The 72,089-nt window shown below is 36.6% G+C and overlaps 4 protein-coding genes, 1 long non-coding RNA gene and 1 other non-coding gene across 8 annotated transcripts in view; 5 read left to right on the top strand and 1 right to left on the bottom strand.

Annotated features, from left to right (window-relative positions):
• The first annotated feature begins 26,293 nt into the window (after positions 1-26,293).
• On the top strand, positions 26,294-29,160 carry LOC133789378 (1-acyl-sn-glycerol-3-phosphate acyltransferase 3-like). Its single transcript, XM_062227222.1, has 11 exons — positions 26,294-26,551; positions 26,694-26,816; positions 26,970-27,009; positions 27,127-27,200; positions 27,323-27,382; positions 27,486-27,563; positions 27,638-27,796; positions 27,907-28,032; positions 28,211-28,303; positions 28,556-28,642; positions 28,717-29,160. Exons 1-11 carry the CDS (start codon positions 26,471-26,473, stop codon positions 28,969-28,971), a joined length of 1,176 nt encoding a protein of 391 aa, XP_062083206.1. The 5' UTR covers positions 26,294-26,470; the 3' UTR covers positions 28,972-29,160.
• Positions 29,161-29,458: 298 nt separating this feature from the next.
• LOC133790421 (1-acyl-sn-glycerol-3-phosphate acyltransferase 3-like) lies at positions 29,459-32,754 on the top strand. 3 transcript variants are annotated; one of them, XM_062228054.1, is made up of 12 exons: positions 29,459-29,477; positions 29,612-29,704; positions 29,945-30,067; positions 30,219-30,258; positions 30,346-30,419; positions 30,665-30,724; positions 30,809-30,886; positions 30,978-31,136; positions 31,423-31,548; positions 31,716-31,808; positions 31,881-31,967; positions 32,240-32,754. In XM_062228054.1, the coding sequence occupies exons 2-12, from the start codon at positions 29,624-29,626 to the stop codon at positions 32,498-32,500; spliced, it is 1,182 nt and encodes a 393-aa protein (XP_062084038.1). In that variant the 5' UTR covers positions 29,459-29,477; positions 29,612-29,623; the 3' UTR covers positions 32,501-32,754. The 3 variants fall into 3 exon arrangements, with proteins under 3 accessions (XP_062084038.1, XP_062084037.1, XP_062084039.1); XM_062228053.1 differs by lacking the exon at positions 29,459-29,477 and having other exon boundaries at positions 29,488-29,704; XM_062228055.1 differs by lacking the exons at positions 29,459-29,477; positions 31,881-31,967 and having other exon boundaries at positions 29,488-29,704.
• Positions 32,755-42,467: 9,713 nt separating this feature from the next.
• LOC133790420 (xanthine dehydrogenase 1-like) lies at positions 42,468-50,197 on the top strand. The gene is made up of 14 exons (XM_062228052.1): positions 42,468-42,758; positions 42,976-43,075; positions 43,708-43,816; positions 44,087-45,598; positions 45,812-46,054; positions 46,338-46,652; positions 46,969-47,208; positions 47,434-47,718; positions 47,790-48,011; positions 48,179-48,340; positions 48,468-48,602; positions 48,731-48,967; positions 49,170-49,343; positions 49,802-50,197. The coding sequence occupies exons 1-14, from the start codon at positions 42,635-42,637 to the stop codon at positions 50,042-50,044; spliced, it is 4,101 nt and encodes a 1,366-aa protein (XP_062084036.1). The 5' UTR covers positions 42,468-42,634; the 3' UTR covers positions 50,045-50,197.
• Positions 50,198-52,937: 2,740 nt separating this feature from the next.
• LOC133790419 (extensin-2-like) lies at positions 52,938-54,875 on the top strand. Its single transcript, XM_062228051.1, has 2 exons — positions 52,938-54,450; positions 54,567-54,875. The coding sequence occupies exon 1, from the start codon at positions 53,101-53,103 to the stop codon at positions 54,421-54,423; it is 1,323 nt and encodes a 440-aa protein (XP_062084035.1). The 5' UTR covers positions 52,938-53,100; the 3' UTR covers positions 54,424-54,450; positions 54,567-54,875.
• A 5,708-nt stretch (positions 54,876-60,583) lies between these two features.
• Positions 60,584-60,667, top strand: TRNAL-CAA (transfer RNA leucine (anticodon CAA)). Its single transcript has one exon. It is a non-coding gene; the product is annotated as a tRNA-Leu (tRNA).
• Positions 60,668-68,363: 7,696 nt separating this feature from the next.
• LOC133790418 (uncharacterized) overlaps positions 68,364-72,089 on the bottom strand; it is a 7,655-nt gene continuing 3,929 nt past the window's right edge. The window contains exon 2 of the long non-coding RNA XR_009874010.1: positions 68,364-69,005. This is a non-coding gene — a long non-coding RNA (uncharacterized LOC133790418). The remainder of the gene's footprint in view (positions 69,006-72,089) is intronic.

Genomic DNA, 72,089 nt, shown 5'->3' with positions numbered 1-72,089 from the left:
TCAAGCGCTTATATTATTCATCGACCTTGAGGTCGTTCCGGCATTAATGCTCTTTGAGTCATTCAATGCAGAAAGTCGATTAGGTCTAATCTTTGTTGGCTTGCGTTAAACACGCTAAGGCCATCCTGACTAATGAGTCAGCGCAACGTGACCAGTGCCCAGTACTACTGCCGAACCTGACTAATGAGTCACAGCTTCACAGTTGATACTAGCACCTTTTCCAAATCTGACTAATGAGTCAGTACCATGCACAAGTGAGCAACATTTGCTAAGTATTCCATAATCAATTCATGTCCACATTTATACAACCAACATGCCTCATGAATAACCATGCATGTCACATTTGGGGTGCAGTTTTCTTACCTCTGGTTCGAGCTAGAATGAATAAAAGAACGACCCCTGAGAACGATCAATCTTTAAATTCCCTGACGGTCACCTGGTCATAACAAAAATATAGGATTCATCAATGAAAATGATAACAAAGGGGTTTCCAAACCAAAACCTAGCCCCCGAGACATCAAACACTACTCAACCGGGTAATAGGTTTGACCCCGAGGCCTAAGGCTTAAATCCCCAAGCTAAAAACACTATTCTGGCCAAAAAGCCACTAAGGGCCGCGGCCCTCCCCAGCTGTGCCGCGGCGCGCCCCTCAAACAGAGGCGGCCTTCCCTGACAAGCACCATGGGCCGCGGCGCACCATTGCCATGTCGTGGCTCATTACGCAAAACAGCCCAGAAACCAGCACGCACCAGCTCGACTTCCCCTGCGTTTTCTCTTGGAACCAACCCTTCAAACCAATAAAACACCAACCTAACACCCAATTTAACCCCTAAACTTCATCTACAACTCACCCTCATCAAAACCCAATTAAAACATCAACCTAACTCCCATTAATTCCAACTATCCACCAAAGAATTACAAGCTGAAAACTTAAACCAAAACAGAGAAAAACTAGAAAGTTAATGGATAGAACTTACCTCAAACCTGGAATTAAACCCCCTCCAATGGCTGAACCAAGTCTACAACCTCATCCCCTTGATTTCCTAGCTGAATTTCCCAATTCAAGCTCAAAAACTCCAAAGAGGAAATGGAGGAGAATGATGTACGGGAAGGAGAAGCAAAGCTCTGTTTTTGTTCTGTTTTCTACAGCCATCTAAAACCTCATATACATCCAAACCAAATGACCTAAATGCCCCTAGGTCACTTAAGGCTTCTAAAATCATTTCAAGGGTAAAATGGGTACTTTCCACTTGTCCCGTTAATCATAATTAATGCTTCTCAATTCCCGCTAATCTCAATATTCTCAAACACCAATAATTCATATCCCGTTACCCTTTAATGCCCGGTAACATTCTAATCATTAAAAACACCCCAAGACTCACCCCGAGCCCCGAGCTTAAGCCTGTTATGACCAAACCGCTAATTTTCATGTATATCTAATATTAAACAAATTAATACAAGATAGCCTAAAACATGTTTCTAAAATTGAATTCAAAGAGAAACAAATAATATAATACTTACAGTATACGCAGCGGAATTAAGAGTCCTTCCTTCAGTTTCTCTAACTCTTGTATCCTTTCTGTCGCAGAGTATTATCAAGAAACTGAACCGATCTTCTATTTTCTCCACGATCTTCCAATGTATCCTTAGAACCACCTAGACTAGTGTGGGCAATTCTCAACACATGAGATAGATATAGAGAGAAGAAGAGAAAATAACAAAGTGGCTTAGAAAATGACTTGTGTTTAGAGAGAATATAAAACTATCAGAAAATCTAACTTGTGACTTATCTGTCGTCTCTAAAATCTTCTTTCTATGCACTCCTTTTATAGACTCAATTAGGCCATTTAATTTAATTAAAAAATCAATAAAATAATAGCCATTTTGAAGCCCTGGGTCAAAATTATCATGGGCTATAGGCCCGTGAAATTTCTCATTTGATTATAAGCCCATTGGACTTAAAATCAAGGACTGTATTATTTTCTATTGATTTAATTAATTAAATAATTATTTAAATCATTTATCAAATTAATTATTTATAATTTGAACCTTGATTTAAACTTATTTATTAATTTAGATACCAATTTATCTTAATTAATAAATCTGCCATAATTTCTCTTTTCTTCTCAAAATTACACAACTCTGTGAAACTATCCAAAATTGACCTGGTCAACTTTGATAATTCTAATTGATGATTAAATAAATTAATTGAGACTATCTAGATGATTTTATCCAAGGTACAATGGGGACCATGGGCCTATGAAATCAAGCTCCAATAAGTTATCATAAATCTAACAAATAAATTTAATAACTTATTAATTCCTCGTGACTCCACTATAGACTTGGAATTGCACTCTTGAATTCATAGAACGCTCTATAACAAATATAGATACGCTATTAATTATCCATTGTTACAACCATAATTGTCACTCAATCCTCTATAGACGGTCTACAATGAGATAGGACTAAAATACCGTTTTACCCCTCATTGTATTTTATCCTTAAAACACTTAGTTCCTTGTAAATGATATTTCAGTAAACTAATTTAATTACTGAAATGAGATCTCTATCATTTAACACCTTGAACCAAACTAAAAGGAAACCATCGTTTCACTTCTTCATCAGAAGCTATAGATGTTCATATCTATGATTAACACTCCCACTCAATTATACTACCGAGTTCCCAAGATGTAAGTATGGGCTAGTCCGTAGGGTAAGATGGTAACGAACAAGTCAAAGAACTCAAATAATACAATCAGTTAGAATACTAACCACTCAGAATTGAGATTGAATTGACCTATGGTCAACTATATGATATGACTAGAATAGATAATAACGGTATGTTTACTTATCTTATCAACTGTCAATATCGGTCCTGTCCGATGTAACAAATACATCCGATCTTATCTACTTTGCTAATGTTCTGGAAAGAACATAACACTGTAATGTGTAAGTAGATCATATCGTAGATTGGCAAGTCAATGTAAATCCGGTGCACTGACTAATCTTAGGACTAACTTATTTTTGAACATATAATCATATTTATATTCCACTGTGATTACGTCACTATAAATAAGATTAGCTATATGCTCGGGATTTAATAGAAGTTTATATTAAACAAATAATCATGAAAATAAAACATGTGAGCAAAGTGATTGACCAAGTCAAAAAATGATTTCTATTCTTTATTGATAATAAAATGAGATTACAAAGAATTTGGGTTTTAATTAGGGCATAAAACCCCAACAAACTCCCACTTGCACTAATTGAAACTAATGCCTTAATTCTACTAATACCATCTCCTTGATATACTTATCAAATGTAGCTTCTGGTAGTGTCTTTGTAAATGGATCTGCAAGATTGTCTTCAGTTGCAATCTTCATAACCTTCACTTCTCCCCTGGCCACATATTCTCGAATAATGTGATACTTCCTTTCTATATGCTTACTCCTCTTGTGACTTCAAGGTTCTTTCGAGTTGGCTATCGCTCCTAGTTGAATTCCCCAATTCAAGCTCAAAAACTCCAAAGAGGAAATGGAGGAGAATGATGTACGGGAAGGAGAAGTAAAGCTCTGTTTTTGTCCTGTTTTCTACAGCCATCTAAAACCTCGTATACATCCAAACCAAATGACCTAAATGCCCCTAGGTCACTTAAGGCTTCTAAAATCATTTCAAGGGTAAAATGGGTACTTTCCACTTGTCCTGTTAATCATAATTAATGCTTCCCAATTCCCGCTAATCTCAATATTCTCAAACACCAATAATTCATATCCCGTTACCCTTTAATGCCCGGTAACATTCTAATCATTAAAAACACCCCAAGACTCACCCCGAGCCCCGAGCTTAATCCTGTTATGACCAAACCGCTAATTTACATTCCATAATCGTCTCATGCCGAATGGCTCGAACAAACCCACATTATAATGTGGTCTCAAAATATATCACCAACATGCGTGCAAGTAAACAATTTACCATCAACGGGCCAAATTACCATCACACCCCTGTAATTAGAAATATGGACACACATGCATGTATTTAACATCATATTATAATATAATCCACATATACATGCATTTTATCAATTAATAACACAATTAAGCAAGTATGGCCCTCCCGGCCTATTATTCACGCCTTTAACACATCGGAGAATTCGGGGCATTACAGAAATAATGCCACTAAATATGCACCAGTGAAAGAAAGTGTCACTACTTCTTCAAGCGTGCCGTAATAATTAAAACATTTTGTTCCGGCAACAGACACTCCACTATTCTGTGTGGTGCACTTTTTGTCTCGATCATGTGCAATAAATCGAACACCATTGACTATACAACCTTGGTAAAAGGTTGACAAATGATCTGACCTAGATGCTAAAGCTAACAGTTCATCACCATTTTCCAAAGACCCAAGCTTGTGCAAGTCATATATCTAAATACATAAAATGATATTAGATTCACAAAATATATCATTAATAAAATCACTGTTCAAAGTTCAAAGTTCAAAGCTACCTTTTTATGAAACCACGAACGAAAATTTTTCCTATGCAAACGATCATGATCACCATCTGGGTATTTTTGTTTAATCTCTTGTAGGTGTTCGCTGTTAATTAGAATAGTGTTATGATTCTTGATAACAAAAAACTGATAATAACCACACATGTTCTAATTTATAAGAGAATAAACTTACTCTAAATAAGGCTCAATTTCAAGAGAATTCTCAAGTATAAACCACTCAGCTATTTCACGAGTATTATTGTAATGACCCAACTATTTGTAAGACCTTGGACCATTAGATCTACTATACATAACTACTATTTTGGGAAAGATACATAAGAAATAATATAACTAACTTTATTAAATCTTGAAATATTGTATCAAATACATAATAATAGAAAATATGGCATGGGTACCCATTGTTTAAAACATAAAACATAATTTTAAACTAAAGAAAATTGTTTACAAAACTAAATGCGGAAAAAAACATGATTTAAAAGACTAAAAAAGCTAAATAACTTCATCCTCGATTGACATGCAGTCCACACATTCCATCCATCCTCAACACACAAGCCAAGCTACCAAGAATCCTTCCGCCTTCCATATTCATTTTCCTGCATCACACTAAAAATAAAGGAATGAGCCTAATGCCCAGCAAGGAAAACCTACTAAAAACATACATCATATATCATAAGCATAAACTACATCATATACTATAAAACATAATACTATCTAAAACATACATAATAAATCATAAGCATACACTAAAAACATATGACTATAAAAACATATACCATATAGGACTACAATATTAATGGCCATTAACTCATTAACATGGCATGTGATAAACCATCTAGGTCCCCTGTCTAATATCTGAGGTAGGTTAGATCACATGGTAGTATATGATAACCCATCTAGGTCCCTTGTCTAATATCTGGGGTAGGGTAAATCATAACTCTAAACCATGAAAATGATAAAATAATCTTGGGGCTTGCTATCTAAGCAAGTCATATGCCCAAGCGACTAAAAACATAATCTTGGGGCTTGTTATCTAAACAAGTCATATGCCCAAGGACTACAAAACATATTATACATATACTTATTATAGCATAAACATATCATAACATAAACTTATCATAACATAAACATATCATAACATATCATACAAACATACAAGATCTATCCTATTTTCCTTACCAAAATACCGGGATGATGAGAACAAAGTCGGGATTTTGGAACACTCCTAAAAACCATTAATAGAGAGGTAAGTTTTCTAAAAGAAAGAGATGAAGAGGAATGAACTAAACCATCGAGAAGATACTTACCAACAAGAAATCTCAAGTTCGAAGAACTTAGATGCCTAACCAAGAATAGAGAAGATTGGGTTAGGAATTGAGTAGAGAAAAACTATAAGAACTAACAATACAGAAAAGGAACTAAGAATAGGAATACCTTTGAAATTGCTATGACCGAACTACACCTCGAAACTGAAATACACTCTATGAACCTTACTTCCTAAGTGTCTAATAAGCTTAGAATGACAAAGCTTATAACCCCAACCCAAGTATTTATCACTCTATAGTCTCACTATCACCTAGAAGGCTCTGATCAATGCTTGAAGAATGAATGAAAAAGCTTGGTGCTAGGTCCTATTTATAGAGTTCTAGGAATAAAAATCTTCTAATTATATTCCAAATTTAAATTTAAATTTAAAATAGAATTCTAAGGAATAAAAATCTTCTAACTTTCTAAATCCCGTAACTCTAAACTAACCTACAGTAAAATCAACATATCTGGAGTTATAGGACTCCGATTTAGAATATCTTTATACCTTTAGAAAGATAATTAAATTATCTACAACTTTATAGAAATACTATTTTTCGAAATTCATAACATAACTAGGTCAAAAATAGGTCGGAAGTTACAGTACCCTAAAGTTACGAAAAATCTATTTAATTATCTAAATCACAAATAAATAAAATATCTAAATCACAAATAAATAAAATTGTGACAAATGTCAAGCTCCTAACAAATTCTGGTGAAAACTAAGTCTTATATTTCCCTTATTTTATCATTAAAATAATAATTCCTTAATAATCATACATATGACAAGTGGCATATTCCTATTGGTTCTATCCAAACCTTAGGAATAACTATGCTCATGACAAGTGTCATATTCTTATTGGCTCTATCTAAACCATAGGTTATAATAATTATCATATTAATAACCAGCAATATTAATCAAACTTTATGTTATAATTAATATTCTTAAACTATAGGTTAAACTTATAAAATCCATAACTATTGCTAGGAGTTTCCAACTAAGTCCCAGCTTGAACCAAAATCCACAGTAATGAACATACTATAACTAATACTAGCTATTACTACTACTACTACTACTATCTAACTAGCTAAGTAAATTCTGAGACTCTACAATTATGATCGAGAGTCTTCAAAGTTCCCTTTGTGAGTGGACGACATTGAGATTTGAAAACTGTAAGATTTCGTGGGATATAAGTTGCATCTTAATTTCGATCAAGACGGTTAAATCTTGTTTCAATGTCTTTGAAATACATTGAACAAAAGGTCAAAGCCTCATCTGCAACATAGCCTTCGGCGATCGACCCTTCAGGGCGAGCTTTATTTCCCACATAATTCTTTAATTTTTTCATGTACCTTTCAAAATGATACATCCACCTCATAAATACCGGGCCACCCAATATTGCTTCTTCTGGCAAATGTAATACCAAATGAATCATTATGTCAAAAAAAGTTGGAGGAAAAATCAACTCCATCTTGCACAATATCTGAATAAGATCATTTTGTGCTTCCTCCATATCTTTAACATTTAAAGCCCTCGAACATATTTGCCTGAAGAAATTGCACAATTCTGCAATAGTGGTCGATATAGATTTTGGAAGAAACTTGCGAACACCGAGAGAAAGTAATCGTTGCATTATCACATGACAATCGTGTGACTTCAACCCAAGAATATTTGTATCATTCTCGGACACTTTCTTCTTCAAATTTGAACAAAAGCCATCTGGAAATCTAACTCCTTTTATAAATTGACAAAACTGTTGCCTCTGCGCCGGAGTTAACTCATAAGGAGCGTGCGGTTTCATCAGCTTCCCATTCTCATCTTCATAAATCCACAATGATTCTCTCACACCCATCTTTTTCAAATCATGTCTGGCATTAGTGGTGTCCTTAGATTTATCATTGTCTAAGATGGTGCCAAGGAGACTATCACACACATTCTTCTCAACATGCATGACATCTATATTGTGTTTTAATTTGTTTGTACACCAATACTCAAGCTCGTAAAAAATAATTTTTTTCCTCCAATTACCTTCATCTACTCCTCTTTTACGTTTCACACCCCCAAACTGGACATGTTTTCCTGGAACTTGCGCTGCAAGAGCATTAACTTGTTCTAGTATATCCTCACAAGTAAACCGTCTCGGAGGACGTCTTCTCTCAACTTCTCCATCGAACTCTTTGTCTCTTCTCATTCGATGAGTACTTGGCAAGAATCTTCTGTGACCAACGTAAGATGTCTTACCGATCACTCGGATGGAAGTTGTGTCCTCATTACACGTAGGACAAGCTTTGTATCCCTGACCACTCCATCCAGACAAACTACTGCGAGCTGGAAAATCGTTCACTGTCCACAAAAGGGCTGCCCGCATCTTGAACATCCTGTTGGTCGTACTATCTCTTGTATCAACTCCGTTAACCCACAGATCCTTCAACTCATCCACCAATGGTCTCAGAAATACATCCATGTCCTTACCGGGTGATTTTGGCCCAGGAATAAGGAGGGTCAACATGAAATAATTGTCTTTCATGCACAACCAAGGTGGCAGATTATAGTTTCCCAACACCACAGGCCACATGCTGTATGCAAGGTTCATGTTGCCAAATGGATTAAATCCATCAGCAGCTAAGCCCAGACGAACATTTCTGGGATCCCTTGAAAAATCAGGATGCTTGCCATCAAAGTCCTTCCACGCAGAGCCATCCACCGGGTGTCGCATCACCCCTTCATCTTTTGATTTCCCGGCATGTTATACCCAGATTTCGAGCCATAGTAAATATGACCTCGAAAGCTGAGTTCGCAATAAATGGTCTCGTGAAGATTAGAGTATGATCTAGGATTGTAAATCGAGCATGCAAAGTATGATATATGATCTCGAATGCGGTGACCTCGAAATGATCCCGATCTCGAAAGGTATCTCCGAGAACACCTTCATCTTCAGGAACTTTGGAGCATAGGTCTTAAGCTCGATGTACTATCTCGAAAGCAATGTCAGCTCGGGAGATGTCAATGGCTCGCACAATGATATGAAACCTGAGATGGTGAAGCCTTGAAGATACGCTATAACCACCTTGAATATCTACAAGTATTGTAAACATGAGATGTAATCCTCATTTATTAATGTAAATCCCCAAGAATCGTGGGAAATTATTTAGTCAGTTATGCATTCCCTGGTCTTCAGGGACGTTTCCTTTTTTAATCTGATTAAAGGCATTTAAAGCCATTTATTTTTATTCACAAAAGAGTAACTACCCAAAATATGTGAGATAGTACTCTGCATCCTTCTCTATAAATAGAGAAGCCATGCACCATTGTAAAGGACCGGGATTCTGATCCTTGAAAGAAAACTCTGGAGAATTCATGCTAAAGAATTGTTCAGAGATAATCTTGAGATTAATAATAGAGACTCGTGGACTAGGCAGATTTAACTGCTGAACCACGTAAAAAACCGTGTGTTTTGATTCGTTTATTTCTTTTGGCCATTGTCTTTAATTGTTTACGTGCTCTCTTCTTTTATCTGTTGACGAAAAACGGCGTCAACAGTTTGGTGCTTTCATTGAGAGCCTTAAGCATCCATCCCTGAGAGATTCATGGCTGCAAACAATCAGAACACTCCTGAAGAAAATTACCCAAGGCGCCCTGGAAAACAACCAATGGTGAACCCGGATGCTGATGAAAGAAGTGGGTCCTCTGATTCCCGGGGACCACCTCCACAACCAAGGGATGAGGACATGTACTACAATCCTGAGCGTTATGTCCCTATTGTAGAATTGGAGAATCGGCAACTGAAACAGCTGCTGGCAGAAGCCAACAAACGGAATGAGGAGTTGACTAGGATGGCCGCAGAGGCGCAGGTGGCTCAGCCCCCGCCTCCGCGCGAAAACCAAGTCCCTCCTCCGAGGGATGTGCATGTTCCTCCCCGAAGGCCCCGTGGACGTCCACGGAAAGATGCTGCCACAAGGAGGCCGACTCAACCTCCGGCACCAGCAGAGCCATCTGCTCCTTCTAGACCCCAGAGGAGTACCCAAGCTCGAGTCCCGCCTAATCCACCTGTGGAAGTGCCTGCAGGAACTGAGAATAACCGAGCTCCTGCCGAGGCTCGGACTCAGGTTCCTGGTAGTGCACCGAACGCGACTGACCCATCTCGGGCAAATTCTGGACCCTCTAGGCCGAGGCAAGGGCGGCCACCATCGTCGCCTATACGGTTCCCTCCGTCTCCCGTAAGATATCCTTCACCTCCCCGTAGAAACGCTCAACCTGATCGAAATCAAGATCAAGGGCGTACAGGGGAAAGACAAGGAAACAGGGAGACATTTCGGGAGCGGAGAGGCGCACCATCTGAGAAAAGTCAGACGTCTCGGTCTAGCACTGCGGAGACGAGGCGACGTAGAAAGGATCCACCACGAAATGACCGATCAATGAGTTTCACCAGTGATGAGTCCGGAGAGACTAGGTCCGTCAGTAAACACGACCGAGGTCGTAAAAATACTGGAAATCGCAAGAGTCATCCTGACCTGCGAAATCATCTGAATCAGAGCAGGGGAAAGGGAGATCAGACAAATCCGGATCTAAGGAATCATCTGAATGGGCGTAGAGATCCCTCACGGAGACGCGAGCCTGGGATCACGATTAATGACTATCAATTCCAGACACCACATAAGGACCCAGTTCAAGAAAGGATTGATCAGCTCGAAAAAGCCTTTAGGCTTTTGAAGAATGAACGAGGAAGTGGTCGATACGAGGACTCTGATGAGGAGCTCGAGCCATTTGCTCCTAATATTTCTAACACTCAGTTTCCTCAGGGGTTCCGAATTCCTCATGTCCCAGCGTTTGAAGGAAAAACCGACCCATGTAGCCACCTGAGTACATTCAACACTATTATGAGAGCCAGTAATGTAGGTTACGAGCTCAGATGCATGTTGTTTCCGACATCATTAGCCGGACCTGCCAAGAGTTGGTTTGAGAAGTACAAGAGACACTCTATAACCTCGTGGGATCAATTGTCTAGAGACTTCAAGAAGCAGTTCCGGGCTATGATGGGAGTCAGACCCGAAGCCTCCACTTTGACTAACGTCCGACAACAACCGGGCGAAACACTGAAAAGCTACCTGACAAGATTTAATCTAGAGGTCGCCCGAGCTCGAGATGTGGATGACAGTGGGCACTTGATGGCCATTCGAGCTGGTGTGTTACCTGGAAGTGCCCTGTGGGATGACATGCAAGGGAAACCGGTGAGGTCAATAACCGAGTTTAACAAGCGGGCGCAGAGATTTGTCAATGTAGAGGAGGCGAGGTCAACGCTAAAAGCAACCTCGCAAACCGAAACTACAACGATAAACGTTAACTCCGCCTCAACCTCGACTGACCCAGCAGCTTCACAGCCTACCTCAGAGAATCCCTCTAAGAGGAAAAAGAGCGAGGGAAATAACCTCGAGGCTGAAGGAGGAAAGAAAAAGAAAGGAGAAAGGTATTACTCCGTATACAAAGTACACACCGAGCTCAACGAGTCTCGGGAAAATATATACCTGGCTAATGAAAACCAGGTCCCCTTCAGGCGTCCGGACCCAATGAGGAATCAAAAGTCCAAGAGGGATTCCAGTAAGTATTGCCGGTTTCATAGAGACACCGGACACACAACTGATGAGTGCCGACAGCTGAAGGACGAGATCGAAGGGTTGATCTCGAGAGGTTATTTCCGGCAGTATGTCAAAAACCAGAGTACTGGACAGACTACTGCAAGCCAGAGAGTAGCCGCACTTCCGGCAGCACAGAATAGTAACTCCCGATCTCGGGAAAAAGACAGGCCTCCGCCGATAGATGGAGAGGACGTAATAACCATCTCGGGAGGTCCTCATCTCGCAGGAGGGGGTAGAAATGCTCAAAAGCGATATGTGAACGAGCTGAAGACAGGGGACGGGTCTCCTTATGAACCCGAACCAAGGGCACCAAAAAGCCAAAGAGTTGAAACCCAACCTATAACCTTCACCGAGGAAGATGCTTCTCATGTCCAGTTCCCTCATCATGATCCATTGGTCATCACCCTGCAGCTTGCCAACAAAAGAGTGCGCCGAGTTCTCATAGACAATGGGAGCTCAGTTAACATTCTTTATAAAGCAACACTAGATAAAATGGGACTCTCCCTTCGCGACCTGAAGGCTTGTGCAACCACTTTGTATGGCTTTTCTGGAGAAGGAACCGCCTGTATGGGGTCCATCGAACTCCCTGTGACCTTGGGAGACTATCCAGTCTCGGTGACCAAGATGATGGAGTTCGTGGTAGTAGAGTTACCATCTGCCTACAATGTACTGCTCGGGAGACCCGCCCTGGTCGAGCTGGGGGCAGTTTCATCTGTGAGGCATCTAGCCCTTAAGTTCCCAACTCCGAGCGGGGTCGGAACGTTGAAAGGAGATTAATTGGCAGGAAGGGAGTGTTACAGCATCTCCCTGAGGGGAAAGAAACAAACGAGCGCTCAAGCACTCGTTATCATACAAAATAAGGATGGGACGGTTTTAGAAATTGACGAGGAAATCGATCCAAGGATCGAGGATAAAGTTGACCTCGAACCATTGGAAGAGCTCGAAGAAGTTCAACTCGACGATGCTGAACCCTCGAAGAAGGTAAAGGTCGGAAAACACCTCCCAGACAAGGCAAAATAGCAATTAATTTGCTTCCTCAAGAAAAACCAGGATGTCTTCGCATGGTCACACTCAGACATGGTGGGAATAAGCCCAAATGTTGCGAGCCACGCATTGAATATAGACAAAAGCTTTCCCCCAAAGCAACAAAAGCGAAGACAGCTGGACGAGGATAGAAAGAAAGCGCTAAATGAGGAAGTTGACAGGCTGAAAGCAAACAATTTTATAAGGGACGCTTTTTACCCTGACTGGGTAGCCAATCCAGTGTTGGTCCCGAAGCCCAATGGGACGTGGAGAACGTGCATTGACTACTCGGATCTCAACAAGGCCTGCCCAAAAGATTGTTTTCCACTGCCGAGAATTGACCAGCTCGTAGACGCCACAGCGGGACATGGTCTGATGTCGTTCATGGATGCCTATTCTGGATATAACCAGATTCCCATGTACGCCCCCGACCAAGAGCATACGAGCTTCATCACAGATAAAGGGCTCTACTGCTACAATGTCATGCCATTCGGACTCAAGAATGCCGGAGCCACGTACCAGCGGCTCGTAAACATGATGTTCTCAGAGCAAATAGGGAACAACATGGAAGTTTATGTTGATGACATGCTTGTAAAGTCTCAACTTAACAAAAACCATGTTGATGACCTCGAAGAGTGCTTTGGCGTGCTCAGAAAGTACAACATGAAGTTGAATCCTCAGAAGTGCACTTTTGGGGTGTCTTCAGGAAAATTTATGGGTTTCATTGTCAACTCTCGTGGAATCGAGGCTAATCCCGATAAAATAAAGGCCCTGATCGATATGCCTTCACCTCGGAAGCATAAAGATGTTCAAAGCTTGACTGGCAGGATGGCAGCTCTGAGCAGGTTCATTTCGAAGTCAACGGACCACGGTCTCCCATTCTTCAACTTATTGAAAGGAAGTAAGAAGTTCGAATGGACAGATGAGTGCGAACTAGCCTTTCAGGAGCTCAAAAGGCACTTAGCCGAACCACCCATCCTATCGAAGCCTAAGACGGAAGAAGTACTGTTCCTATACCTCTCAACAACCGAACACGCGATAAGCGCGGTGCTAGTTCGAGAAGAAGAGAGAATACAGAAACCCGTCTACTATATCAGTAAAAGATTACTGGGGGCAGAGTCAAGATATCCACTGATGGAGAAGCTCGCCCTCAGCCTAATCCACTCATCTCGCAAGCTCCGCCCTTACTTTCAAGCACATCCTATCCATGTACTAACAGATCAACCACTAAGGCAAGTCTTGTCTAAACCAGAGGCGTCTAGTCGACTCCTTAAATGGGCTGTTGAGCTCGGACAGTTCGAGATCACCTACCATCCGAGAACGACCATTAAGGCACAAGCATTGGCGGATTTTATAGTGGAGTGCACCGGTACAGCCGACGACGAGGTAACAACCACGGCCCACGAGCTGTGGAAACTTTACGTCGACGGGTCGTCAAATGAAAATGGAGCGGGGGCAGGAGTTATTCTGATCACTCCTGCAGGGAGAAAATTTCACTCTGCTTTAAGGTTCGGCTTTAAAGCATCTAATAATGAAGCTGAGTACGAGGCTTTACTTGCGGGACTGCGAATAGCAAAAGAGCTCAAGGCCAAAGCTATACATTGTTACAGCGACTCCCAGCTCGTGGTAAATCAAATCTTGGGAGAGTACCAGGCTCGTGGCACAAAAATGGCAGCTTATCTGGAGAAGGCAAAGTCCGCATTGGAGTTTTTCGAGTTTTATGCGATCGAACAGGTTCCCCGAGAACAAAACTCAAATGCAGATGCCTTAGCTCGGCTCGCCACTTCCGCCGAAAATGAGGAGCTGAATGTTGTACCCGTAGAACACCTGTCAGCACCCAGCATTACTGAGCCAGACGAGGAAGATGTGTGTATGATCGAGATAGAACCAACCTGGATGAGCCCGATAGTTGATTATCTCGAAAATGGAATTCTTCCAAAAGATCGAAATCAGGCTCGGAAACTAATGTATCAACTTCCTCGTTACACCATTCTGGACGGAAAGCTATACAGACGAGGGTATTCCATGCCGTTGCTCAGATGTGTAACTCCTCTCGAGACAAAGAAGATTATTGAAGAAATTCATGAAGGGTTCTGCGGAGACCATACCGGGGGGCTTAGCCTGTCCAAGAAGATTATACGCCAAGGATATTTCTGGCCAACCATTAAAACGGACTCTTTCGAGTACGTGAAAAAGTGTGACAAATGCCAAAGATTCGCCACGATACCCCGAGCTCCACCTTCCGAACTGACTATGTTGACATCCCCATGGCCTTTCGCGGTATGGGGCATCGACCTCATAGGCTCACTCCCAACTGGCAAAGGAGGAGTAAAATATGCTGTGGTCGCGGTTGATTACTTCACAAAATGGACGGAGGCTGAACCATTGGCGACCATAACTTCGAAAAAGATCCTAGATTTCGTGGTAAAGAACATCGTATGCCGATATGGAGTACCAAGAAAGATTGTATCTGATAACGGAACCCAGTTTGATTGCGACTTATTCACCAACTTTTGTAACAAGAACGGCATAATAAAGAGCTTTTCGTCAGTGGCTCACCCTCAGGCGAATGGTCAGGTCGAAGCCGTTAACAAAACTCTCAAGAGTTCTCTAAAGAAAAAGTTGGAGGAGGCAAAGGGACGATGGCCCGAGGAATTACCCCAAGTCCTTTGGGGATATAGAACTACAGCTCGGACATCGACGGGACATACCCCGTTCTCTCTGGCGTACGGCTGCGAGGCAATGTTGCCCATCGAGGTCGAAATCCCAACAATTCGAACTCAAATTTACAATCAGGATTCAAACCACGCTCAGCTCGAAGAAACCCTAGACTTGATCGAAGAAAAAAGGGAAGAGGCTCAGCTAAGAAATGCTGCTTACCAGCAACGAACCACAAGATATTTCAATAAAAGGGTTCGAGATCGAAAGTTCGGAGTGGGAGATCTGATATTAAGACGCGTATTCTTAGCAACCCGAGATCAATCGGCTGGAGTGCTCGGGCCAAACTGGGAAGGACCGTACCAGATAGAATCAGTCATCCGACCTGGCGTATACAAACTGGCGAGATTAGATGGGAGCCTGATACCACGAGCATGGAATGGCGAACACCTTAGACCTTATTATCAATAGTATAGGGAAAGTGTTGCCTGTAACCATGATTTTCTATCCATATTAGTTTGTTTTTGAATTTCATCAAATAAAAGGTCCACTTTGTTTCGCATGTAATTTATTTTTATTTTTGCAATCTCTCTTGATTTAATAACCTATGGTCACACTCATAGGATATTAAGGGGGCATCATTGGTATACATACCACCAGCTTAAAAAATAAAAAAAAATAAAAAATATATAAAGTATTTGGATATAACCAAGTACGCGATCTTAGATAGTTCGGACATAACCGAATTATCAAAAACATAAAGTATTTGGACATGACCAAATACGCGAGCTTAGATAGTTCGGACATAACCGAGCCATCAAAAAACCTAAATATTTGGAGTTAACCAGATGTGCAAACACACAACAGATTTGGAACAAACCAGCCAAGTTATCAATCGATGATAAATGGGAGCCTAGACCTATTGCGAAATATGTCGAAATCGAGGCTGGAACATCTTAGAAAAATAGTTTCGAACTCATAACCTCGGAGCCAAGATACTGAGGATGAGGAAAAGTGACTAAAAAAGATATAACCAAATCATTCATATTACATGCCATATAAGTATTTTTCAGTTCATGGTTAAAGTAATATCCGACCTTGATAAATAACGAGGTTGGAAGCAGATAATTCGAATAAACTATGCATGAATGCATCGAATTTCGAGCTTAAATCTAAACTATGCTTGTATGAATTAAATAAACATAAAAGAAAATGCAAAATATTTCGAGCCAAGAAATGTAAAGCATATAAAAGGAATAGTTAAAGAAATTGTGTCAGCCCCGTGGGCACAAATTTAAATAGTTACAAGAATGAGGGGACGCAGCCCCGATAACTGATTTCTCCGAGATCGGATTTAAGGAAGAAGAGTATCCTTGGCCTTCTCAGCATCAGTATCACCAGACCCTCCAGGACGAATAGCATGGCTATCCTTGGCCTTCTCAGCGTCAATATCACCAGACCCTCCAGGACGAATAGCATGGCTATCCTTGGCCTTCTCAGCGTCAATATCACCAGACCCTCCAGGACGAATAGCATGGCTATCCTGCTGGGCTGCCTCTCGAGTAGCTAAACTTGCCTCGAGACGGGCATTCCACCGCTCAACATATGTGGCTTCGAGAGGACCCAGGAAGCTGGTGTCGAGGTCGTCATTGTCAGCCCAAAGCTTGTACATGGCCTAGTCGACCGCTTTCTCCCTCTGCTCCTTAGACTCGTTTAGGAGGCAGACCTTCTCGCTCTCCATGAGGTCGAGGGTAGCAGATTTCTCCTCTTCGAGCTTGGCATTGGCCTTCTCGAGCTCAGCATTTGACTTTTCCAGCTCCTCGAGACGGGTCTTCAGTTTTTCAATTTCAGACTTCGAGTCTTTGAGCTCGTCAATCAACTTAAGCTCGAGATCCTTCGACTTCTGAGCCAAAGACAAGCTCGTTTGCACCTCGTTGGTCAGTTTATAGTTGAGCTGTGCTGAAACAACAAGGGCCTGAAACACAAACAAATCAGAATTGCGAATTGAGGCATAAATACTTAAAATAAAGTTGAGAAGGCTACCGCGGCGGAGAGTTCGATACTCTTCTCATAAAGAGTGTTGCAGTCTGAGGCCTTGCGCACGAGATCCCAGTGGTCGGCGCCAAAGCCAGAAAAGCTCTGACCTACCCGAGAAAGGACGTCCGAGCTGAGTACAACCCCTTCTGTCCCGGCGGCACCATCGAGCACATACTCCTCAGTGTGGGTTCGAGCCGTTGGCAGCTGAACCGTTGAGGTAGAAGGTTTCTTAGGGGGCCGAATAACTGTTAACCGGGTTTCGGCGGGAGGCTGCGAGATGGATGCAGTAGGGCCTGACCCGTCGATCTGGGCAGTAGGTTCCTTGGAGGTGTTCGCAGTGATCTGGGCCGTGGGAGTCGTCTCGTGATGTTTAGGTACCTTGGACTGTCGGTCGGACCTCTTTGGTATCCTCGGGCGTTTGCTCTTCTGGGCGCCAGCTCCCCCATCGCTAAAGAGCACGGCGTCGAGGTCGGGATTCATGGCACCTGCACAATGACAGTGAGTTAAACAATAATAATAACTTTGAAAAAAGATGGAAACCAGATGAAGAAAAAACCTAACTGAGACTCTCCCCCGAGCTTGAGCTTGGGGACCAGGAAATTCCCCCGTCTTCAGAAGAGGCGGGGGGAATGCCTTCCCTATAAGTTGGTGATAACCTCGAGAGGTCCCTATAAACATTGGTCCCATACTGCACAGCTATCCCATTCCACACTTCGTCCGTGGTGTACTTAGTGTCGTATTTCCCGAGCCCACTATCAAACCTATGGACACAGTCATCTACCCAACTCCATATGTAGAAGTGGTATCTATCCTGTGGGCACGAGACTAATCTATTGGGCCTGTGTTTTAATAAAGTGGGGGACCACATTCGCGAGTAGTAGGAAGGGTTTTACCTCCATCTGAGTCCGAACTCGAGGCTTCGTCATTGGCCTCATTCCCCGACCGCGGACTTCTCGAGCGAGTTGGGAGAGATGCCCTCCTTTCTCTCCTCGGAGGAAGGGTGCTTGTGGGCAGTGGCACTTCCTCCCAGCGTTCATATTTTTTACTGGACCAGTCAGAGGTTGACTGGCCCTGTCCCAACAACCCACAAGCTCGTAGCTTGTCCTCATGTAACAGAAATGAGAGAGATCTCCTGCCGTAAGGGAGTCGGAGCAAGGTCTCTCTGTGCCCCTTCATTGTCTCGTCAGGGGTGGGACGCTGAAAGTTAGCTGAAAGGCGAGATACACTTCAACTAAATATGGATTTAAGGGCTAAAATTCCGAGCTCAAAAATAGAAAGTAACGAGAATACTTACGAATCCGCCTAAACGAACGATGTCGAGACGGGAACATACCGTCTGTCCAGAAAAAAGCCTTCTTGAAGTCAGGAGGGTGGTTCGGAAGATCTTCAAAGATCTTCGTCTCTTTGGGGTAGCTCGAAAGATAGTAAAAACCATCTCCTCCCCGAGCTCGGGAGGGATTACTCTTCAAGCAAAAGAGATATAAAATCTCTTGGGGTGAAGGCCCTATCCACCCCAGCTCGTGGAACAAGGACCTCAGGGCAGTCAGCACCCTGTATGAATTGGTGTTGAGCTGGAATGGAGCCAACCCAACGAAGTCAATGAAGTCTCTGAAAAAGGACTTCAGGGGCAGCAAAGCTCCGGCCCTCATATGTTCCTGGCTCCAGGCCGCGTATTTTACACTGGAATCGCGGCCCCCAGGGGCAAAACAGCTCCGTTCATGCCTAGTCGAAGCTCGACACTTCAGTGTGTCCAACGAATTAAGGCCATGGAGGGCCAGGATATCGGTTATTTGGTCGGTGGTGGTAACCGAGCTCTGGTAGAACTCGGCTTCAAACATCTCCCTCCTAGGCTGCGAAGACGAAGGCTCCGCCATTAAGGAAAACTGGAGTTCCCCTGGGTTGTATGCAACCGTGACTTTTAATGCAGGGTCGAGGGGAACTGGCCTAGGTCCTGGGTTGGGCTCCGGATAGATGGCTTCCCGAAGAACCCTTCTTTTCTTTTCAATAACCTCGTCTATCTGGCGACGATAGTGGGCTCGAATGTCTTCTTGCTCGCGTGCGATCTCGTATTCTTTAATCCGACGTTGGTTCCGGGCAAAGATCGATTCTGGGCTCGGAGATTTGGGCTCGTAAGGAATTACTCGTAATGACCCCCACCGTCTTTCCGGATTCTGTGACATCTAACGAGAAAGAAAAAATGGTGAGGGCCATGCATGCAAGAATCACGAGCTCGATGGGATGAGCTCGGAGATCTAAGGACAAGAAACTAAGTATTAAGACCCTTACTAAAGAGTCAGAGCGCGTGTTCCACAGGAAAGAAAAAGAGCGTGGATGATTTTTTGAAAATCCCGAAATTCAAGGGAAAGAGAGGTGGCGGTTAGCCAGAAAAGGGCATTCTTGGGTTCCGGGTAATTGTCAAGAACAAGGGTTTTTACCCGAAAACTTAGTGTACAAGAAACATGGCCTAAAATTTTCAAAACCCAGAAAATTGAAACTTCGTTCAAACGACAAAACTGGGTACAAACCAGAGACGAACATCCAGAAGGCATAAAAGCCCATCGGTTCAAAACTTTCTATCGTATCATTCTAAGAACGTAAACTAACATACACAACCAGAACAGTATGGGTAAAAAGCTGAAAACAAAAATGGCATACTTACACAGTGATGGTGATTGCAGCAAAATCGTCGTTCGGAGAAAAGGTTGCAAGAAAGAACTCACTGACTCGAACAGACCAGGATTCCTTTGTTTCTTGGGTCGAGAAAACATGCACGGGATGGAAGCTTCTTAGGAAAGTTTCTGGTCTTCTTGTTTTTTTCCTTTCTGGTTTACGATGAACAAACGTAAAGAAGAAGACGAAGAGGGGGTCTTGTATATATAGGTGGGAAAATTAAATTAATCAGGAGCGTTGATTAGGATCCTCAACAGATCGAACGGATGGGGATCAATGGCAAGATGGCGCCGAAAAGTTGTCAGACGAACGATCGTGGGCGTGTTCCCAAGGTACTCAAGTACCTAAAGTGGGCAATACCCATCTGGCACGTGTCCATTTTCAAGAGCGTATGACGGTACAGTTCCCAGGGAAAGTAGTTCAAAAGTTTCATTCTCTTAGGATTCGAACAAATACTTTTGAGGGGGCAAGATGTTATACCCAGATTTCGAGCCATAGTAAATATGACCTCGAAAGCTGAGTTCGCAATAAATGGTCTCGTGAAGATTAGAGTATGATCTAGGATTGTAAATCGAGCATGCAAAGTATGATATATGATCTCGAATGCGGTGACCTCGAAATGATCCCGATCTCGAAAGGTATCTCCGAGAACACCTTCATCTTCAGGAACTTTGGAGCATAGGTCTTAAGCTCGATGTACTATCTCGAAAGCAATGTCAGCTCGGGAGATGTCAATGGCTCGCACAATGATATGAAACCTGAGATGGTGAAGCCTTGAAGATACGCTATAACCACCTTGAATATCTACAAGTATTGTAAACATGAGATGTAATCCTCATTTATTGATGTAAATCCCCAAGAATCGTGGGAAATTATTTAGTCAGTTATGCATTCCCTGGTCTTCAGGGACGTTTCCTTTTTTAATCTGATTAAAGGCATTTAAAGCCATTTATTTTTATTCACAAAAGAGTAACTACCCAAAATATGTAGGATAGTACTCTGCATCCTTCTCTATAAATAGAGAAGCCATGCACCATTGTAAAGGACCGGGATTCTGATCCTTGAAAGAAAACTCTGGAGAATTCATGCTAAAGAATTGTTCAGAGATAATCTTGAGATTAATAACAGAGACTCGTGGACTAGGCAGATTTAACTGCTGAACCACGTAAAAAACCGTGTGTTTTGATTCGTTTATTTCTTTTGGCCATTGTCTTTAATTGTTTACGTGCTCTCTTCTTTTATCTGTTGACGAAAAACGGCGTCAACACGGCGTGATGCCATATCATGTGTTTTGCTGTAATCCTTGAACTGTATTATCTTTTCAACCGAGGGGTCAACGGAAAGTAATGCATCACCTTGTGTGGCATTTTTTTTCCTTTCGTCATTTCGGAAGTAATCAATCTACTACTTCCGCATACTAGACATGTCTCTTTAGATGCATGCTCATTGTAAAATAAGCAGCAATCATACTGACACACATGAATGGACTCGTATCCCAACCCTAATTTTTTCAATCTCTTTTTCACCTCGTAGTACGATCCGGGGATTTTGTTTTCCTTAGGAAATACAAGCTTTAACAACTTCAACAATTCAACAAATATGTTGTTAGGCATCTTCCCTCTAACTTTTAGATGCAATAACTTTGCTAAAAAGTTCAGGGATGAAATCCAATCACGTCCAGGATACAACTCCGCTTCAATCTCCTCAAATAACTCGTCATAATACTGACTCCCACCGGGATCCCTTTCTACTTCCTCAGTTGTCGGTAAAAGGAAGTCTTCCACAACGTGAATCATCTCATCGTCTTCATTCTCATCAACCACCTCATCAGCAACAATTTCTTTCACCTCACCATGAAAAATCCACTTATCATAAGCTTGATGAAAACCCCTATCGAATACGTGTGCCCGAACTATATCTAAAGATTCAAATCTATTATTATTGCATCTCACACACGGGCACCTAATTCTTCCATCAGAATCTTTATGTTCCGACGCCATCCTCAAAAAAGCTTGCAGACCATTCCAATATTCTTGACAACCATGATTTCTCAAAGTTGTCCAAGTCTTGTCAATCGCCATCTAAAGTGTTATAAGAGTATGAGTTTTAGTAATGTGGATAGAAATGGATAACAAAGGAGATTTGTTATCATTTTTGAAATCTTATGCAATATTATAATATCTTATGCTATTTTATGATGTTTTATTAGATAATGTTATTTATAAACAAATTAATTTTTTTTCCTAAACTAATTTATTATTTATTCATAATTTTTAAATATAATTATCAATTTCTATATTCATGTAATTTATAACAATTTAATATTAGAATAATGTTATTCAATAAACAAATTAAATTATATAATTTAATTAGATAATATTATATCAAACTTTTATTATTTAATTAATTAAATTAATAAATAAATTAAAAATAAATTATTATTTATTCATAATTTTTTAAAATTTTATTAAATATAATTATCGATTTTTATTTTCATGTAATTTATAATAAACAATGTTATTCAATAAAAAAATTAAATTAAATTATTTAATTAGATAATATTATATCAAAATTTTATTATTTAATTAATTAAATTATTAAAAATTAATAAAAAATAAATTATTATTTATATAATTATTTATTCTTAATTTTTTATACTTTTATTAAATATAATTATCAATTTCTATATTCATGTAATTTATAACAATTTAATATTAGATAATGTTATTCAATAAACAAATTAAATTATATAATTTAATTAGATAATATTATATCAAACTTTTATTATTTAATTAATTAAATTAATAAAAAATAATTAAAAATAAATTATTATTTATTCATAATTTTTTAAAATTTTATTAAATATAATTATCAATTTTTATATTCATGTAATTTATATTAAACAATGTTATTCAATAAACAAATTAAATTAAATTATTTAATTAGATCATATTATATCAAACTTTTATTATTTAATTAATTAAATTAATAAAAAATAATTAAAAATAAATTATTATTTATTCATAATTTTTTAAAATTTTATTAAATATAATTATCAAATTTTATATTCATGTAATTTACATTAAACAATGTTATTCAATTAAAAAATTAAATTAAATTATTTAATTAGATAATATTATATCAAACTTTTATTATTTAATTAATTAAATTATTAAAAATTAATCAAAAAATAAATTATTATTTATATAATTATTTATTCTTAATTGTTTATACTTTTATGAAATATAATTACCAATTTCTATATTTATGTAATTTATAACTATTTAATTATATAATTTGTAATAATAATAATAATTTTACAAATTAATTATTATTTGACTTTAAGGCTAATTTATTTTTGTAAATAATTAGATAAATTTTATTAATCTTTATCATTCATTATTTTATTAATAATATTTTAAACTTATCATTTCTGTGCCAATATCCCTGTAATTGATGATTGTAGTCAACAACCATCAATAACAAGCATACCGGGACAGAGAAAATAAATTAACTTCTAATTAACTACTAATTAATTTTTTAATAATTTTCAATTATTTATGATAATACTAATTAACTAAATTATATAATATTCATTACAATTCTCATTATGTTGACATAACATATAACAAAAAAAAAACTATTTTACTTAATTAAATTTCACAAAAAACATAAAGCAACATACTAATATTTTTTTTAATTATAAACTAATAAATAAAAAACCACCAAGTCAATTGATTAAAAAAAACTTAATCAAACCATAAAATCTACAACTTCCTCACCATACTATAAAATCTACCAAAGTTTTCTCATACCTGAATATCGAGACAAGGTTTAGGGCTAGGAAATCTAGAGTAGCTCTACACTTCAGCAGTAAACTACCAAAAACAATATCTGCATATTGAATTATGGAAAAAAAAATTAAAAAAAAACCAAGTAAAATATAGTATAACTGAGCATAAATAAACACTTCTTGATCCATAAAAAAATTGGTCGATTCATTCCACTAAAAGCAGAGAGAACAAAATCATACAGCCATAAATACAAGTGTGCAATCATATACAAACTTTATAACTTGTTCTTCAAGAATATATATTTTGTTTTGAGAAAAGAAGTACCTGAAGCACTGTGATAGGCAGCAAAAAGAATATTGATCCCAAGTTATTAGAGATGAAGAAGTTGAGCTCGAATCTGTTAAGAAAAGAAAAACCCAAAATCAATATGTAATTAGTAGAGTGATATATATATATATATAAATATATGTATATATATAGCAGCCGAAGAGAAGAGACTCTAAAGCAAATGGAAGATATGCACATTTTGAAGAGCAGGGGAGTGTGTATAGAGAATGAAAAATGGGTATGACGATTTGTTTTAGGTTTTGGTCCGGGATGCGATGTTTCTGGGTTTATCGAATTTCAGCTCTTAACACTAATTTGAAAATCAAACTAGAGCCCCACAAATATTCATATTTTCTTCCAGAAACAAAATCAAAAACAAATATCTCATCAAGAAAGTATCACAAGCATCAAAATTAAAGCTGTAAAAGGATTTCAATAACATATATTTATATATACCTGTATAAATGAAAAGGTGCGTAGGAGAGACTGAGAGAGGACAGAGACTGGATGGAGAGAGGAGAATAGTGCGAAGTGCGACTACGAAAGGAGTGGACGGAGGGTTGGAGAACGTCGCGCGGTGGTGTGGCGGTGCGGTGATGCAGGGGTACTGGTTGTGCGGCGACTGCGAGTTTGAGAGATGAGAAATTGGAGATGACGGGAAGTTATTTGCTTGAGTGGCAAGTGAGTGATGAAAGGAAATGAGGTGAACTCAGTACTCAGTACAATGGCACCAGAAATCTTGAGTAGAAAATTTTGGCGTGAGTAGGGGATATCGTGAGTGATCAGTGAAGAAAATGGAGAAAATGGAGAAGGGTTTTGACAGAGAGAAGGGAAGAGAAGAAGGAAATTGGGCTGCGAAATTTTAAACCGTAAATGTATTAGCGGCGGGGTCCCACTGCTATTACTATAGCCACCGCTAATAAATGAGATTCTCCGTCGCTAATACTATTAGCGGCGGATAATCCGCCTCTAATAAAAAATGATTATCCGTCGCTAATAAAACTTAAAAAAATAACCATCTGTTTCCCGGGCATTTCATCTGTTGTATTAGCGGCGGACTACCCATCGCTAATAATGGGCAGTCCGCCGGTAATACATATTATTATATATTTTTTAAATAATCACACATAATTAGCGGTGGACCCCCTAGTCCGCCGCTAATAGCCTGTATAATAGCGACGGACTGAACCCGTCGCTAATAGCTATGCCGCAACTAGCATTAATTGTTGTAGTGTTTATTGTCGTTTTTACAATAGTTGTCGTTTTCCTTACTTATTGTCATCTTTACAAATTATTGTCATTTTCTCACTTACTATAGTCTTTCACACCCTGCATTTTTTTTTTAAAATAAGATTGATTTAGGGTGTGTTTGGAAATCTACCCTGTAATTTGGAATTGAGTGTAATTCGAAATAATTACTCGAATTTGCGTGTTTGTCTGACAATGTAATTACACAGTAATTATATAATTGAAGGTAATTGAGGGATCCTAATTACACTCTCTAAAGCCAAACATGACATTAGGAATTCATAAGTAATTACTACTTGACATCCAAACACACCTTGTATTTTAAATAATAGTGTAATTACTAGGATATATAATTACACGACCTAGTAATTACACATATACTTTCAAAATGTTAATATCTCTCTTCCCTATTTACAAACCATTTTTTTCAATCTAACAAATTTCAATTTTTCTTCTACGTGGACGGGTAACAGTCGTGACATTGCTAAATAATTTATTAGAATTATTAATTTCAATTTATCAAAATAATCTAAAGGGAAAAATATCAGTTTGACCTCTGTGTTTTTCCCAAATATACGATCGGCCCCTGTTTTTTGTTAAATGATAATTCAGACTTTGTGTTTTACAAAATAGATCAAAATAGTATCTTATACCCAATTTTTGTCAATTTTTTTTTTTCAATTCTAATATTTCATTATTAGCTCGCCAACCACTTTCTTCACTTCTTTGAACCCAACGCATCACTAACGACCCGAAAATTGATCTTATAATTGAAAATATTTTGACAAAAATCAGATCTAAATTACTATTTTGATCTATTTTATTAAACATAGAATCTAAATTGTTATTTAACAAAATACAAAGTCAATTACGTATTAAAAACAAATACCGGCCAAAATGATGTTTTACCAATTTACATCCGAAAAAATAAAACCAATTTACATCCGGAAAAAAAAAACCAATTTACAATTTTGTTCACCCTTGCCACGTCATTTCTAATAAGAAAAGGCATTGCAACGTAAGCCAATCATTATATATAAAAATAATAAAAAGAAAGCGCTAAAAGAGGGGTGGCTTGCTCTGTAATGGCGCTTATGCAATGCAATGGTACGGTAGTGAGAGTTCGAGGCGCCTCTCTCTCTCCCTCTCTACAATTCTCATTCAAACTTTCTCTCTTTCTCTACGATTTTCTCAGCTTTTCTTTCTCTTTCTCTCTCCCTCTCTCGTTCTCGCTCTGGAACAGGGCACTTACAGAGCAAGCAAGCCATGGCGGTTCCAGCATCACTTGTTATCGTTCCCATTGGAATCCTTTTCCTTTTCTCAGGCTTAACTGTTAATCTTTTTCAGGTATACTCTCAAACACGTGGTGGGTTTTCCTCTCTGACCGTAAATGTCTTTGCTTTGTTTCTCCACATTGGGCAGTGAATGAAAGTTACGATACCTTGATTGATAAACATAATCGTTGATGTTTATTTCTTTATTCTTTTAGGCAGTTTTTTTCGTTCTTGTTCGTCCCCTATCAAAGAACATGTACAGGAGGATTAATAAAGTAATTGCAGAATTGTTATGGTTGGAACTCATTTGGCTCATTGATTGGTGGGCAGCTATTAAGGTACGTAGACAACTCTGTAAATAAAAACTTTTTATTTAAAGCTTCTCTTTTTCATATTTTCTGTTTTGAAAATCTGTACAATAACCAATTGAAAATGCTTATGAGTTTTGTAACCTCTTGATGGTGAATCATTAGAATTTTTTGATGATCTAGGTTGAGGTGCATACAGATGCAGACACATTTCGATTATTGGGTGAGAAGATTATCATTTAATAACTTTTTTCAGTCAATTAATATTCAGAATTTTACCTCTTCAGAGCAGTTGTATTGTTATATAGTTTATGTATCTCACAAAAGATGGCATTCCCAGGTAAGGAACATGCACTTGTCATAAGCAATCACAGAAGTGACATTGATTGGCTTGTTGGATGGGTCTTAGCTCAGGTGTATACCATTTCTACTATGTTTAGCCATACATTATAACCGCATTTTTTTTAAAGAAATTCTTTGGGATGATCTACATATTTTCTTTTCAACTGATTGATTAATTGACTTATGGTTAACAGCGTTCTGGTTGCCTTGGTAGCTCATTAGCTATAGTGAAAAAGGAAGCTAAATTCTTGCCAGTGAGTCCTCAATCAATCACTATTTTGTATAAATTCATTTTTACTCTTTTGGGATTGTTTTTGGTAAGTCAGTAAATTTAAAAAAGACAGTAACTTTATGCAGATCATAGGTTGGTCAATGTGGTTTTCTGATTATGTCTTCTTGGAAAGAAATTGGACTAAAGATGAAATCACCTTGAAGGTATCCTCACATTAGTTTATAGAGTTGATTTTTTTTGGTCTGTCTTGTTTAATCTCTCAGTTTCTGTGCTGCAGTCAGGTTTTCGGCGGCTGGAGGATTTTCCTGTGCCCTTTTGGTTGGCTCTCTTTGTAGAGGGAACTCGCTTCACGCAGGGAAAGTTGGCAGCAGCTCAACATTATGCAGCTGCAAGAGGCTTGCCTGTTCCTAGGAATGTACTAATTCCACGTACAAAGGTGAATTTGAATTGAAATTTTTAATAGCACAAGTGCTGATTCCAGACACATATATCTCCATATATGGCATGTTCACTCTCTTCTAAAGTGTCTACCGGGCATGCTCACAGGGTTTTGTTTCAGCAGTTAGTCATATGCGCTCATTTGTTCCAGCAATTTATGATTGCACAGTAGCCATTCCAACCAATCAGTCTCCTCCCACATTGTTGAGAATGTTTGGAGGGAAAACTTCAGTGGTAAGCCAACAAAACCAGATAGTAACTTCATAATTGCATTTAACTGATCGAAATGCAGTAAGGTTCTTTCTCTAGTTTTCTATATGTACATCAGAAAACTATTGTTGGGAACATCACAATACATCTTGTGAGACTAGGAAATTAATCATGATTATTATAAGTTTTTCCATTCTTACAGGTAAAAGTGCAAATTAGGAGACATTCAATGCATGAACTCCCAGAAACAGAAGATGGTATGGCACAATGGTGTAGAGATGTATTTGTTACCAAGGTAAAAACTTTTCTTCATGGGAAATCTCTCTTTTTCAACTAGGCTTACTTGTGACCTTTTATAACTGTTCCGGGTTGAATCCCTTTATAGATTTTTGTTATTTATACACTAAGTTATAACTTTATATAACTGAATTTTCTGGCTTGGATTTGGTCTAGGGGCTAGTAAGTAAACTATCTGCAGCTCTAGTGGTGTAGAATTTTTAGATTCTTGGCTATGATACTGCTATTTCTGATGTTTTCTCCTCCTCAGGATGTTTTGCTGGAGAACTATTCTACTAGAGGCAAATTCACTGATCTTGAACATCAAAAGATTGATCGACCCAAAAAATCTCTAATAGTAAGATATAAACTTCATTATACCATAAGCTCATGATCTTTTCTTTTGGAGTCTAATCTAAGGTGTTTGAGCAGGTTGTCACTTGTTGGTCATGTCTAATAGTGTACGGCATTGTGAAGCTCTTTCGATGGTCTTCTCTGCTGTCATCTTGGCAAGGCATTACATTTTTTGGAGCTTTCTTGGTTCTTGTTACCTTCACTATGCAAATCCTCGTCCATTCATCTGAGTCAGAGCGATCCACACCAATTGGGTTACCCTCACAAGATCCAATGAAGCAAGCCTTTATTCAGAACTATGCAGAGAACCAGAGAGTTGACAACAGTTCATAGCCTGTCAATATTTGACTAGATTCATTACTGGTATCAAGTATCAAACTTTCAGTTGTAAAGATTGATGGTCTCTAATAACTAGCAATAATAGTCCTATGTATTTATTGTACATTTGCAAGTAAAGCATGCCCAACTCAGCATGTAAGACATTATAACAATGAATAAAATCCTTATTAGAGTTGACTGTCACGATGATGATATATTATATATATATATATATATAGAGAGAGAGAGAGAGAGATCGAGAGAAGAAATAGAATAAAGAAATACATTATAAAAGAATCTCCATAAAAGTTATTAATAATTATTGTTCAAAGTATTTGTGGAATTCGTGGACCTTATTATATTATCATGTAATCCCATGATTTGTGTTAACAAATCATTTAATGCTTATTAAATTGGTTCAAACGTGATTTATTCTGACATTATCTCCAAACAAGATAGTGTGTATATTTTAATAAAAGGAAACGACTAAGTCCTCGTTTTCTTCATTGTTATCTTTTCCGGTAGGTAATCATACACTGCACGACTTTTCAATTAATATTCACAATAATTATACTTTTTTGTGGATACCCTTTTGCTATAAACTCTCTGTGTGGATACCCTTTGGCGTAAGTAACAGTAACAGGATTGGTTGCAGCACTAACCAACCATGGCGGTCCCAGCTGCACTGGTCATTGTTCCTTTGGGAATCCTTGTCATTTGCTCCGGCACTCTTGTTAATTTTCTTCAGGTACCTCTTTCAAACATCTCTACTTTGACCCCATAAATGTCGTATATCTCTGTTTCCTCCACATGAACTTCTTCGCTTTCATTTTGCATTTTGGTTGATTGAACCTTCTCTCCCAATTTTGCGGAGCAACAATACCCATCAGGGAAAAAGTTATATCATATTTTTTGAGGATAAACTTTATAAAGCAATGTCTATATGTGTACATGTATGTGTATGTTATATATACGTGTACTATTGCAGGCTGTTTTCTTTGTTCTTGTTCGTCCTCTTTCAAAGAGCATGTATAAAAGGATCAACAAAGGAACTGCAGAATTGTTGTGGTTGGAACTCATATGGTTCATTGATTGGTGGGCAGCTATTAAGGTACATGAAAACTCTTTCATTTTCCCCCTTTATAATCTGCATAATAACCCATTGAAATGCTGAGAATGAGAAGTGAGAACTGTGATTTGGGTGCACTGATATACTTCTATTGTATCCTCTTGATGGTAACTGATTAAGTTTCTCCCTCTAGGTCGAGCTCTACACTGATTCAGAAACATTTCAATTTATGGGTGAGATGATAACTATGTAGTAGTTAATTGCCATTATTTTTATGACTTTCAATTGACTCGGAAACCTATATTTTGAGGCATTTATAGGTAAAGAAAATGCACTTGTCATAAGCAACCACAAGGGTGACATTGATTGGCTTGTTGGATGGGTCTTAGCTCAGGTGATAAGTTTCACCTGTATCCTATCATCATTTTTTTATTTTTTATTTTTGAAATCAGGCTTTCAACCATACAATAGTTAGAAACCAAGAAACTGTAGTGATTGCTATGTAAGTACCCAGGAGGACTCAAACCTCAAAGTGAGACTTTGTGGGAGCAAACCACATACCCAACCATTTGAGCTACCCCTCTTAGGTTTTTCTTTTTAGCTTCTTTCGTGATTGAATATTGAACTTATGATTAACAGCGTTCTGGTTGCCTTGGTAGCTCAGTAGCCATCATGAGAAAAGAAGCTAAATTCCTCCCAGTGAGTTCTCACTCAACCACCATTCTATATTTATATATGTTCTGATTAAGTTTGTGATTCTAAAAATGCAGTAACTTTATGTAGATTATAGGTTGGTCCATGTGGTTGTCTGATTATATCTTCTTGGAAACAAAATGGGATAAAGATGAAGTCAAATTGAAGGTATCTTTATAATCTATTTCCCCCCACCCCCCCTTTTTTGAGGTCTTTGTCTTGATTATCTTGTAATGACTCATTTGTTTCTGAGGTACAGTCAGGTTTTCAGCAACTAGAGGATTTTCCCATGCCTTTTTGGTTGGCTCTCTTTGTAGAGGGAACTCGCTTTACACAGCCAAAGCTAGCAGTTGCTCAACATTATGCAGCCTCAAGAGGGTTACCTATTCCTAAGAATGTATTGATTCCACGTACAAAGGTGATTTTGAACTGAATTTCATAGTAGTATTCCATTAGCATTCTTCTTATACTAGAGAGACAAAGTTGTTTATACATACACACTCATCTGCATATTCACTTTATTCTGAAGTGTTTGCCACCCTTTTTCCTTGTTTTTGTAATTGTGTAACTCTACAATATTTGAAGACCCAGAAATTATAGCAATTGCTATATGTAGTACCAGAAGGGATTCGAATCTCAGACAGACCACTTACCTGACCGTTTGAGCTATTGTAATTTGAATATTTTCATGCATGCTCTCACAGGGTTTTGTTTCAGCAGTAAGTTACATGCGGTCATTTGTTCCGGCAATTTATGATTGTACTGTAACTACTTCAAAGAATCAACATCCTCCTACATTGTTGAGCATGTTTAGAGGAGAAACTTCAGTGGTAAGCTCTGACAAAACTAGAGAAATTGCATAATTATTTCATTCAAAGCTAGTTGAATTTCATTTTATTTAACACGTTTCTCTTGCTTATTACAACACATTTGTTTGAAACATCACAAACTTAATCCTAAGCACAATATGTGCTACTAATGGCTCCAATTCTAACAGGTAAAAGTACAACTCAAGAGATTTTTAATGCATGAACTCCCAGAAACAGATGATGGCATTGCACAATGGTGCAGAGATATATTTGTCACCAAGGTAATTAAACCTGTTCTAACTTACTTTCGATATAGTCATGTTGCTAATGCTGGAATTATTTCTCCTTATTAGGATGCTTTGTTGGAGAAGTATTTTACTAAAGACACTTTCAGTGACCTTGAACATCATAAGATTGGTCGACCCAAGAAGTCTCTAATTGTAAGATAGCTTCATCTAATATTTAGATAACATAATATTCTTCGAGTAATGCTAGAGACACTCATAATACTACACAAACCTTTGATAAAATAGTTATTTTATAATGTCACTTTGAAAAGTGACTTTCTTTTTCTCCACAAACTTGATACCCTGAAAGACTATTTTTGCAAAGAAATGGTTTTACTGTAATTTTTTTAGTGTATGTAGTATTGCACTGATTATTTTAACTTTCATGGTGTCATTATATAATTCTATTCTTATGTTTGAGCCAGGTTGTGATTAGTTGGTCATGTCTGATTGTGTGCGGCTATGTGAAACTCTTTCAATGGCTTTCTGTGTTTTCATCATGGGAAGGCACTGCATTTTCTGTGGCTGTCTTGGTACTTGTAACCATTGTTATACAAATCCTGATCTGTGCATATGAGTCAGAACTATTCACACCAAATGGGTTACCATTACAAGATCCAATCAGACAAGCCCTCATTCAGAATTATGCAGAGATTCCTTATAGTGCACAGCCTGTCATAATGTAAATGAGAATACACACACTCTCTCTCTCTCTCTCTCTTTCCCTCTTGATTATTCTTTGTCTCAATAATTAGGATTTCATTGATTATTGATTTGATAGTGTATTTTGAAAGAAATTGTAGAAAGAGAAAGTAAAATTCAATCTTTTGAGACCTATGTCTTGGATGCAGAGGATGAAGATTGAAAGTAAGGGATTGTTAAAGTTAGGTTTCTTAGCCTTTTTTTGTTCAAAGAAATTTAAAAGTTTCAGAGACTTGAACATGAGGTGCCATATATTACATTTGAGACCTGAGTATTACAAAAAAAAAAAAAAAAAGACTTGAGCTTACTTATTATTTTTAACAATATGTTTTGTTTATAGGAAAGAAAAATAGGGGGAGAAAAGCAATAGAACATGGGGAAGAAAAAGAGTACAATTCTCTTATGTAAGTTAGGTGTCAGGCGAAATAAGGCTTTGGAAGGGCTTTTGTGCTCTCCTAGCAAATGCAGTGTTTTCCTGTAAAAGACATTTCAATTAGAGCTTTTAGTCTAAGAGTAGTGTAGTGATATATACACACATACACATGTATCCATTCAGATGGTAAAATGTAGAAATATTCAAAAGGATTTGGCCTACTAATAGATCGTTTATAACAGCTTCTGCAGCCATGCCATGGTTTCAGAGTTTTCATGCCAAGACCATGTACTAAAATATGTAAAGTTAGACGTTTTAATGCAGTGATCACAACTGCTCACAAGGTAATTTTAGTGTTATAAAAACTGGAACTGAACTACAGTGGTCATGAATCATGAATCTCAATTTTGAGTCTTGAGTTTGAGAGGGAAAAGTTTTTACATACAAAACAAAGTTGATATGATCCGGAGTGAAAGTAGTCGAGTTAGGATCTTTCTTGCAAGCCAATAGACAGCACCAGCAGTTTCAGATGTTCCCATCTTCAAAACCAGATATGTTTTGGCCAGGGCGCCGGTCCTGAGTTGTATAATGCCCTATACAAAATATGTTATTTTAAAAAAAAATTATATATAAAATGAATTTTTAAATTTTTTTTGGAGCCTTTGTGTATGTAAAATAGTAGCAATTTTAAAAAATTTGGGGCTTTATTATGTGAGAGCCCTAGGTACAAGCCTGACCCGCCTGTGCCCAGGGTCGAGCCTGGTGTTGACACTGAAATTACAGCCGACATAGCCTCATTTTCAATCTTGGTGAGCTAGGCCTGCCAAGATAGCGTGGTTTTAAACCGCCGAGATTGGCGTTTTTTTTTAATAGTGTAAGCTGACAAACTAGAGAAAATTGCTTGATAATTTCATTTAAAGCTAATTGAATTCCATTATATTTACACATTTCTCTAGATTATTACAACACATTTGTTTGGAACATCTCAAACTTAATCCTATGCACAGAATATGCTACTAATGGCTCCCATTCCAATAGTTAAAAGTGCAACTTAGGAGATTTTTAATGCATGAACTGACTAGGATTGCATAGAGATATAGTTGTCACTAAGGTGATTAAGCCTGTTCTAACTTGGTTCTCATTTGGGATCCTTTGCAACTGGACCAAGCTGAATCCATCATATGTGCTGATTACTAAAATTTTCTGGTGTTGATCCCCGGAAATTTGAAGCTCTAATGGAGAATACTCTCTATGTAGTCTATGTTGCTAATGTTGGAATTCTTTTTCCTCATTAGGATGCTTTGTCGAGAAGTTTTTTTTACTGAAGACTCTGAGTGACCTTGAACATCAAAAGATTGGTTGACTCGAGAAGTCTCTAATTATAGGATGAGTAGTGATATATGCACTCAAATTATGCACCTAAATATTACACACAATGACGTGACAGTTTAGTCTCGCCAATTACATTTATTAAAATTGGGACTTATTGTTTTAAAAAACAATGCCACGTCACTATGAGTAATGTTTTGGTGTTTATTTTGGGTGCACATATCATTACTCAATTTCTTTTAGGAGTGTTAAGTAAAATAACCAGTTTTTAACATCACTTTGTAAAATACTTTATATATATAATTATTTAAAAAATAACATTCTCGAAACATTCTATATTCTATTTCTAGAAGGCTACTTTGTAAAGAATTATAAATAATAATAATATGAATATTTTTTAGAAGTGTTTGGCAAAATGAACTCATTGAAAACTTCTTACACCTTATTTGAATTCTAGATATATAAGTCATTTTGCAAAAAATTACCAAAACAAAATCAAAATACAAAATAGACTTTAAAAAAAAGTCTATTTCCACCAATTATTCTAAAATAAAACACAAATTGATATTGCATAAATACCCTATTAAGAAAAATTTACAAAAATACCTAAAATTTAAAAAAATATACTAAAAATACAGAATCTGTAAAAAATTATAAAAATACGGAGGAGCATAATCGTCAATGCAATTTTTTTTTTATAAACAAAGTTTAATAATACAGTCATTTTGTAACCAAAGTTTACAAATTTGTAATTAAAATTTACAAGTTTGTAACAATATATTACAATTTTGTAAACAACATTTATAGACTAAATAAAAAATTGTAACATGCGATTACAGAACCGTAATAAATTGTTATACTCATTTTTATAATTTTTGTAAAATTCCATATTTTTCAAATTTTTTAAAAAATTTACATGTAAATTTTCCAATTATATATGTAATAGGCTTTATAATATTTTATATTTTTAAGTTTCTAAATATTCAATATAACATATGTTTTTAAAATTTCAAAACATACTAATACTTTGTGATTGTCACCAACGAGAGATAATCTTTGACACTTTTTGACAAGTTTTTTATGAAAATCTCAAAAATATAATTTAATTGAATTATAACTAAATGATATTATATATATTTATTTTTAATTTAATTTTTTATTTTAAATGTATTTTTTTTGTTTTGTTTTTATATAATTTTAAATAATTAATTAATATAATTTACAAAATGATATTTTAGGGTTTTAATGAAAACCTTATTAAATTGACTAGAATAAGGTTAAAGGGTGTATCGTGCAGTATTTAAAAATATATATTTTATAATATTTAGCTAAAAACTATAAAATAGGATAAACTCTACACAATAATATTATACATGCATGCCATTTATACACAAATATTATTAATTTCAAATAGGAAATTTACACTTAGTATTTTTTTTATCTTAATTACAATAATAATGTGAGTTATTTTATGTACAATTATACATTTATTTTGTACCGTTTTTAAACTTATTTCTACTTTCTTATCCGTATACCATTTTTCATTTTTTTTATTAACATTACTTTCTTTCTCTTTAACTTCAAAAACCTTTTCCAGCCACACTGCTAGTCGGTTGAGTTCAAGAGTGGTACCATCGTGACTTACTTTTCAAGATGATCATTTTGATATGTGGGAAGTATATGTTTTTTCACCGTCCCAAAAAAAATTACCAGAACAAAAACTAACATTTTAATTTTTTTATATTTTGTTAACAAAAAAGTAACTATATTTTAAACTTAAACAAAATTTAATATACTAAAATTTGTATTCTGATTTCACATTTAAAATACCATATGATATTCTAAACAATTTTAAAGCTACTTTAGAAACATTTCAAGTAATTTTTTTAAAATAGATTTTTTAGGATATTGTTTGGTAACTTTTAAATAGAATATAATATATATTAAAAAGTAACCAATTAGTATCTTAAATGATTTTACAAGCAATGAAAATGTAGCTTTTAAAAGTAACTAGACAATATACTAAATAATATCATTTTCTAATAAGCTATTAATGGTAACTTGGAATTATAGGATAAACTTTTTATACTATATGATAACTTATTAATTTTTAAAATAGACTTGAAGGTAACGTAAATAAGACATGTAAATTACATGAGTGACTAAAAAAATCAATTAATAGTTACTGTGTAGTATACTAAATTAATTTTTATTAATAAACTATATGGTAACTTATTATACTATATAACAACTCATTAGAATCTGAAATAAGCTTGAGGATTACCAAAATGTATCTTAAATAATACAATACCATAATATAACATAAAAATAATTAATTGGTATATTAAGATGCTAACAAATGAGTTAGGAGGTAACCAAAAGGTACTGAAATAATATGATCTAAAAATAAAGGTTTTAGTAAAAAAAAGTGACCAATTGGTATTTTATCGGTATCGCAAACAACTAAAATATAGCTTTTTACAATTTAGAAAAATTAAAAAATTTGGGAAACGATATTTCCTAATTTTTTTTTTCAAAATCTGAACCATTTACAAGGAGATATCTCAGCCTTATTTATAGGGGCATGGGTCATTAATGTCCTTAATGAACAATTAATACAACATTCCCCATTATTTGGGGAGTAAAATGCTAATTACTTACATAGAGATGCACTAATAAAGACCATGTGCCCAGCCCGATTGTAAGGAGTCCATTTGTAGAAAGTTGCCCACCAACTTTATGGGGAACATGTATTCTGACAGTGTCAGGATGCGGCTACATGTTCGCCCTTGTCAGGCAGCGTTGTGTGAAATGTCGATTGTCGAGTGTACGAACTCGACACCACTACTAAAGGCTCACCAAATATTTTCAGACGAAATTATGGTGGGCCATAGCTGCAGCGATTGACACCTGACAACTACTGCAAGTCCGAAAACAAGAATCATAGACCTGAAGATTGGTGAATGAAGAAGGTGAGATGACCACCTTACTGGTCCTCGGGGTGTGGCCTTACTTGAATATATCCATGCCTTGGAAACATACCACAGGACGTAGCCTTGCCTGGAGACATCTGTGTCAAGAATATTGAATCAGCAGCCCAATATAGTCAGGCCCAATGCACACCTCAGCCTGCAGTCCAAGATCGTGGGAAAGAGCGGTTTGGTATCCAATGATTAGGGAATAAATATTCTCCTTTATTTCTGTGAATTTGTAACAAACTTTGTACTGACATTATGACGTGTATTTCTCTAGAATATTCCTGTGTAATACAAATCTTCTATGAATGAAATTCATTAGACTCAGCAAAGAATGAGCTGAGCATTTCATCATTTACTATCATTATTCTCTTTCCTATTTTTTCTATAATTCTGTCTTGGTATCAGAGCCAAATTCGGCGTGTGTCGTGATCCATGGAGGGCGATGGAACTTCCGCAACCAGTGGCAAAACTGCCGCACCTCCCCTCCCAAGCCACAGCTCAGCTCCGTTCGTCGTCGTGCCTCGGTTTGGGAGCACCTTAAACCAGCCATTTTCCTTGAAGCTGGATCGCAATAACTTCACCTTATGGAAAACAATGGTCTCCGCCATTGTTCGTGGACACCGTTTGGATGGTTACCTCAAAGGAACCCTCACCAAGCCTCTTGAATTTTTACCTTCTGTTACACAGTCTGATGGTGATCCTAGTTCTATTATGCAGGTCAATCCAACTTTTGAACAGTGGGTCGTGAATGATCAACTTCTACTCGGTTGGCTATACGGGTCCATGTATGAGGGAATAGCCTCAGAAGTGATGGGATGTGATTGCTCTGCCTCTCTATGGAACGCTCTTGAAGACTTGTTCATTCAAGAGCTAAGATGGACGAATATCGTACCAAGATTCAGACAGGAAGAAAGGGTGCTCTGTCCATGCCCGACTATCTGCGTCAAAAGTGACACTAGGCCGATGTACTCGCTCTAGCTGGGGAACCCTACCTTGAAACTTAGTTAGTAGCCAATGTTCTCTCAGGTTTAGACATTGACTATCTCCCTATGGTCATTCTCATAGAAGCCCGAGACTCTACCACATGGCAGCAACTTCAGGATATGCTCCTTAGTTATGACAGTAAAATGGAGAGACTCCATTCCTTTTTAGGTACTACCCAACTCAATGCTCCTACTGCAAATTTTGCTAACAAAAACTCTTTCTTTGGAACTAGTCGAGGCACAAACAATAACACTCGTGGTGGCTCCACCAACAACAACAGATTTTTCAATCCTCGATCTCGCGGTCGAGGAGGAAGAAGCAATGGTCCTCGCCCAACCTGTTAGGTTTGTGGGAAATATGGTCATTCCGCAGCCTATTGCTACAATCGGTATGATACAACTTTCATGGGCAATGCACCTGGTGGCAGTGGTCATCGTCATACCAAATCTCCGAATAGTACAGCAGCTCTTACGGCTTCATCTGAGTGTCTGGATCACGATGCCTGGTTTGCTAATAGTGGTGCCAGTAACCACATCACCGCTGAAGTAACCAAAATGAATCTAAAGGAGGATTACAATGGTAAGGCTACTGTTACTGTGGCTAATGGTAATACTCTCCCCATTCATCATGTCGGCATTGGCTCTCTACACACTTTATCTGCCTCTCCTCTGATTTTAAAAGAAATTCTGCATGTTCCCAAAATTACCAAGAATTTACTCAGCATTTCTAAACTTACTTCAGATAATAATGTGTATGTTGAATTTTTCTCTGATCTGTGTTTTATAAAGGACAAAGGGACAAGGCAGGTGGTTCTCAAGGGGAAGCTTAAAGATGGTCTCTATCAGTTTGATGCTCCAAGTTCACCCTCAGCTGCTGACTCTTCTTCTACTCCAACATTTTCCAGTTTTAATTGCTTTTCTGGTCTTGTTGTGACTTCTAATTCCCATGTAACTCAGCCTGTGGCTGCTCAAACTACTTGTTCAATCAAAGATAGATGGCATAGGATATTAGGCCATCCATCTAATCGTGTCCTTGATGTTGTTCTACACAAAATTAATATAAGAAATGTTTCTTCTAATACCAGTTTTTGTGATGCATGTCAATTAGGCAAATCTCACTCTCTTCCCTTTAAATCAAATCCCTATAGAGCTGCCTTCCCCCTTGAACTCGTGCACACTGACATTTGGGGGCCATCCCCAATTATGTCAAACACCAATTTTCGCTATTACATACACTTTATGGATGATTACAGCAGGTATACGTGGATCTACCCGTTACGATCCAAGAACGAAGCCCTTACTGCCTTCACTCAATTTAAGTCCTTAGTTGAGAACCAGTTCTCATGCCATATCAAAAGACTACAAACTGATTGAGGGGGAGAATATCAAGCCTTCACTCGGTTTGTTAGTGATCATGGAATTGCATTTACTCACTCTTGTCCTCATACCTCAGCTCAAAATGGAAGAGCGGAACGAAAACATCGTCACATTGTAGAAATGGGTCTTACTTTGCTTGCTCAAGCACATGTACCTTACAAATATTGGTGGGATGCGTTTCAAACTTCAGTCTATCTCATAAATAGATTACCAACTCCCATTCTAAAATTGAAAACACCATTTGAAATGCTCTTTGCTAAACAGCCAGATTATAATTTCTTAAAAGTGTTTGGTGTTACATGTTTTCCTTGCCTAAGAAAGTATCAAAATCATAAGTTCCAATTTCACTCAATCAAGTGTGTTAACCTTGGTTACAGTGAAATTCATAAAGGTTATAAGTGTTTATCAAGCACAGGTAGACTCTACATCTCAGGGGATGTGATCTTCAATGAAGAAGAATTCCCATTTCAACATGGTTTTTTGAACACACACAAATCTGAAACTCCAGTATCAGTTCTTGTTCCTTTCTGGTCTGCCGTCTCTACTCCTAATACATCAAATTCTTCTCAGGCTGATCCTCAAATCATACCTCAAGAGAATCAAACTGATGGTGCTCATCTTGCCTCTCCAAACAGAACGCCAGCTGCTGTTTCTTCTTCAAGTTCACATACACATGAGGCAAGTAACTTAGATCATACTCTTGCTAACTCTAACAAGTCTAATGACCCTGCTGATGCATCTGTTTTGCAAGAGCAACATGAGTTCCAACATGATCGTGCCACAGGTGTTGACACTCCTACCGAAAAGGACAATCATACCGCCACTGTTTTAAAGCCAACCCATCCTATGGTGACAAGGTCTAAAGATGGGATCTTCAAACCTAAGACATACCTAGGACACTCTAAGTGGTCACCTATCTGTCAAGAACCTATATCTGTTGAAGAGGCTTTACACATAAAGGTTGGAGAAATGCAATGAGAGATGAGAATAATGCACTGATCAGAAATGGAACCTGGATATTGGTACCATGAACAGCTCATATGAACATCCTTGGAAATAAGTGGGTTTTCAAGGGAAAAAGAAATGCTGATGGAACGTTTCAAAGATATAAAGCGAGGTTAGTGGTAAAAGGATTCAACCAAAGACCTGGACTAGATTTTGGAGAAACATTCAGTCCGGTTATAAAGGCTTCCACTGTTCGAATAGTACTTACCTTGGCAGTTTCAAAGTCTTGGAGGTTAGACAATTAGATGTGAATAATGCTTTTCTCAATGGGCACATCTTGGAAGATGTTTACATGAACCAACCTATTGGTTTTGAAGACAAAAGCAAGCCAGATCATGTGTGTAAGTTGATTAAGTCGATATATGGATTGAGGCAGGCTCCAAGAGCGTGGTTCGATAGGCTGAAAGAGACTCTAGTGGGCCATAGCTGCAGCGATTGACACCTGACAGCTACTGCAGGTCCGAAAACAAGAATCATAGATCTGAAGATTGGTGAATGAAGAAGGCGAGATGACCACCTTACTGGTCCTCGGGGTGTGGCCTCACTTGGATATATCCATGCCTTGAAATGTCGATTGTCGAGTGTACGAACTCGACACCACTACTAGAGGCTCACAAAATGTTGTCAGACGAAATTATGGTGGGCCATAGCTGCAGCGATTGACACCTGACAGCTACTGCAAGTCCGAAAACAAGAATCATAGACCTGAAGATTGGTGAATGAAGAAGGCGAGATGACCACCTTACTAGTCCTCGGGGTGTGGCCTCACTTGGATATATCCATGCCTTGGAAACATACCACAGGACGTAGCCTTGCCTGGAGACATCTGCGCCTTGTGGACGGACCCTAGGGCGTGGCTTCACTGGGAGACATCCATGCCTTGGAACAGACCACGGGATGTGGCCTCACCTGGAGACATCCACGTCTGGCCGGACCACAGCACTCGGAGGAGTTTTACATTCCGAGGAGCTCTACGCAAGATGTGCGAAATCTCATTAACGCTCGAGGAGCTTAATTACTCCTCTAAAGACTGTCACGTGTTTAGTGGTGAAAACATGGACAACAAAATCTATCATTCAAATACATATTTAAATATAGGAGAATTCTCCTATAGGGGATTCACTTTAAGCCCTACCGGTGGGGCTCTCAGTGTTTTTGACCTGTGAACAGTTTTCAGTGCGATTTTTTTTTATGATCGTGTATATTGTAGCTATTTAGAGCATCCTACAAATTTTTAGAAAATTCCGAATAGGATATAGTACCGAAAACTAAGTTCAAACATATTGTTGCACGAGTAACTAATTTTTTTTATGCGCGTAGAAAGCAATATGTTTGAACCTAGTTTTCGGTACTGTAAATTATTCAGAATTTTCTAAAAATGTGCAAGATACTCTAAATAGCTACAATATACACAATCATAAAAAATTGCACCAAAAACTATTTACGGGTTGAGAAACACTAAGAGTTCCACCGATAAAGCTTAAAGTGAAACTCCTACAAAAAAATTTGTCCTATAAATATATATTTTTGACAAGATGAATCAAATATATTAATCTTTTTTTTTCGACAAAATTCAAATATATTAATCATTATATTTTTCGGTAAATTAAATGTTTTTAACATTGGTGTAAAAGGACATAAAGGCCAACATAAATCTTCATAGGAGAAATAAAAACCACTATTATTATCTTTTATTCTTGAATACATAATGTTTCCTGTCAGACTATAATTCTTCATATAAGAAAGAAATAATCATTATTATAAAACTTTCAATTATCTTTTAGAAGGAAAGGCAAACTTGTCCACGTCACAGAGATTTGGACTCAATATACGATAAAAACAAGAAAAAAACGCGACCTGCTAAAGAATGACTTTTGATTCATAAGTATAAATCTCATCTCATATATTTATATTTGTTTATTAAAGAACCCTCGCTGTAAATGGAATGAATATGTAGATAACCACAAAAGATTCACTTTGATGAGACAGACGTTTCTAACTACTCTTTAATTTTACAGTAAAAAAAAGAGCAAGCTTGATTTAGAAGAAGAAGAAGAAAGCTGGTAATCAAAGATGGGATCTTTGGAACAGATTGGAGGCGGACAGGATTCAATGGAAGCAATTATTTATGTTAATGGAGTTCGAAGAGTTTTGCCTGATGGGTTGGCTCACCTCACCCTTCTTGAGTACCTCAGAGGTATCATCATATCTTATTCGTTTCTGTTTGGTTGCTCAGAAAGTCTAGGAAAAGAGATGTACTTTATGTCTCTGTAACTTTTTATTTTTATTTTTATATATTTCCTTGGATTTTTTTCATGGAATCTGGTAGTGGGTCAGGCTTATTTTTTACTATTTCGATTTACTTTTTCGTATTGAAAAGGTTTAATAATTTTTTTTTGGTTGTGATGATAAAGATATTGGTTTGACTGGGACAAAGCTTGGTTGCGGTGAAGGTGGTTGTGGAGCTTGTACTGTTATGGTTTCCTATTATGATGAAAAGTTGAAGAAATGTCTGTATGTCTTCCTCTTTTTCTCCACACACACAAGTTTTTCATGCTTTAGTTAATAGGTTGTAATGGAGATTATTGAAAATGTCAATACTTTATAATTTAGATCAATAAACAGATAGTTATCGAGATATCTTGGGTTAAACAAGAGCTAATTAATATTTTCTAAAAATTAACAAGTTAAATTAGGGGTGAATTGATAAATTTGATATCAGGTTGTTTGTATCAAGTTCAAAATAAACTGAATACAGCTTGTTGGAATAATGTGGTAGGAGTAAGTGGAAAGAGTACTTGGTGAAAATATATATGTTTTTTTAGTATTTTGCGAAGTAGCTTTTTAGATAAAGTGTTGAGTTAATTCGACAGGATGTGGATAGAAGACTACTTTGCAAAGAATTATTAAAGTGATATTAAAAAGATGTCTATTTTTTTGTAGCTAAAATCCCCAGTGTGGTAATTGTGTCATGTCTTGTGTTAACTGTTTGTTCATGTTCTGCTAGGATGACACAAATTATGAATTTGCTGTGTTCTTTTTATACATGTATCACCATATAACACAATAATAGGAATTGTAACTCCTGCTTTACTTTCCTAAGCCATAATATAAACTGCAAAATGTATTATGAAAAAAAAAAACAGGCACTATGCTGTCAATGCTTGCTTGGCTCCTTTGTACTCAGTGGAAGGGATGCATGTCATCACAGTGGAAGGAGTAGGAAACCGCACAAGTGGTCTGCACCCCATTCAAGTAAAGTTTCCTTCTTCGGCACTGTTTTATTTATATTCTTTATATTATGTTCCCACTGATTCTTTATGCTTCTAAATTAGATCTTGATTATGATTTGTTACTATGGTTTTCATGATTCATAATCAGGATCCAGACTTTCTGTTGAAAAAACTGTGTATGGGAGACTATGCTAGCCTAATAATTAGTGTTTTTAGATCATTAATTTATACTGTATATATCTGAGTGATCTTTATCTTGTGGTAGAGTCATATTCTATGGTTTGTTCTGCAGGAATCATTAGCACGCTCTCATGGGTCACAGTGTGGGTTTTGTACACCTGGGTTTATTATGTCTATGTATGCATTGCTAAGGTCAAGTAAAACAGCTCCTACAGAGGAGCAGATTGAAGAGTGCCTTGCAGGAAACTTGTGTAGATGCACAGGTTACAGACCAATAGTTGACGCATTTCGAGTCTTTGCTAAAACGGATGACATGCTATATACAGATATATCTTCTCTAAGTCCTGAAGAACGTGAGTTCATATGCCCTTCTACTGGAAAGCCTTGCTCATGTAAATCAAAAGTTGAAAGCAATGACAAATGTGCAGCTGCACAAGGGACTGCTTGTGCTGAGAGGTATGAGCCTATATCGTTTAATGAAACAGATGGAAGCACTTATAATGACAAAGAATTAATTTTTCCTCCTGAACTTTTGTTGAGGAAATCAAAGTCTTTGAGTTTGAGTGGATTTGGTGGGCTTAAGTGGTTTCGACCCTTGAGACTTCAACATTTGCTGGATTTGAAAGCAATGTTTCCAGATGCTAAGATATTGGTTGGTAATACTGAAGTGGGAATTGAGATGAGATTGAAAAGAATTCAATATCAGATACTGATTTGTGTTACACATGTACCTGAACTCAACACATTGAATGTAACAGACAATGGTATAGAGATAGGTGCAGCAGTAAGACTATCTGAACTCATGAAAGTTTTCAGAAAGGTTGTAGCACAGCGTGCTGCACATGAAACCTCATCTTGCAAGGCCTTTATTGAACAATTAAAATGGTTTGCTGGGACACAGATAAAAAATGTTGCATCTGTTGGTGGGAACATATGCACTGCAAGTCCAATATCAGACTTAAACCCTTTGTGGATGGTGGCTAGAGCAGAGTTTCAAATTATTGATTGTAAAGGAAACATCAGAACAACGCCTGCAGAAAGCTTTTTTCTAGGTTATCGTAAGGTGGATTTAGCAATGAATGAAATTTTGCTGTCAGTATTCTTACCATGGACTAGGCCTTTTGAGTTTGTTAAAGAGTTTAAGCAGGCTCATCGAAGGGAGGATGATATTGCAATTGTAAATGCTGGATTTCGTGTTTATTTCAAGGACAAAGGTGAAAGTCGGGTTGTTTCAGATGCATCTATTGCTTATGGTGGAGTAGCTCCACTCTCTCTTTCTGCAAGAGCAACAAAAGAATATCTCACGGGAAAGAGTTGGAACCAGGAGCTACTTCAGGATGCTTTAAAAGTCTTACAAAAGGATGTTTTCATCAAGGGTGATGCCCCTGGTGGCATGGTGGAGTTTAGGAAATCATTAACTCTTAGCTTCTTTTTCAAATTTTTTCTGTGGGTTTCTCATCAATTGGATGCAGCACAAGGTGTTCCCAAGAGCTTTCCATTATCTCATCTTTCTGCTGTTGAATCTTCTCCCCGGCCAACTGTTATAGGAAGTCAAGACTATGAGATTATAAAACATGGAACAGCTGTGGGATCTCCTGAGGTTCATATGTCATCTAGACTCCAGGTATGTATTTGGGGGTTGTTATGTGGATGTTGTATTGTGGAATTTTAATGGTAAAAGTTGCATTGTTTTTTTTCTCTTGTCAGTGAAATTTTAATTGTAGATTGCGGGAACATTATGTTGCATTCTTATTTATGCTTATATATATATATATATATATAAATTTTCTTTCACTTTTAAGCTCCTCGACGATGTTCATATATGCACTTTAACCAGGTTACTGGGGAGGTTGAATATGCTGATGACACACCATTACCTCCTAATGGTTTGCATGCTGCTTTAGTACTAAGCAGAAAACCTCATGCTCAGATACTTTCAATAGATGATTCAGGAGCAAAATCTTCACCTGGGTTTGTAGGGATATACTTCGCAAACAATGTTCCAGGTGATAATAAGATTGGACCAGTTATTCCTGACGAGGAACTATTTGCTTCAAAATTTGTCACTTCCGTTGGTCAGGTATGATTAGCTTTCAAATTATATGAATTTTTAAATTTCTGCTCAGATGGAAAACCAACAAAATGTAATTTCCTGCTTTTCCTTGATTTTAAGTTCTGGAAAAAGAAGTTGAAGAAAATGAAAGGATAGTTGCTTGTGTTGAAAGAGTTGCTCAGAAATGTTTTTACAAACAAAATGGGCTTATTCTGATGAAATGCTACATGAAATGCTATGCAAGCATTTTCTGATGTTCTTATTCTAGCTCCCTCTGATGCTAATAAGGGGCTTTGTTCATTTACTACAGGCTATTGGAGTTGTTGTTGCTGATACGCATGAAAACGCAAAGTTAGCGGCAAGAAGGGTTCATGTTGAGTATGCAGAGCTTCCAGCAATTTTATCAATACAAGATGCCATCGATGCTAAAAGTTTCCATCCTAATACAGAGAGGTGGATGAGGAAAGGGGATGTTGATCTATGTTTTCAATCAGGGGAATGTGATAAGGTTATAGAGGGGGATGTTTATGTTGGAGGACAGGAACACTTCTACTTAGAGCCGAATAGTAGTGTGATATGGACAACAGACGGGGGTAATGAAGTTCATATGGTTTCATCAACACAAGTATGTGATATCCAATTTATTATTTAATATGATAGCAATCTGAATTGACTTGTATGGAAATGGAGCTGTTTTTAGAAATTTACTGGAATTGTCTGTCAAATTCAATGTAATTACATATACATCTCTGTACTTCGTAAAGTTTATGCCAATCTTTGCTTAAAGGCTGGTTAGTATAGAGCTGGGGCAGCTGCTGTTGATTTCACTGTGAAAGATTTTATTAGAAAGGGTGTGGACATTGTGGTCTTTATTCTTGTTTTCCTTAGGCTCAGTTTAAATTGAAGATTCACATTGTAATTATCAACTTATCGCTGTGCAGGCCCCACAAAAGCATCAGAAATATGTTTCCCATGTTCTTGGTCTTCCAATGTCAAAGGTAGTATGTAAAACCAAGCGTATTGGTGGTGGTTTTGGTGGGAAGGAGACAAGATCTGCTTTCATTGCTGCTGCAGCTGCAGTCCCTTCGTATCTTTTGAATCGCCCAGTTAAAATAACGCTAGACCGCGATATAGACATGATGGTATCTGGACAACGACATAGCTTTCTTGGGAAATATAAGGTTCATTCATGTTCTCACTATCAATTCATCATTCTTTTCTTTTCCCCTTATTCAAAGAAACTATTTTAAGATGGTGAGGGAAAATGTGAGTGAGGCATGGCCTTTCTATGAATTTGTTGTGCAATCTGGTTTGTTTTTACTTTTCCTTGAGCTGTTTACTTTTTATCTATTGGAATTACATTGATGAAAGTAGTATCATGATTGTGGAATTTTACTTCGACTCAGGTTGGATTTACAAATGATGGGAAAGTGCTGGCTTTGGATCTTGAAATCTATAATAATGCTGGAAACTCATTAGACTTGTCTCTTGCCGTGCTTGAGCGTGCTATGTTCCACTCTGATAATGTCTATGAGATACCAAATGTAAGGATTATGGGAAGGGTGTGTTTTACTAATATCACTAGTAACACCGCCTTTCGAGGATTTGGTGGTCCTCAGGGAATGATTATAACTGAGAATTGGATTCAACGAATTGCTGCAGAGCTCAAGAAAAGCCCAGAGGAAATTAGAGTAAGTTTAGCACTATATCTCTGGTCTGGTTTTCCTGCATCATTGATCTTACAGCTTTGCTATTTTTCTAGGAAATCAATTTTCAAGGTGAAGGATCAGTTTTACATTACGGCCAAAAGATCGAACACAGTACTCTGTCCCAGGTCTGGAATGAGCTCAAGTTATCTTGTCTATTTTCGGAAGCTCGCAAAGAAGTTGATCAATTTAATAGTCAAAACCGGTGGAAGAAGCGTGGTATCTCTATGGTACCCACAAAATTTGGCATATCTTTTACTTTAAAGCTTATGAACCAGGTACAGTGTCCTTATCATTTTAAAGTTTTATGTAGATAAATAAGTTCACTACTATTGCTTGGATTTTGGACCTAGTAGCTAAAAATGAAGATTAAATGATGGTTTTGGTTATAATAAGAGTGAGAGATGTGGTTTATTAATTTTTATCTATCCTTTAATGACTGAAGGCAGGTGCTCTTGTTCATGTCTACACTGACGGAACAGTTTTAGTAACACATGGGGGTGTTGAAATGGGGCAAGGTTTACACACTAAAATTGCTCAGATTGCTGCCTCAGCCTTCAATATTCCTCTCAGTTCTGTCTTTATATCAGAAACAAGTACTGATAAGGTAATGGACAATACATTGTTAAAATGTTTGTATTTTCCTTGAAACTGTTTTAGTATACTTCTCTGATAAGCTGAATATTTATGTTGTCTTCATTTGTTAATGTGTTTTGTGTTTGCTCTCTTCTAAGGTTCCCAATTCATCGCCCACAGCAGCTTCTGCAAGTTCGGATATTTATGGGGCTGCCGTTTTGGATGCCTGTGAGCAAATTAAGGCACGTATGGAGCCCATGGCCGCACAGAATAATTTCAGCTCTTTTGCTGAGGTACTATTATTGCCTTATTGCTATTTTGCATATTAGTTAAAGAATGTTTCGCTTTGTGTTTGTCTACTTAGTGAACGTGAATGAAATGATGACAGTTATAACAATTTGTGATGTTTTATAATCTTCAGCTTGCGAGTGCATGCTACGTAGCTCGAATAGACCTTTCTGCTCATGGATTTTACATTACACCAGACATTCACTTTGACTGGGTGACTGGTAAGGGAAACCCATTCAGGTACTTCACATATGGGGCAGCATTCTCAGAGGTTGAAATTGACACATTGACTGGAGATTTTCATACTAGAGTGACAAACATTATTTTGGACCTTGGATATTCTCTCAACCCAGCCATTGATGTTGGGCAGGTATGAATCTGCCTTATCCTTAACATGTTATCATCATTTTCTTACACTTTTTTTGACTTTGATCTTTTTGAATTTTCATATCCTACTATTCTGACATTTCCAAGCAAACTTTGGAATTAGATATCACCTTGATTATTGTCAAGGTATTTCCATAAACCATTAAATATACATAAATGAATTGATATACTACTTGAAAATGCAGATTGAAGGAGCTTTCATACAAGGTTTGGGTTGGGTAGCTTTAGAAGAACTTAAATGGGGAGATCCAGCTCATAAGTGGATACCACAGGGTCACCTATACACATGCGGCCCCGGGAGTTACAAAATTCCTTCTCTCAATGATGTCCCTTTCAAATTCAATGTTTCACTCTTGAAGGTATGCTTGTTATAAAGTTAACTAGTGTGTCCCAACCCCTTCTCCATATTAAAACATGAGTATTCGGCCTCTCTTGAGGAAACACGAAATAGTAATAAGAGGGTTAGTACTCAAGCGGGGTAGCTCAAATGATCGGTCATGTGGTTTGCAGCCACACGGTCTGAGGCCCGAGTTTTACCTAATAATATAGAGAGGTTGGGCGGGGTGCCTAGTTTCAAAAAATAAAATAAAAAGAGGGTCAATCATGCAGAAATGGCTAACTAAATAAGCAAAGAAAGTTCCTGAACAGAGAGAGACTTGCTCACGCTTTCATTGTCTGCAGGGCTGAGTTTCTTTTGTTGACCATGAAAGTTGTGGCATTAATTAATGGACCTAAACTCATAACTTTTGACTCTGGTTTAGATAGCTTGCATACACTGATTTGTGAGTTGTGTCTTGTCTTGTTATGTGTTTTGTAGGGCCATCCAAATGTAAAAGCAATCCATTCATCAAAAGCTGTTGGAGAGCCCCCATTCTTTCTTGCATCAGCAGTGTTCTTTGCTATCAAAGATGCCATTAGAGCTGCAAGAGCAGAAGTGGGGAACAGTGACTGGTTCCCTCTTGATAATCCAGCTACACCCGAAAGAATCCGAATGGCTTGTTTAGATGAATTCACAGAACCTTTCATTGGTTCTGAGTTTCGGCCTAACCTCAGTGTCTAATTAGACACTTTCTAATTAGACACTATGCAATGTTGTACAGATTCCTGACTTTTACCAATGCTAGCTCTTGTGAAAAGTTGGAAACTAAAACATACCCAAATTAACATGTAAGACATACAACCATTCAATATAATCTTTTAATCTATTCTGACATGATTTTCCTCCATGAAAGATCAAGAAAAGGTTTTTGATAATGGTTTTTTTGATGAACTTGATGAAGACTTTTTTGGAATATTGTTGTCAACTGTCAAATAATGCAAGTGGGAATGAATACGTATACAAATTAATAAAGAATCATTACAAGGGAAGAAGAGTATGAGAAAAGAATTTTCCACACCAAATTTTTAAAATTTTCTCTTTTGTTTATTTTCTTGGTGGGTGTTGATATTGTTGAAAGTGCAGTGTGTAAACATGATTTTTATGATTATTAAAAGTATTTTGTATAATGCGTGGAAGCTTCAATTAAATTCATCAGTAATGAATACTGATTTGTTACAAACGTGATTTGTTCCAACATTATTTCCAAAGAAATTTTTTCATATATCTGTTACTAAATCGTTATCAGATTCCATGACTTTATATAATTTATTTATTTTTTATGAATTTTATTGTTAAATAAATTTTGAGATGGAAGTAAATGAACTTTTCTACATGCTGAGGTAATTGTGAAGACTCTTCACAATGGTAAAGTATTTATGTATATAATTCACAAAAAGGTTAATTCTAGTAAATTAAATAGATTAAAGAACATTTGGTAAGGATCTAAATGGCATATCCAATAGCTTTCCAATATCATTTTACAACCTGTATAATATGAGATATATATATATATATATTTATTTTATCATAGTGAAAAAGATGAAGTAGACATTATACGCTCTCATTTTAAGAAATGACTTCTACCAATTCTGTGTAGTTGCTTGATTTATTATTTTTAAAAGTATGGTGAAAATATACTATTTTTAAATATAGTTTTGTACAATAATAACATTTTTGTTTTTGAAAAATGACTTTTTGTTTAGAGTGTTCAAAATATGTCGAAAAGATATTTTGCCAAAGATTTATTTAGCTAACCACTCTTATTTTTAATAATGAGGAATGTTTTTTTTTTTAACTTAAACCATATGTATATATTATGCTAAATTTAACACAAAAATTCAATAAATAATATATATTTGGATTATGTTATATTTTATGAAAAATTTATATACAGTACCATTTTTAATTAAGTGCTTTCCTTTATACCCACAATTTTAAACTTTTATTAAAATGCACATTATCTCATATGATATGCCTATTATGCATATATATATATATATTTATATGGTATACTATTTCATATGATATACATATTACACACTATAACAACACTTAGAATTATGTACTAAAAAAAAAGTAATTTGGAAAGTCTCGTGATAATAATATGTAAAATTTAACTAAATATATTTAATGTCTAATTTTAGTTAACTACTCTTAAAGCATGTAGTTCTAAATTTTTCTCATATTTTATGTCAAATTTAGCCCATTTTTTAGCACACAATTAAAATATCTATTTTTTAAAATTTTAACAATGTATCAAAAATTTGGCACTGCCATACATTTATTATTAAGTAATAGCATGCCTATATTTCTGGACCGGTATATATTGTAGTAATGTATAATATTATTTATGTAATTTTGTTTTAAAATTATTTCAGTGTTTATTATATTAATATATTATTTGGTGTATTTTTAATGTTAATTATTGTCTCAAACATTGATGATGAATCCATTTGGAGCATGCCTATTTGGATAACTAGAAAAAAGAAAGACTTTGTCTTTTCAAAGTAAAACATTAATTGTATGATACTATTCCCATTTGCCAGTTGATCACAGTTGACAATCAATCACTCATTTGTTAATTTTCATTTCAAGATTATCCAATAATAACAACTTGCATTATCTTATAGAAATTTAATATATGTTCAGCCGACAAAGACATCCGTATATATATATATATTTATACGTATATACGAAATGATCAACGTACAATACATTAATTAATTCACCATTTGAAACCTTCATACCAATTATGTCACAGAGAGTTCTTCTTCCCAATTTTCATCTTTTTCGAAAGAGGCCAATACATTAAATTTATTCTTAATTAATTCTCTAAAATAATAATCACAAAAAGGGACATCTAATTTAACTAATTAACTTTTATCAAACTAGCATACGTGTTGTGTAATCATACAGCTGATTTCTTACGATTTTATCACACACAATATAAATATATATATATATATATATTTATATGCATGGAAATGGGAATATACCATATAAAATCTTACATGAATTTATTTATGTATTGAATAATGATAATTGGTATACAAAATCAACCCACATTATATTAATGTGTTTTTTATATGTTATAATCAATTAGAGCCTTCTATTTGCTGAATAATCAGACAGTGATTTCCCAACTAAATCAATACATGATAGGGTTTGCTTGGCTCTCTGATATTTTTTTTTTTGTTTGATGATATTGACCTTGTACAAGTTCTGGAATTTGGACCAAGTTAATTAATTGGCCAAAGCTGTCTATTTTCTAAATTTCTAGTAGACAATATAATACATACCTACTCCTTCTAACAAATTCAGAATTTTGGTTCACTTAACTTAATAAAATATAAAAAAAAAAGATTAACCACAATATTAATACTTAAATTCATTTTTTGATGAAGTCTTTGTATACAATAAGTCTAACTAGACCATTTCAATCTTCATTTGAACGAGAACCGTACTAGAGACTATTATTCATGGTGGGCTCCCATTATATCCAATTTTATTAATGAGAGTGGAACTAGTGTTTTAAAGCGTAAAATAATATGTTTGTTGCAAGGAGGAAATTTCACACATATTATTAAATAATTGTTTTATTTAGTTAAAAATATCCCTATATAAACTGTGAAGATCTTCCCCAAAATATTCATTCAAATAAATCCCTTTAATCTTTTAAGCAAGTTTTGAAACATCCTTAAGGTTTTGAGGGTTCTTAGGCACAAGGGTTTCTCAAAATGGCCAATTCTTGGCCAAGTTTGGCCTATGCCTTGGCAATATGCATGATTGCCACTGGTGTAGCGGCTTATGATTACAAGCCCTACACTTATGCATCGCCGCCACCACCACCTTATGTTTACAAGTCGCCGCCGCCACCTCCACCTAAGTATTATTACTCATCACCCCCACCACCCAAGTACTACTACGAGTCGCCGCCACCACCCAAGTACTACTACGAGTCACCGCCACCGCCACCTAAGTACTATTATAAGTCACCACCACCACCAAAATATGTCTACAAATCGCCACCTCCTCCACCCAAGTATTACTACAAGTCGCCGCCACCACCTAAGTACTATTACAAGTCACCGCCACCACCAAAATATGTCTACAAATCGCCACCTCCTCCACCAAAGTATTACTACAAGTCACCACCACCACCAAAATATATTTACAAATCACCACCACCTCCACCTAAGTACTACTACAAGTCCCCACCACCACCAAAGTATGTCTACAAATCACCACCACCTCCACCTAAGTACTACTACAAGTCCCCACCACCACCAATGTACTACTACAAGTCACCTCCTCCACCTAAGTACTATTACTCATCACCACCTCCTCCTCCATATGTCTACAAATCACCACCGCCACCACCTTACGTGTACTCATCCCCACCGCCACCTCCTTATGTCTACAAGTCTCCACCTCCTCCATCTCCACCACCTCCATACGTCTACTCATCTCCACCACCACCTCCCTATGTTTACAAGTCTCCACCACCACCTCCTTATGTCTACAAGTCCCCGCCACCACCTCCCTATGTCTATAAGTCTCCACCTCCTCCATCCCCACCACCTCCCTACGTCTACTCCTCCCCACCACCACCCCCCTACGTATACAAATCCCCACCACCACCTCCTTACGTCTATAAGTCTCCACCACCACCATCTCCACCACCTCCATATGTCTACTCATCCCCACCACCACCTCCTTACGTCTACAAGTCCCCACCACCGCCTCCCTATGTCTACTCATCTCCTCCACCACCTCCTTACGTCTACAAATCCCCACCACCACCTCCCTACGTCTACTCCTCTCCACCACCACCTCCTTACGTCTATAAGTCTCCACCTCCTCCATCTCCACCACCTCCCTACGTCTACTCCTCCCCTCCACCACCTCCATACATCTACAAGTCACCACCACCGCCTCCTTACGTTTACAAATCTCCACCACCACCTCCCTACGTCTACAAGTCTCCTCCGCCACCATCACCGCCTCCACCTCACTACTACTACTACACTTCTCCTCCTCCCCCGAAAATGGGTTACTAAGCAAATAAGTTCTTATTCTCTTTTCACGTAAGTGCCTATATATATATATATATATATATGATATATATACACATTGCATAGGTTCGTTCTAGCTACATTATTACTATAATATTAACTAATCTCATGTTTTTTATTGTTTTCAGGTTACGTATAGCCATACAAATAAAGAGAATGGCTGCAAAAAATAATAGTCTCATATTGGCGGCGCTTTTACATGCGTTGAATCCGAAGTTTAGGCGAAGCCGATATGAGAATAGGAGAGCCCAACTTATACGATTCAATTTCTTTGCAGCTTAACACACACATATATATATATATACATATATGTATATGCTTAATTTTATGATTTATGTAATTGTTACCACGTCTCACGACGTTGCATGTACTCTCTTGGATAATATTTTCTCTTCCATATTATTGAATAAAATTCCAACTTTCTTACGTATATCAAATCAAAATAGGCAAGCTTTATCATTTTAACATAAATACGTACCCTTCTATTTTACATTGTTTGACAGTCTAGTTCCTTAAACAAAAAATAGCAATCAAATCTTTGAATTTGAAGAATAATAGTAATTGAGTTTTTATTACTAATAATTTTTTTTAACAAAATTATAAATTTTAATGTGTGAAATTAATATATATCTTTTATATATTATATTGTTTTACCTGTTCTTCGATGCAAATATGAGGAAGAATAACAAAGTGATAAAATATATAGGCACATACTAGAGGATACATAGAGTACATGCTCGGGCTGTGATGATATTATTAGTCAAGACTTCTCTATCATAATTTTGTCAAACCATTCGCACCCATATAGGTTATGAGGGTTATATATGACTCATGATTTATCTACTCAAAATGAAAATATTTGTAGCATAGAATCAAGTAACTAATGTTTTTTGTCAACTTAATTATATAGATCAATTAAACAATTAAGTTAACGAAAAACAACGTCAACAGTTGGTACTTTCGTTGAGAGCATTAAGCAAATTGTTGTATTGTTTAATTGAAAAACCTCCTGCATATCATCAATGGCTGCCTTGAATATCCCCGTAACTGGTGGGCGACCATTGTCCCAAATCTCCGAGGAGCGTACGTACTCCTCAGGTTGAGAACCACCCACAGAGGCCTGGGAAGCAGCCCGTGGTAGATCAAAGCCCCGATGAGGGGAGTGCATCATCGGCCTCTAGGGGGCAGCCTGTTCAGACCCCAAGGTTGATGAAGATTTATATTATAATCCCAAAAGGTAAGTACCAATCGTGGAATTGGAGAATCGCAGATTGTGTGAGCAGTTAGCCAAAGCTACACGACGAATTGAGGAGTTGGCTAGGCAAGCCGCCGAAGTACAAGTACCACCCCAGAGGACCAGAGGATGGCCCTGGGGAGTACAACTGCCAGAATGGCTGAGCAAAGGGCCCAACAGGCCCAACTGAGGTCCAGGACAAATACCGGCAACAGTCGACCTGAGGGAAACACTCAAAACACTGCTAGGAATAACCCTATGGGAAATGTGCCTATTGGAACTGGGAATAACCGAGCTCCTTCAGTAACTCAGAATGGTAACCCCGAACTTGTCAGGAATAACTCGGAGCCTATCTGAGACAATTCTGGACCTTCCAGACCCAATAACAGAAGGCCACCGCCATCACCAATAAGGCATTCACCCTCTCCGATAAGACATCCTTTTCCAGCTCAAGAGGCACCCCAGCTAGCTCCCAACGGGAATCGGGCACCTCAGAGATCCTCTCGGAGTGCTCGAAGTGGGAGTCGAGACAGAAACCATAGAGCTCGACCAGAACAAGGAGGTGAATTTGGGGTCCCACAAGAGGCTCATCGAGGACATAGGGTACCTCAGCCAACGGGAAGCCATATGTCGAGGTCACAAACAACTGGGGTAAAGGGGCAAGCAGAAAACCCACCTCGTCACAATCGAGCCACACAAAAACAATAACTAGAGAGGAATGTCAACTTCCTTAGTGGAAGTTTGGACCTCAGCTGGTCCGTGAATAATGTATACAACATCGAGCCTAGGAACAATGGGAATTATGAGAATGACTATCTTGATCTTCGAGATCATCTGAATTAGAACCGGGGGCAGACTAACCCATCAAACTCGAATTTACGAACGCATTTAAATAATCGAAGAGAGCCTCTGCAGCCAGTACATGGGAATAGTATAACTGTAACACCCTACTTCCTTAGAGCCGTTACTAAGTGAGTTTTAAATCAAAACTTTGTGCAATTAACTCGCTAACCGAGGTTTTTAAAACAAAAGTGTGACTAAGCAAAAGTTAAGGCTGTAATCTTTTGAAAATGCTTTACTTTATTGAAAACTTCAAGTATCTAATATTTGGGATCCCAAAATAAGGTTTGCAAAATGCTTTACAACTTAAAATAAGTTTACAGTTGATTAATTATTAAAATCACAGATTATTGCAGCCATTTCCCGAATAAACCCCCAACCAAAGCAGTCGGGCAGGCCAAACATGTTCGCGTCGCTTCACGCTCTCCGTACTCATGGCTGGTTGACTCAATCTTTGCCCTTACCTACAATACAGAGCACCCGTGAGCCGAAGCCTAGCAAGAAAACTCATACATTATATAACATAAGCGAATTATATAGTTAACATATCATATAATCCACAGATAACCAAATGTTCCATCAGACTAAACAAACACGGCCATGCCGTCCCAGAGGCATTACCAGAGCCTGGGGCCTCGGTCCTCACCGTAAGGATATCACATGTATTCATTGGGGTCCCACCTTGACTACAAGCACTTCACGTGCTAAGTGTTACTTCCGGCCCAGCTGCCGTTCTCGGCCCCATTGCCGTCCTCGGCCTTTCGCCATTCTCGCTACTATAATCACATATAGTATAATTCAAATAACATTCAAACATATAACAATTCAATCAAAACTATACCATAATCATGTAATGCAATTTAGGGCCGTGCCCTGCATTAACACTATGGATCCATGCCCTGTCATACGGGTGCTACAGTTTTCTTACCTGTATTCCGAGCTTTCTGATGCACTAAAGCCGCGAACGGTCCTCTAACCCGAGCTTTTTCCAAAGACCTAGTCACAACACGTATAAAACATCCTTTAATACTAATCAATTCAAAACCACTTCCCGGGATCAGTCCCACACTCTCGGGACTCCCAAATTCTTAAAACAATTCATTGGAAACATCCCCCGAACCCTCGGAGCAAAAGCTCAAAATTGTAAAATTTCATGACCTGAAAATGGCCTAGCGTCGCGTCGCGACGCTGCCCAAGAGGGCCGCGGTGCCCAGAAAGTCAGAGAGGCCCCCTTGCCTGGAAGCAGCCTCGCGCCGCGGCGCCCAAGAACAGGGCCGCGGTGCTCCTTCGCGAACCCAGATCTCTGGGTTTTCTCTTGCGTTTTTCCCGAGCTACAACCTCCCCAAATCATCCCAAACAAATACCTAAACCCCAAGATCAATTTAAAACTTCATATGAACCATCTAACAACCCATAAACACTAGTATCAAGATCAAAACACCATCCCACCCAAAGATCCACCCTTTGATTTCTAATTTCAGCAACTTAACCCAAAACTTTAAAAACTTAACTCATGCTTTAGATTTCTCAAATCAAAACAGAAACAAATCTTAAATGTGCATAAAATCCTTACCTCAAGTGGAGAATTCACCCAAAAGCTTCCTTGATCTCCTCTTAAACTCCCACTTCAGCCCCTTCTACTCTTCTTCTTCTTTTTCTTCTTCTTGCCCTAGCTTTTTCTTTCTTCTAGTTTTTCTTCTCTTCAATTTTCATCAAAACCATCAAATGACCCAATGCCCAAACCATGTACCCCAATATCCCAGCTGAAAATTGTCTAAATCCCTTGCCAAATGACCACTTTACCCATTCCTAATAATTCTTCCTAACTAAACCTTCAAGGGCACTTAAGTCCTTTCACTTATATTCAATTATACCATTTTCCATCTAAAAATTGTTACTCAAAGCAGTTACAAACGGTTACATAGGTTACTCAATCGCCAATAACTATAACCATTAGTTCTCAATTCAACTTACGAAATTCCTAAAGTACCCCTAGGCTCCTTCCGAGCCGGGTACAAAATCCCGTTGTGACTTTTGAGTTAACTAGCTCTCCAGGACCGTCTCGGCACGTGCATCACAATAATAACACCACTTTCATGTGGTACAAATCACATAATACAATTATCACATATATGCCCTCAGCGGGCTAAAATTAACAATTTACCCCTATCATACAAACGGGGTCCACATGCATATTTATTTCGCCTAAACATGCATACTAACCACATATTCATTAAATTCACATAAATTAATGCAATATAACAATTATTGTCCTCCAGGCACACTAATTAAGGCTCCAAGCCTTATTAGCAAATTTAGGTCATTACAATAACCCTGTACTGGGACAGGGAGTTGGAGTTCATACAAACAATAACCAGATGTCATACATGTAAGCTCCTCCCCCAGTGGATTTGGTCCAAGAAAGGATCAACCAGCTCGAAGAAGCATTTAGGCTTCTTCAAGAAGAGAAGAGTAAGGACAAGGTCGTCGACTCTGATGAGGAGCTCGAGCCTTTTGCTCCTCACATCTCAAATACTCTATTTTTTTATGGATTTAAGATACCCCATGTGGCACCCTATGATGGGACGTCCGATCCATATGGCCACATGAGCACATTTAACATAATAGTGCGAGCCAACAACATCGGATACGAGCTAAGGTGCATGCTTTTTCCGACCACACTCACCAGACCAGCGAAAAATTGGTTTGACAAGTTCCGGAGGCACTCAATCTCGTCATGGGAACAACTATCTAAGGAGTTCAAGAAGCAATTCTAGGCCGTAAAGAATGTCAAGCCCGAGGCCTTAACGTTGACTAACGTGAGACATCAACCAGTGGAGTCATTAAAAAGCTATCTAGCGAGATTCAACATAGAAGTGGCATGAGCTCAAAATGTCAATGACAGTGGTCATCTCATGGTAGTACGAGTTGGAGTATTTCCAGGGAGTCCCCTTTGGGACGACATGTCAAGGAAACCTGTGAGGACAATAACCGAGTTCAATACCCGGGCTCAGAGGTTTGTCAATGTAGAAGAGGGGAGATCAGCTCTAAAGCTGAATTCTCAGCCCATAATAACTACAATGACAAATGTTAACTCTGCCTCGACCTCGGCTACACCCTCCATGTCGCGACCCTCAGGAGATAACTCTTCAAAGAGAAAGAAGAATCAAGGGAATAACTCGGAGGCAGACGGGGGTAAGAAGAAAAAAAGAGATAAATACTTCTCCATTTACACGGTTTACACCGAGCTTACTGATACTCGAGAGAACATTTTTATCACAAATGAGAACCCTTTCAAACGACCTGATCCGATGCGAAATCAGAAATCTAAACGGGATACCAATACATTCTGTAGATTCCATAGGGATATTGGTCATACCACTTGTCATGAGATATTATGTAATTAACGCATTTAATGTATTTATTTCAAATTTAAATGCTTGATTGTAACTTCCCTGAATTGGGGGAAGATATTCTTACGGACAAGTCTATAAATAGTCTGGTCTGATTCATTTGTATTCACACACAAATTGTACGGGAGAAAACTCTGCCAAATTGCTTTCATTCAAGGCTTTGAGGGAGTATCGATAATAACAGTGACTCGTGGACTAGACGAATTTTAACTATTGAACCACATAAAAAACCTCGGAATCCTTCTATTTTTTCTACATTCTTGTTTAGTGTTATTCATAATTAAGTTAACAATATTTAAATATGTAAGAACTTAATTGCTACTCTTTTAAACCCAAGAATTTGATCATAATAACTAAATTGTCAAACAAAGTACAAGAGCTAAATACGATTTTATTCCTTTTTCCCCCTATGTACGTTTACATTATCATGGCGTTGAACTTAAATAACAATGTGAACCCAATGATAATAATTGAGCAAAAACAACTTTATTAGTACGTATAAGTACGTACGTTACGTACTTAAATTCGAATTCTTTCCACGAACATAACAGGTATATTATATTATTATTTTGTTTTACTATGTTTTATTATAATTTTTAAAAAAAACTTAGTCAAGAAAGTTATAGATATTTAATAAGTCTTCCTTACAATATCTAAAGTCAGGATGGCCGAGTGGTCTAAGGCGCCAGACTCAAGTTCTGGTCCTCTTACGAGGGCGTGGGTTCAAATCCCACTTCTGACATTTTTCTATTGTTTTTTTTTTTAAAAATTATAATGAATAAATAGAGAGATCAATATAAGTTTTATGTTTGGAATTAAAGTTACACAAAGCAGTCACTTAGTTATTGTAACAAAGTTGGATAAATATGTCACAAATAAAATAATAATAAAAAAAGATGGAAAAATGTCAATTTTTCACGAAGAAATTACACCAAATACTGTTTTTTTTTTTAAAAAAAAAAAGGGTGAAAGATATGGTTTTTTTTCTTAAGTTTCTTATGACAATTTTTTTTATACATTTTTTTGGGAGATTTTTCTCTTGTATTTGTATATAATTTTAGCAGCTAGTTTTAATATATTTTGAGGTTATTTTTATAATTTTAATCTATTTATAATATATTATTTTTTTATCATTTATATTTTATTAAACATTTTTTTCTTTAAATTATTTTTTGAAAAAAAAAAACACTAAGACCTTCATCATGCTTTTTATTCTCATTTCTTCTAAACTTTTCTTCCATTTTTTCTCTTCTTGACAATTTTCTCTGCAGTAACCGGTTATTACTATAAAAATAGTTTTGATTTTTTTTTTGTAATCGTATGCCACTTAATTTTTTGGTAATATGTTGCCACACTGTCAAAATATCAATTGAATTGTAACTGGTTACTTAACTAGATTTGAAAAAAGAAAAAAGATATGAAAAAAAAAAAACTAAACTGATCGTGATGGTAACTAGTTACTAAACTGAGTCTGAAAAAGAAAAAAAATCTCATTTGAATTTGATGGTAGTTGGTTACTTAGACAAGTGTGAAAAAAATCTGATGTAAACAAAAAAAAACCTAAACTAATCGTTATCGTAACCAGTTACAATTAGGTCTGGAAAAAAAAAAAGATCTGAAAAAAAAGAACCAGTGGCTATGGTGCCCGACGACTTAGCCATGTTTGAAAAAAAAAAAGATCTAAATAAAAAAAAAATCTAAACAAAAAGTATAATTTTAAAACCAGGAGGAGAAGAAGAAATAAGAAGAAGAACAAAAAGAATAACATTAGAAGAAGAAGAAGAAGAAGAAGAAGAAGAAGAAGAAGAGGGTGGGGGGGGTGGAGCTGCATCATCGTCAGGGGCGTAGGGGGTTGCGTTGCCGACAGATGACTGAGAAGAAGGAAAGAATTGGGGAAGAGAGAGGGAGCGAGGGAGAAATGAGTAAATGAAGAGAGATATCATGAGGGAGAAATGAGTAATTGCAGAGAGTGTGAGAGAGTTTTGTGTAAAAATATAGTAATCCTGTTTTCATATTTTATGGAAATTCCAAGTTTAATTATTATTTTTTGTTTGGGAAAACTCATTATATTTTGTAGCACTTCTTTTTTATCCATAAATATAGAAACTCACATACTTTTTCTCATATTTATGTAAATTTTTTTTTTTTTTACATACACAAAGACCCCCAAAATTTTAAAAATTGTCACTTTATATATAAATATTTTTAAAAATAGTATATATTTTTTATTAGGCCTCCCACAACTTAGGTTCGACCCTGTTTGGCAATTTAGTTGTAGACATTAAATCTAAAATTGATTGATAAAAGATTGACACTTAACAACATGCAAAGATAAACATGGATTGTAAAAATATTTTTTCTAAAGAGTATTCTAGAAAATTTAGTTGGGACTTATTTTTTATGAACATTTTTTAAAGACAAAAAACACTTTTAAATTTCATCAAAATGTTTTCAAAAGTAACTTTTAAACTTAAGAAGAAATTTTAAATTATGCTATACATAACCATTAGCTATTGCAATAAAGCTAGGTATAGGTTTAGAAATAAAATATAAGGATTTTAACATACATATTTTGATGATTTGCAATCTAGTTGTAGACGATCAAATTTACGATTGAATGATCGAAGGTGGGCACTAACAACATCCGAAGACGATAAATAGAAATCTTGAAAGCCTTGACATGGAGGATATAGTACTAGCCAAAAAAAAACCTTTAACGATCAAGTCAATACCACATATTATTCTTTATTGAAATAGAAATAAAGATAGGCTAAGGTGGAAATGGCTTTGTTTGGATGAGTTTGCATGAACTCTTCTATGGGCGAGGAGCATTAGGTTTGGATGCTTTGTTCCATAAATGATTCAAAGAGGTATGTTTTCAAGTTGGGTTTGTAGTGAATCACCCTTGGGTTGCATCTTTACCATGAGTTGAAAAAAGGATCAGTTGGAAGGGGTTGAGGAAGAGTGCCATTGAGAAAAACACTTTTGTTCTTGGCCCCAATTGATATTTTGAAGTCTCGACGCCATTGTTGGAAGTTCTTGTCCATAAATGGAGGTGAAACAAGAATGAGACTTGGGTGATCTCCAGTACCCAAGAAATATGGATTGTTGTTTGCATCTTCAAGGGTAGGTCGATCCAAATTATTCGGGGGGAAAAGTGATTTGAAGCAGAGGTTTGTCCCCCATTGTTGGTGAGATTCAGAGCAGTTGGAGCTGCAGGAGGGGAAGGTTCTTTAGTCAGAACATCTTGGATTGGAGGTTCTTGACCTGGAGGGTCTTGGATCACAGCAGAGGATTTTGTGCGTGCTCGAGCCATGGAGAAAGTTCAGAGTTGAGGAAACCTATGTTTCTCTGATACCATAATAGAAAGAAAGGTATTTGTGTTGTTATCTAAATCATCTCAAAATACAATCAAGGGCCTTTGTTTATATATGAATAATGATATGTGCACCCAAAATATGCAACTAAACATTACACACAATGACGTGTCACTACTTTTTAAAACAATGAGTTCCAATTTTAATAAATGTGATTGGTTAGGCTAAACTGCCATATCACTATGTGTAATGTTTGGGTGTATATGTTCGGTGCACATATCATTGCTCGTTTATATATAGGCTAAAGAGACCCCGAACCGACTAGTAACAAACTCTAAATTGTCTAACAGAAATAACCAAATGTAATGTTAATAAAAGAGGTTTTAAAGTTACACAAAGCATTCACTTAGGGTATGCTTGGTAGGAAGGAAGGAGATGAGGAAGGATGGATAGGGTAGGAATGATGGAGAGGGTAGAGGAGTGGAAATGAAAGAGGTATTACTTTATGTTGTTTAGTAAGATAAAAAGGAAAGAATATAGAATTCTATCATGTTGTTTGGTATTAGAAAGAAAATTGAAAGGATGGAGAGATATTTGATTATAAAATTACTATCATACCCTTAATATATATTAAATATATTTTTTAATTTTATTATTTAATTATAAACTACATATATGAAAAAAAATATACAATATTTATATATATATTTTATAAACTGATATGAAAAAAATAAACTAAACTGATCGTGATTGTAACTAATTACTAAATTGAGTCTGAAAAAGAAAAAAAATCTCAACTGAATCTAATGGTAGTTGGTTACTTAGACAAGTGTGAAAAAAATATATGTAAAAAAAAATTAAAAATCTAAACTGATTGTTATCGTAGCTGGTTACAACTAGGTCTGAAAAAAAAAATTAGATTTGGAAAAATAAAAGAACCAGTGGCTATGGTATCTGACAACTTAGCCACGTTTGAAAAAAAAATGGATCTAAGTAAAAAAAAAATCTAAACAAAAAGTATAACATTAAAACAACAATAAGAAGAAGAGGGCGGGAGGTGGAGTTGCATCATCATCAGGGGGTGGGGGGCTGCGTCGTCGACAAATGGCTAAGAAGAAGGAAACAAGTGGGGGAGGAGAGAGGGAGCGAGGGTGAAATGAGTAAATGAAGAGAGTGCGAGAGAGTTTTGTGTAAAAAATATAGCAATCTAGTTTTTAGGGAAAATACCAGTTTGACTCTTGTGTTTTTCCCAAATACGCGATCGACCCCTGTGTTTTACAAAATGGATCAAAATAGTACCTTATACCGAATTTTGGTCAAAAAAATTTCAAATATAATATTTCATTCTTAGCTCATCGACCAATTTCTCCGCTTTGAACCCATCGCATCACTAACGACCTGAGGATCGATCTTATAATTGAAAATATTCTGATCAAAATCGGTTGTAGGGTAATATTTTGATCTATTTTGTAAAATACATGGTCCAAATTATCATTTAACAAACACATAAGGGCTGATCGCATATTTGGAAAAAATACAAGGGCTAAAATGGAATTTTCCTTTTTATATTTTATGGAATTTCCATGTCTTAAACTTTTTTTTGTTGCAAAACTCATCATATTTTGTAACATTTCTTTTTTATCCATAAATATAGAAACTCACCTATTTTTTCTCATATTTATGTAAATTTCTCTTTTTTTACATACACGAAGACCCCTAAAATTTTAAAAATTGTCACCTTATGTATAAATATTTTTGAAAATAACATATTTTTATAGGGCCTCCCACAACTTAGGTCGACCCCGTTTGGAAATTTAGTTGTAGACATTAAATCTACAATTGGTTGATAAAAGATTGGCACTTAACAACATGCAAAGATAAACATGGATTGTGAAAATCTTTTCTCTAAAAAGTATTCTAGAAAATTTAGTTGGGACTTATTTTTATGAACATTTTTTAAAGACAAAAAAACTTTTAAATTTCATCAAAATGCTCTCAAAAAGTAACTTTTAAACTTGAGGAGCTTTTAAAATTATGCTATACATAGCCATTAACTATTGCAATAAAACTAGGTATAAGTTTAAAAATAAAATATAAGGATTTTAGAAAATAAATTATGCTATACACATATTTTGATGATTTGCAATCTAGTACTGTAGATGATCAAATTTACGATTGAATGATTGAATGTGGGCACTAACAACATCCGAAGACAAAGGATAAATAAAAATTCCTTTACATGGAGGATATAGTACTAGCAAAAAAAAAAAAATTAACCATCAAGTCAATAACACATATTATTCTTAATTGAAATAGAAATAAAGATAGACTAAGGTGGAAATAGCTTTGTTTGAATGAGTTTGCACGAACTCTTCTAACTCTAAGTGCGAGGAGCATTAGGTTTGGATGTTTTGTTCTATAAATGATTCAAAGACCTATGTTGTCAAGTTGGGTTTGTAGTGCATCACCCTTGGGCAGGGTGGTGGGGCTTTGGTTATCATGACCAAGGTTTGGAGTTCAAACTCCCCAAGCCTAAAAATATATATTCTATACATATTATACATTGTCCTTATTTGGTGGTGGTGTTGTTGGTCCCCCTCTTTGCGAGCTGTTCGACATTCTTTCTCCTAAGGTTAAGCTGAAGTAACTCCACTAGTGAATTGTATTCGACTTGAAGATTTCTAATGTAGAAAATTGGGACTCATCATACCATGTTATGTATTGCATTCTAATATTTCTCGTTGTAACATGTAATGATCTAAAAAAAAATATACTTGGGTTTGTAGTGATACAGGTATTTTGCAACGAACCCATTTTTCTTGATCCATTAATACATATTTCGGCTTGTAGTGAGTCAACTTTATTGAGATTTGGGCCTAAGTTGGGTAATATTAGTTTTTACCAATACATTATTACATACTTAACTTGCAAAAAAGTTAAGTAGAGGTTTAAGAAAAAAAAAAAAAAGTTTTAAAAAATAATAATTACTCTTTTTTTTTTTTTTTTATGTTTTGCAATATAGTTACTAATTTTTTTTTTGGCAATCAAGTTAGCAAGTACTAAAAGTAATACTATTGTAGTAACCAAAATTAAGCTCAGGCCCAATTTCAAAGGCCGAAGCATGAAGTAAATAAGTCCAACTAGGTTTTAATAAGGTTACATGCCCACAAGTCAAAGTTGGTCTAGGCCCAAAATAGTATCAAGTCAAACGCACTAGTAAGGCCCATGACCCAATCATGTCATCAAGGACCTGGTCCACATCTGAGGCCAAGCTCTGCTACTCATTCAAACAATCTTGGAATTGGTCATTCTGCGAAGGTCTATATAAACCATTCACTCAGCCATGAAGTGGCCATAGACAATCTCACTCAAAGCATCTCTACTATACTCATCTACTTGCTTATTTACTCTATGAAACCACAGATCTATCTAAGTCTAGAACAACTCTATGTGGTAACATATATCTCACTCTTTCTTACCACATCTATTAACATTTCATTGCAAGTTTACTGACTTGATCATCGACCCACACTATTTTGGTGTTCCAAAATTACCTAATTACTATTTTTTTTGTTCTACAGATTGTTAGATTGTTAGTGTCCCGGGCGATCACTTCCAATTGATTGTGAATTTTAGCATCTATAACTACTAAATTTGTACTATTCTTTTTAATATTTAGTTTTTGTATGATTTTTTTTAATTATACATATATATATCACCAAAGTTAGGTAGAGAAACAACCAATTTTTTTTATTATTATATTAAGATTAGGTAGATATTATCCTCTAATATGAATTCCATTTTTTTAATTACAGACTTCACTAAATATAAGTAGATATTCAACCAAAGTTAGGTAAGTGTTTAAGCTTTTTTGAATGGTTGGAAACTTGGAACCTTCCTAATTTTTGTTTACTCAACATAAATTTTTGTCACTATATATCACTTTTAGTTAAAACAAAAACTATTTGTAATGAATTTTTAACCATAAGTTGTCAGATTTAGTCACAGTCTCGTATACATAATGATACAATTTGTTGTAGCTAAAAACATTTTTAGTTATAATAAATTATAATTTTTATAATCAATAATTTTAGCCATAAATTTTTTAATTAATGATGACGTTGATATTGGTATGATGATCTTTTTTTAGTCACAAGTTTTTTAACTTTTAGTCATAATAAATTTTGTTATGAGTAAGAACGTAAATTTTTTTTTAGGAAAACTCTATATTTTTTTATTATTATTTATATACTTAACTATAGTAGCAAAGTTAGGTAAATGCTTAAACAATTTAATATCATTTTGTGTATGGTTTGGTCCTTACCAAATTTTGTGATATATTTGACAAATTAGTGAAAAATAACCTTTGACTCAGTGAAAAATAAGGGACAATTAAAGTTAATTAATAAGAGTGAGGGCATTAGAATTAGAAACACAATTTTGATATTTTAAAATTTTTACGAATTAAGGATTGAACGAGTGTTTTTTAAAAAAAAAAAAAAGAATTACTAAAAGAACCTTTATTGACAAACGATCCTCGATATATGTCTTTCCCACGTTGAGCTTTGATGACAAGTTTATAGCTTGGCATCATATACCCAAATATAAAAATCATTTATGCAAAAAGTTCATTTCACAAACCAACAACCCTGAAATCTTCAATATTCCAAAGAATATATCAGCAAATTAATAATCCAATTAGAATCTCAAAATTACAATTCACATTTAATAATCATGTTTAATGTTTGGAGAAAAATGAAGCCAAAAACGTTAGTTAGTCTAGTACTTTGACTTTTTAATAATAGCACACGTGGTTGATTTATATACACACATAATTTGCCTATATATATATATCTCACTTATAATTTTATTAATTATATATCAAGTGGAGTTGTAAGTATGGATGAGAGTAACAAATTTTGGCCTAGTTTATTAGTGTATATTATGACCGTGTTATGCCTTATTGGAACCAATAATGCTCAAGGGCCATTAGAACAAGGTTCCATATTTCCAAATATACCCATCACTATTCCAAATCCCAAACCCCCAACAACACTACCTCTACTTAAGTTATCACCACCACCTCCTCCGTCGCCTCCACCTCCCTCTCCTCCGCCACCGCCACCTCCACCTCCACCATTATTACACCTTCCAATAATATTACTTGGACCACCACTACGGCGGCCGCTTTTTCCACCATCAATCCCGCCATCAAAATTATTACCTCGTCAACCTCGATTCTCATTTTCTCCTCCATTTTCAAAATCCGACTCACTTCTTAAACAACAAAATCCTCAACCAAATCAACCTTAATCATCATAATCATCATATCTTCAAGTGTGTAGCTTCACTATGTATTATTTTTTTTTCTTAATATTGTAATTAATATTGCTTTATATATGATTATTGACAAATAAACTTATATCTTCAGTTTTTGTAAAATTATATAATAATTTGCTTTTTATCTTCTAATAAGATATTTATGTGTATTTGTATATATGTTATTACATTCATAATTTTTGAAATGTGCCTCATATATTGCAGAATAAATAATTGTAGTTGCCGGTTTGTCATTCCGATTTGTGTACTGAATAAAGTTCGATCATTGAAAAGAGTAGAGATATATATGTACTCAAATATTATATTAATTTTTTTTATATTTTCAAAATTTTGGTACGTACGTATGATATTGAGAATAATGTGAAGTAGCGGTAATCGTAGATATATCTAACTTCAGTTTTCTCTTAATTATATCTAATTAACCTGTTGTAATTATTTCCTACAACACAGAACTCAGCAATGCACAAACACCAATGCAATAACTAATAAAACTGTTAAAAAAATAATGCAAGAAACAATCAAACAATAAAATTGCTAAGATAATGCTACAGCAATTAAAGTCAGCGAAACATAACAATGAACAATAATGCAGTAAAGTAATCAAAGACACAAGAATTATACAGGTTCGGCCAAACCAAGGACCTACTTCCTGTTTACTCTCCTGAGTAGTCTCTTTTATTGATTTAAGAGATGAAATTACAAAGCTAACAATGTTAGGTGCATCACTAGTCTCAAACTTCTCCAATAACTCAATTCAAGTTCTTTCTTGATCTTCTTGAAGTCAATCGGCTGAACCCTTCTTCACAGCTTCACAATCTCTCTATCTAGGCTCTCAACTCACTAATTCAATATGAATTACAGTACAATACAATGTGTATCCCGAGCCCCTTTTATATCTAAGTCATAGAGAACAAAATGACTAAAATAACCTTGATGCACACTAACTAACTTTAACAACTAAGTGTATAAACTAACAGTATGTTAGTTTATCTTTTTACTGTGGATTACAATTCCACAAATTCCACCTTAATCCATAGTAAAAAGATCAATAGCTTCAAACTCAGGGAAGTGATCCAGCTTTCTTAAAGAGAGGTTATATTCAGTAGTTCCAAGCAATGTTGGAACTTACTAACTGAGAGAACTTTAGTACCTGCATCTGCAGGATTTTCTTCACTAGGTACCTTTCCAAGTTCTACTTCTCCTTCCTCTATCTTATCTCTGATCCAAAATAATCTGATGTCAATGTGTTTTGACCTCTCATGATAAACTGGATTTCTACAAAAATGAATAGCTGATTGGCTGTCTGAGAACACATTCACCTTGCCTGTTAACAATTGAATCTCATTCAATAATCCTTTGATCCAAACAGCCTCCTTGAAAGCCTCAGTGGTGGCCATGAATTCTGCTTCAGTTGTTGAGAGTGCCACCACTTGTTGCAACTGGACTTTCCAACTGACACAACATCCATTCAGTAAAAAACAGTAGCTAGTTATGGATTTCCTAGTATCTCTATTTGATGCATAATCTGCATCAACATATCCCTCAAGATATACCTTTGTTTCTGACTTGACAAACTGTAAACCAACTTTGGTTGTAGCCTTCAAGTATCTCAGCAGCCATTTCAACCCTTTCCAATGTTCTACTCCTGGATTGGACATGTATCTACTCAACACACTCACTGCATAGGCAATATCTGGCCTGGTGCTAATCATGGAGTACATTACACTCCCAATGGCTTCTGCATAGGGTACTTCCTTCATATCCTTTATTTCTTGATCAGTTTTAGGTGACTGATCTGTTGACAAATTAAAGTGCCCTGCTAGAGGTACATTTACCTCTTTTGAATCTGACATTTTGAACTTCTGAATCACCTTCTTCAGATAACCTTCTTGTGTTAGCATAAGCCTCTTTGCATTTCTGTCTCTAATGATATCAATTCCCAGAATTTTCCTTGCAGCCCCAAGATCCTTCATTTCAAATTCACTCTTCAACACATTCTTTAGTCGAGTTATTTGTTGCATATCCTTGCTCATTATAAGCATGTCATCCACATAGATCAACAAGAAAACAACTGAGCTTGAATCCAAATCTGAGAAGTATAGGCAGGTGTCATACTTGGATCTTGTGTACCCCACTTTAGTCACTACTGAATTGAACTTCTTGTACCATTGCCTCGGGGACTGCTTCAATCCATATAAAGACTTCTTGAGCAAACAAACTAGTTCACCCCTCTTTGATTCCTCCTTGAATCCTTCTGGTTGGGACATAAATATGGTCTCTTCCAATTGACCATTTAGAAATGCTGTTTTTACATCCATCTGCTCAATACTCCATTCAAACTGAATAGCCAAAGCCAGCATTATTCTGATTGTCTTCATCTTGACAACTGGTGAGAATATCTCAGAGTAGTCCACTCCCTCGACCTGTGTGAACCCTTTTGCTACAACCCTTGCCTTGTAAACCTTTGGCTCCTTCTCAGTTATTCCTTCTTTTACTTTAAATACCCATTTGCAGTCTATAATCTTCTGTCTTTCAGGTTTGAATACCAACTCCCAGGTGTTGTTTTCTTTAAGTGAGTTCAGTTCTTCCATCATGGCCTGTTTCCATTTATGAGAATCTCTGCTATTTATTGCCTCTGAGTAGCTTCTTGGTTCTGGTTCTGTTGACTGGTTTGCAATAGAAAGTGCATATGCTATGATGTCGGCCTATATGTATCTTTCAGGTGCCTTGACATCTCTTCTAATCCTGTCTCGAGCTAGCTGGTAATTACTTAAGTCTTCTTCTTAAGTTTCAGTCTCAATCTCAGGTTCAAAACTCTCCTGTTCATTCAGTTCTATGTTGGGAGGTTCCACCTCAATCTGAACACCAACTTTGCTTGGTAACTTGTTACCTGAAACATCAGAAACAGAACCTTTCTCATTTCTTTTAAAGGGGAAATCTAACTCATTAAAAATCACATCTCTACTTATTAAAATCTTGTTAGTTTCAGTAGAAAGTAACCTGTAACCTTTGACCCCAACTTGGTATCCCATTAAAACACATTTAATCGATCTCTTACCTAGTTTGTCTTCAACATTATGTGCATATGCTGCACAACCAAAGGTTCTGAGATGTGCAAGAGATGGTGGTCTTTTACTCCACAGTTCCTCAGGAGTCTTCAGATTAATTGCTCTACTTGGACTCCTGTTTATTAGATAACAAGCAGTATACAAAGCCTCTCCCCAATATTTCTTGGGTAAACCAGATTCAAGTAAAAGACATCTCACTTTATTTAAAAGTGTTCTATTCATTCTCTCAGCAATGCCATTTTGCTGAGGAGTTTTGACTACTGTCCTATGTCTTTGCATACCATTTTTAACACATAAATCAGAGAATTCCTCATTTATAAACTCTAGTCCATTATCAGTCCTAAGTGTTTTTATTTTTAACTCAGTTTGAGTTTCAACATAAACTTTCCAGTTTTTAAACTTGTTTAAACACTCACTCTTATGTTTCAATAGTAGTACC

Source organism: Humulus lupulus, chromosome 7 (assembly GCF_963169125.1).
Source record: "Humulus lupulus chromosome 7, drHumLupu1.1, whole genome shotgun sequence".
Classification (NCBI taxonomy): domain Eukaryota; kingdom Viridiplantae; phylum Streptophyta; class Magnoliopsida; order Rosales; family Cannabaceae; genus Humulus; species Humulus lupulus.
This window is presented reverse-complemented; position numbering and strand designations above follow the sequence as displayed.

Excerpts from the sequence above, each read along its gene's own strand:
- LOC133790421 (XM_062228054.1), top strand. The coding sequence starts at position 29,624 with ATGGCGGTCCCAGCTGCACTGGTCATTGTTCCTTTGGGAATCCTTGTC. Across the intron at positions 30,259-30,345 it reads AGAAACATTTCAATTTATGG|GTAAAGAAAATGCACTTGTC; the intron begins GTGAGATGATAA and ends AGGCATTTATAG. Across the intron at positions 31,137-31,422 it reads TATTGATTCCACGTACAAAG|GGTTTTGTTTCAGCAGTAAG; the intron begins GTGATTTTGAAC and ends ATGCTCTCACAG.
- LOC133790420 (XM_062228052.1), top strand. The coding sequence starts at position 42,635 with ATGGGATCTTTGGAACAGATTGGAGGCGGACAGGATTCAATGGAAGCA. Across the intron at positions 45,599-45,811 it reads ATATGTCATCTAGACTCCAG|GTTACTGGGGAGGTTGAATA; the intron begins GTATGTATTTGG and ends CACTTTAACCAG. Across the intron at positions 46,653-46,968 it reads ATATGGTTTCATCAACACAA|GCCCCACAAAAGCATCAGAA; the intron begins GTATGTGATATC and ends ATCGCTGTGCAG.
- LOC133789378 (XM_062227222.1), top strand. The coding sequence starts at position 26,471 with ATGGCGGTTCCAGCATCACTTGTTATCGTTCCCATTGGAATCCTTTTC. Across the intron at positions 26,552-26,693 it reads TAACTGTTAATCTTTTTCAG|GCAGTTTTTTTCGTTCTTGT; the intron begins GTATACTCTCAA and ends TTATTCTTTTAG. Across the intron at positions 27,010-27,126 it reads AGACACATTTCGATTATTGG|GTAAGGAACATGCACTTGTC; the intron begins GTGAGAAGATTA and ends TGGCATTCCCAG.
- LOC133790419 (XM_062228051.1), top strand. The coding sequence starts at position 53,101 with ATGGCCAATTCTTGGCCAAGTTTGGCCTATGCCTTGGCAATATGCATG.